This window comes from Staurois parvus, unplaced genomic scaffold (assembly GCF_062004578.1).
Source record: "Staurois parvus isolate SC_StPar_1 unplaced genomic scaffold, SC_StPar_1.0 ptg000283l, whole genome shotgun sequence".
NCBI lineage: Eukaryota > Metazoa > Chordata > Amphibia > Anura > Ranidae > Staurois > Staurois parvus.
The window spans coordinates 8,608,604-8,680,692 of record NW_028318079.1 but is presented as its reverse complement, the minus strand read 5'-3'; the positions used below and the strand labels follow the sequence as shown (position 1 = coordinate 8,680,692).

The following is a 72,089-nucleotide window of genomic DNA, read 5'->3' as shown; positions in this document are numbered from 1 at the left end:
CTTGGTCTGCTCGAAAATGAGTTTCTTGGACAAAGATCACATCTGCACGTAGGCTTTTCATATAAGTGAGTAGTTGCGAGCGTTTTTCAGGCACATTTAGGCCCCTTGCGTTGAGAGAGGCCACGGAAAGTGTGCGAAATGACTGTTTAGAAGCGTGTTTATTAGCCATTATGAAATCTACACGAACTGGTTGCTTGAGGGCTATAAGTGTACTCGATACGTATCGCTGAGGCAGGGAGAAGAAGGGGAAGGCGAAGAGAGAAAGAGAGAGAGAGAGAGAGAGAGAAAAAAAAAAAAAAAAAAAAAGGGGGGGGGGGACAAGGGGGTATCAGAAGAAAAAAGATTAATATAGAGTTTCTAAACTGTTGAAATAGAAACTAAATTATAAAGGAACAGAGTCAAAAAATTAGGTAGAAAAAAAGATAGAAGTGTCAGGTGTGTCATATATGTCCGTATGTATGTATTAATCTATGTTCCTTCAACTTCCTTTAAAACTCGACTCCAGAGGCAGAATAGTCCAGCTATTCTATCTCATAGTAAAGCTCCTATGGAATGGTTGTTTGCAAGACGTTGTGTGAGAATCTCGAATAAACTGTCGGAGAGGTGTCAAACCCAGAAACGGCCGTATTAAGAATATACAGTATAGTTCTAAAGCGGCCTAACTCTCCTGAATAAAAGTTGTAGAGGGGGAATGATCCAATATGATGTGTCCTTGACACATATACGTAGGTGGGAAGTGGCTAACTTGTAGCGAGAGATAAGTGGAGTGTAACAGGGGAGGGATGTATGCTAAAAGTGTTATATGCAACATCATGATAAACTCAATGTTGTAGGTAGGCACTTGGACCCTATCAAGGCTCCTAAACAGTGATGTGCAACAATAGGTGTAAAAGTGAATGTATGCCAAAGGAGAAGACCCAATATTTAAAACTGTATGACATAACTTGGACAGTCATTGGAAATACGTTATGCAATTGAGCGTAACCTATTTTACCATATACATATTATTGTATCACGAGTCATATACAATGCAATCTGTGATCTGTCATTTCCTAAAAGATACTTTAAATCGTACCACATAAACCCTCGAGTCACTTGAAAAGGGTCTGCATAGGCCATATCAATTTCGGATAAAGATAGCTACTGTACATGAAAAAGTGCATGGCAGGAGCAACAAAATCCCTTATGCCGAAACTGAGATGTAAGCCAAGGGCCAAATATCTCCTGAAACCGTTTTCCAAAGATAATGTAAGTAATAATCCCAACTGAGGGATCCTAAGTAGTGTTGAACACCCCATCGCCTACAAAACAGAGATAGGTTGCTGGGGAAGAAGCATCTATAATCTGTGGCCCAACGAGTCTGCGTCAAAGTAGAGCAGCTAAATGTATAGGGCCAAATTGTACCCATCCACGGAGTGAACTATACATGTGAAAATCATATAGTATGGGCTCATACTCCAAATCAAAAATACCACAGTACTCACATCTAGTTAGGAGGTATGTAACATATCATAAACTGAATTGCAGATAGAGGTATTCCAAGAGTTTTGTAAGACGAACATAATGTAAGGAGAGCAAATAAATAATGCGAATAGACTATTAATATGATATTAGCATTGATCTAATTAAGAGACAAGGGTCAGAGGCAAGCACGTACAGCAGTACACCAAGATGGTACGAAATCTCATGAATCCAGATTATGGTATTATTGTTTAGGATGCTTCAGGAGAGATAAACACATCTCGGTACACTACTGATCCGCACAAGCCCCCATCCCCCGTCCCACCAAAGATGGTATGTACAAGCGTATAGGCTAGTCCCGAGGCATTTCAAGGCTTATGGAGAATTTATCTGCAAGATCAAGACAAATAGCTTTTCAGAACCATAGTATTGCGCACTAGCCAAGCAAAAAAGAGCCCATCAATACCAGCAGGTACACAACCAATAGCTCCACAGATCCCAACATCTCTCTTCCATAACACAAATAAGGATACCTCAGCACTTACATGCCTACAAAACGAATAGATATGATTGATACATATTACATATATGAAGCTTGGCAATGTGATGCGATACACATACCCTAGAGAAGTACAGGTGATGTTAGGTATGTCACATAAAGGAACCGTGGATAAAAAATAACAAAACCTACTCGATTCACTAGTAAAGCAGCCTCAGACTGTGGGGGTGTTTATACTCATGAGCATGAATATCAGAAAACGGGAAAAGGTCATTCATGACGCGCCTTACGGTGTGCAGGCGATGCTGGTAAACTGTCATCATTAATAAGCCTTCTTCGTACCGGGGAAGTTGAAGCTGGGTGTGAAGATTTGCGTCGTCTTTCTCCAGATAAGTGGCCAGCAGATTGTGCTTCCATGGGGCTTTCATCTAGCTGCAATTGTAAAGAAGAAACACTGGACCAGTTAGGTATATCCGGTAGAGGGATATGCAAGGTTTCACAGAATGGTGCAAGGTCTTCCGGAAATCTCATGAGAGCTGATCTCCCCATATGTGTTGCAGCAAGACCAAACGGAAACTTCCAACGGTAGGCGATACCTTCAGAGCGAAGTAAATCTAGTAAGGGGCGCAGGTCTTTCCTACGTTGCAGGGTGAGATGGGAGAGATCCTGAAATAATTTAATTTCCGTTTCCTGGTAAAACAAGCGCTGTTTGTCCCGAGCTCTACGTAATATTTCCTCTTTAAGTCGGAAGTCGACTAGGCAGCAAACTATATCTCTCGGTGGGTCTGTGTCTCTGCCTTTGGGACGTAGGGCCCTATGGAGACGTTCGATCTCAATAGGAGATTCATGCGGTCTTTCCAAAAGATCATTAAAGATGGTTAAAAGAACTTGGGCGAGCTGGCCAGACTCTATTGCTTCCGGTACACCGCGCACCCGCAAGTTATGTCGTCTTCCCCTATTATCCAAGTCCTCAATATGACGATCGAGCTCTCTTAGGTGCATTGTGTGCGTGTCAACCTGCTTGCGCACCTCATGAATAGCAAGGCCTTGCATACTAACTTTATCCTCCACTGCGTCCAGCCTATGCGCCACTGCCTGCAGGTCAATATGTAGCTCAGCTATTGCCGCTGAAAGAGTCCCTTTAATATCTGATGCAACCGCTTTCAACCGCTTTCAAATCCCCGATGGTGAGAGGGGGAGGTTCGACATTGTCCAGGTATGGCCGCTGTTGTGGCAACTGTTGTCAAACTAATAGACTGTGATGGAATCTCCTTTGTAGGCGAATGTAATGGTGATGCAATAGAAGAGGATTCTGAGTGATCCGGAGTGTGAGACCGGAATAGCTCCGGGATACTGCGATTAGCAGGACCACCTGTACGGCGAGGGGATCTGGAGCGAGGAGTAGTAGCTTTCCTGTCTGCCTTCCCCATGTTTGCGTCGCCTCTCAGTGAAGATTGCGTAGCCCCACCTACGTGTGTCAAGGCTCACGGTATTATATTGCCATTTTCTTTGGGGTCAAGCTGGATCCCCCAGAACAGATATGTGAAAATGAGAATAGGTAGTTTACAACAGGCCCAGAATTGCACTATATGCCTCAGCGTGCAGGAAAGGATAAGCGAAACAGGGGGGGTCAATGGTTTCTGCTGTGCGGACTTACGGATACAGGGATTACCACAGCCTTCCCCTCATATGAATCTGTATGGGACGTCTTCTATAGGCCTATCCTCAGCACAGCTTCCTGTTGTAAAGGGTGTAGCAAGGCCTCTACAATATGCCGATATTTCCTGGGTTTGTGTGGGGGGTGACCCAATGGATCGTGAAGTGCTGGCAGTTCTCTGTGGGAGAAGGAATGTGCTCATGTGTGATGTGTCTCCCTGGACTGAAAACGCACTCAGCCTGTACCCTGATGGGAGAGGTCCTGGGCTCACTAGGCCTCACTACTCCACACCGCCCCTGTTTCACATATGGGGGGAGGGAGGGTGACACTTATATGCCTGTCGTCCCGTCTGGAACGGAGGGACGACAGGCGGATCGTTCACTGAACGAGTGGGAGGGGGGGTGACCAGTCCTCCCCCTTCCCACCTCTGCCCCGCGTGCTCTGTCACCACCGACCGGCCCGATGTGAGCCGGAGGACTCCGCGGCTCCACCCGGCCGCAACAAGGCCACACCCGGTCACCGCCTCCGAGTGGCGCCGACAGCGCCCGAAGCTGCCCAGTAGGGAAGTCGCGGGGACGGGTGAGTCTCGCACTCACTCCCGCCCTCTGATGTATGGTGGATGCCGGTGAACTCCGCGGCTCCACCCGGCCGCAACAAGGCCGCACCTGGTCACCGCCTCCGAGTGGCGCCAACAGCGCCCGAAGCTGCCCAGCAGGGATGTCGCGGGGACGGGTGAGTCTCACACTCACTCCCGCCCTCTGATGTATGGTGGATGCCGGCGGATGAGGAGATGAGCCGTCGGAGCTCCAGTTCAGGCGACTGGTCCGATCGCCATCTTGGACACGCCCCCCCCAATTCCTAGATATTTTAAATCTTTATCTCTCCAAAGGAAAGGGAATTCCTCTTTTAGTTTTTCCTTTTCTTCATTTTTAAGGTTGATATTTAAAATTTCAGTCTTTGTCGGGTTTATTTTCAGATTCGACAGTTCTCCATACTCTCTCAATGATTTCATTAAATTTGGAAGTGATGTTCTGGGATTTCCTACATAGAACATCAAATCGTCCGTATACGCCGCTACCTTATTTTCTCTATCTTTTATCTTTATTCCTTTTATATCTATATTCTTCCTAATCCTAGACAGCAAGGGCTCCAGTGATAATACATATAACAGTGGGGACAATAGACATCCCTGTCTTGTACCATTTGACATCTTAAAATACTCTGATCTTCCTCCATTTTCCATTATGGTGGCGGTAGGCCCTCTATCTAACTCTCCAATCCACCCTCTTATTCTATCTCCCATTCCTAATGCTTCCAGGGTGTCCATCATAAAACCCCAACTTACTCTGTCGAATGCCTTCTCGGCATCTATCGACATCAATATCATTGGGGTTTTCCCTTTCTTGCCCTCTTGTGTAAGCAGCAGTGATCTCAGAGCGTTGTCTCTACCCTCTCTTCCTGGAACAAACCCCACTTGATCTCTATGTATCCACTCCGGCATCAGTTCTTTTAATCTATTTGCCAACACCTTTGCAAATATTTTAGTGTCTACATTCAATAGCGCTATTGGTCGATAACTCGCACATTGCGTGGGATCTTTATCTTCCTTCTGAATCAGTACTATATTAGCCTGTAACGATTCTCCCCTCATCTCCATCCCATTCCCCAAGGCGTTCATATAACTCTTCATCTTGGGTATTAAAAGCTCTATATATTTTTTATAGTATTTAACTGTGTATCCGTCTGGACCCGGACTTTTCCCTCCCGCCATGCTTTTTAACGCTATTTTTATTTCCTCTGAAGTTATTTCTTCCTCTAAAGAGTTCAGTTGTATTTCTCTTAATTTCGGTAGACCTGCTTCCTCTAGGTATATCTTTCTTTTCCCCCTATTTACTATTTCCATTTTCTTAAACTTATCCTGGGGTATAATATTATACAACTCATTGTAATACTCTTTAAATATTCTGGCAATATCCTTAGTTGAGTGTAGAAATTCACCCTTGGGGTTTCTTATTTTCTCAATATAATTTCTATTTTTCTTCTTTCTTAAAGTTCTCATTAAATACTTTCCCGGCCTATCTCCCCATCTATACCTTTCACATGTTATTTTATTAAAGACTTTTCTTTTTTCTTTCTCCATTACATTCTCTAGTTCCTCTTTCTTCTTTATTAACCCCTTGTCAGGGCTACCGGGTATGACCAGAGGTGTGTGACTGACGCAGGGAAACGCAGACTTCAGATATGTTATAAACAATGTAATTTATTCACACTAACAATACAAACATAAACGCAGTGCAATACTAAAACATAACACAGAGCAAACAAACCAAACCAAACCACCCACAGATAACAGTACATACAATGCAAGCGTCGTCAGGCAGGCCGGGTCAATATCAATCGGGCAGGTAGGTACAGGGGGAGCAAGCGGAGAATGGTCGGGGTCACAGGCCAGGTTCAGCAGGTAGCGGGCAGCGTGGTACAGAGGGTCAGGCAGAGGGTTGGTCAGGGTCACAAGCCAGGGATCAGAACAGGAGAAGTCAGCAGAGGTCAGAATCAAGCAGGGTCAGCAACAAGACAGGAACAGGAACAGGAACGCAGGTTTACAAGATACAGGGCCCAGGAAAACACACACCAAGGCAGAGTCTGCAGGTCTGGCCATCCCTTAAATACACCAGTGTAAGCAGTTTCAGCTGTTTTAGCTGGCTGCAAGGTTGAGTCTCTGATTGCTGGGAGCACCCGCTGGCCAGCCCTGGTACTGCAGCGCATAAGGCAGGCGAGTCCCACCATTGCTGGCCAGTCCATTCCTGACAGTACCCCCCCCCTCAAGGAGCGGCCTCAGGATGCTCCAAACAGTCCTAGCTGGGCAAAATGTTCCACCGCCTGGGTCTGGTAACTGGCGGGATATCAAAGACTGGCACACCGGGCAGGACTCCGGGCAGCGGCACACCGGGCAGGACTCCGGGCAGCGGCACACCGGGCAGAGGCACATCGGGCAGAACTTCGGGCAGAGGCACATCGGGCAGCGGCACATCGGGCAGGACTCCGGGCAGAGGCACATCGGGCTGGACTCCGGGCAGAGGCACATCGGGCAGGACTCCGGGCAGAGGCACATCGGGCAGGACTCCGGGCAGAGGCACATCGGGCAGGACTCCGGGCAGAGGCACATCGGGCAGGACTCCGGGCAGAGGCACATCGGGCTGGACTCCGGGCGGAGGCACATCGGATCACCAGGCGAAGCAGCAGGCAGCGGCCACCAGGCGGAGCAGCAGGCCCCGGGCCCCCAGGCGGAGCAACAGGCACCGGGCCCCCCGGCGGAGCAACAGGCACCGGACCCCCAGGCGGAGCAACAGGCACCGGGCCCCCAGGCGGAGCAGCAGGCACCGGGCCCCCAGGCGGGGCAACAGGCATCGGGCCCCCAGGTGGAGCGGCGGGCGCCGGGCCCCCAGGAGGGGCGGCAGGCATCGGGCCCCCAGACGGGGCGACAGGCATCAGGCCCCCAGATGGGGCGACAGGCATCAGGCCCCCAGACGGGGCGACAGGCATCGGGCCCCCAGGCGGAGCGGCGGGCGCCGGGCCCCCAGGAGGGGCGACAGGCATCGGGCCCCCAGACGGGGCGACAGGCATCGGACCCCCAGGCGAAGCGACAGGTCTCGGGCCCCCAGGCGGGGCGGCGGGCGCCGGACCCCAAGGTGGAGCGACAGGTCTCGGGCCCCCAGGCGGAGCGGCGGGCGCCGGACCCCCAGGCGGAGTGACAGGTCTCGGGCCCCCAGGCGGAGCGACAGGTCTCGGGCCCCCAGGCGGAGCGACAGGTCTCAGGCCCCCAGGCGGAGTGGCGGGCGCCGGACCCCCAGGCGGAGCGACAGGTCTCGGGCCCCCAGGCGGAGCGGCGGGCACCGAGTCACCAGGCACAACAGTGGGCTCCGAGTCAACTGGCAAGACTGCGGGCACCGAGTCGTCTGGCAAGACTGCGGGCACCGAGTCAACTGGCGGAACAGCGGGCATTGAGTCAACTGGCGGAACAGCGGGCTTCGAGTCGTCTGGCAAGACTGTGGGCACCGAGTCGTCTGGCAAGACTGCGGGCATTGAGTCGTCTGGCAAGACTGCGGGCACCGAGTCGTCTGGCAAGACTGCGGGCACCGAGTCAACTGGCGGAACAGCGGGCTTCGAGTCGTCTGGCAAGACTGTGGGCACCGAGTCGTCTGGCAAGACTGTGGGCACCGAGTCGTCTGGCAAGACTGCGGGCACCGAGTCATCTGGCAAGACTGCGGGCACCGAGTCGTCTGGCAAGACTGCGGGCATCGGGTCACCAGGCATCAGGTCATTTGGCTCAACCGCGGGCACCGCGTCATCTGGCAAGACAGTGGGCACCAAGTCACCAGGCACGACAGTGGGCTCTGACTCAACTGGCAAGACTGCGGGCACCTAGTCGTCTGGCAAGACTGCGGGCACCGAGTCAACTGGCGGAACAGCGGGCATTGAGTCAACTGGCGGAACAGCGGGCTTCGAGTCGTCTGGCAAGACTGTGGGCACCGAGTCGTCTGGCAAGACTGCGGGCACCGAGTCGTCTGGCAAGACTGCGGGCACCGAGTCGTCTGGCAAGACTGCGGGCACCGAGTCAACTGGCGGAACAGCGGGCTTCGAGTCATCTGGCAAGACTGTGGGCACCGAGGCGTCTGGCAAGACTACGGGCACCGAGTCATCTGGCAAGACTGTGGGCACCGAGTCGTCTGGCAAGACTGCGGGCACCGAGTCATCTGGCAAGACTGCGGGCACCGAGTCGTCTGGCAAGACTGCGGGCATCGGGTCACCAGGCATCAGGTCATTTGGTTCAACCGCGGGCACCGCGTCATCTGGCAAGACAGTGGGCACCAAGTCACCAGGCACGACAGTGGGCTCTGACTCAATTGGCACGACAGCGGGCACCGGGTCATCAGGTACCGGATTGGCTGGCTCGACAGCGGGCATCGGGTCACCAGGTATGACAGCGGGCACTGGGTCACCAGGCCATTTGGCTTGCCAGCGGGCACCGCGTCATCTGGCAAGGCAGTGGGCACCGGGTCACCAGGCATTGGATCGTCTGGCTCGACAGCGGGCATCGGGTCACCAGGTATGACAGCGGGCACTGGGTCACCAGGCCATTTGGCTTGCCAGCGGGCACCGCGTCATCTGGCAAGGCAATGGGCACCGGGTCACCAGGCATTGGATCGTCTGGCTCGACAGCGGGCATCGGGTCACCAGGTATGACAGCGGGCACTGGGTCACCAGGCATCAGGTCATTTGGCTCGCCAGCGGGCACCGCGTCATCTGGCAAGGCAGTGGGCACCGAGTCACCAGGTACGACAGCGGGCTCTGAGTCAATTGGCACGACAGCGGGCACCGGATCAGGTACCGGATCATCTGGATCAACAGCGGGCATCGAGTCAACTGGCCTAATAGGATCATCAGGCTGGATCAGTTCATTATGCTGGGTAGAGGCATCCGGCTGAGTAGAGGCATCCGGCTGAGTAGAGGCTTCCGGCTGAGTAGAGGCTTCAGGCTGAGTAGAGGCTTCAGGCTGAGTAGAGGCTTCAGGCTGAAGAGAGGCATCAGGCTGAAGAGAGGCATCAGGCTGAACCACGGAAGGCAGGTTCTCAGACGGCAGGCTCACCGGTTTGGATACTGGCAGGATGGTACTGGTTGTAAAGAATTTTCGCTTTTTTCTGGTTTTAACTACTGGAGCACTGCAAGTAAACGCAGGTCTGCAAACAAATGGAGCAGCTGGAGACAGAGAAGAGCTGGAGGATGGAACAGAGTAGGGAGCAGTTGCTACAAAGGGCTTTTTTACAGGGTTAAAGGCAGGATAGGTGCAGCGAGCGGGAACAGGGTACTGACATGCGGTAGATAGCAGGGCAGGAGGAGCTGTTGGGAATGCAGGAATAGAGCTTTGAGGAAATAGATTAGAAGCAGGACTGGGTTTTTGTAAGCTGACTGAGGCTGGGTGCAACAAATCTGTCCATGTCTGCAGTATGGGTTGAACAAAGCTCAGCTTACACAAAGCCTGTCTGACCAATGACTGCACTGCGTTTATACAATCTCTTAGTGTCTGTGGTGAACATGCAGCATAATGCTCCAAGAAGCAATCCACATCATCCTCTAATAACCACACCAGGGACTCTACCTGGTCAGCACTAAATGGCGGCAAAAATTCATCCCTGCATTCGGGGGTACCAGATGAAACCAACTCCGCACAAACCTGAATCAATGGCTGCACCTCAGAGAACTCTGTGCCCTGATCTACTAGAACATGAGCGAGCCGTATACATTCTAGCAGTTCATCCCGGGGATACTCCTTCAGAGTTTGATAAGCATACTCTCTGTCATCAAACACTAGCAGATATAAATACACAACCTCATCAAGATCCATCCTTCCCATCAACAAGCCAAGATGGCTTCCCTGTGCAGCCACTTCTGGTCAGGATTGGCCTTGGTGTAATGTCAGGGCTCCCGGGTGTGACCAGAGGTGTGTGACTGACGCAGGGAAACGCAGACTTCAGATATGTTATAAACAATGTAATTTATTAACACTAACAATACAAACATAAACGCAGTGCAATACTAAAACATAACACAGTGCAAACAAACCAAACCAACCACCCACAGATAACAGTACATACAATGCAAGCGTCGTCAGGCAGGCCGGGTCAATATCAATCGGGCAGGTAGGTACAGGGGGAGCAAGCGGAGAATGGTCGGGGTCACAAGCCAGGTTCAGCAGGTAGCGGGCAGCGTGGTACAGAGGGTCAGGCAGAGGAGAATGGTCAGACAAGCCAGGGATCAGGAGCAGGAGAATGGTCAGACAAGCCAGGGATCAGAGCAGGGTCAGCAGAGAATCAGACAGGAACAGGAACAGGAAACAGGGCCCAGGAGAAACACACCACCAAGGCAGAGTCTGCAGGTCTGAATGTCCCTTAAATACACCAGTATAATTAGTTCCAGGTGTTTGACTGGCTGCAAGGTTGAGTCTCTGATTGCTGGGAGCACCCGCTGGCCAGCCCTGGTACTGCAGCTCATAAGGCAGGTGAGTCCCACTATTGCTGGCCAGTCCATTCCTGACACTTCATCAACAACACCAACAACTAGGAAACTTTATCTTCCCAAGTTTTTTATAGTCTCAAATATTAGTAGTCTCTATTTATCCAAATCTGTGCCCCCCTGTATAGTACAGTGCTAATTCTAGTCCAGCCATTCTCAACCAGGGTTCCATGGAACCCAAGGGTTCTCCAGGAGTTGCTAGGGGTTCCTTGAGCCGTGGCTGGTTGACCTTCCTTTTAATGGTGCCTGTATTGTTCTAGGACCAACAACACTTGGCAGAGTCAGCAGGGTGACATCAGTTATCTTTTTTTTTAGCATTATTGCTACTTTTATTTCCAATTTTCTTTTTTATCATCATTCCTACTGACCACCAACGTAAGGAACCTTTGCCTCCTGATTAACTGGTTTTAGTAAGGTTCCTTTGAGATCTCCACACTTTTTTAGGGGTTCCTCTGGTCTATAAAGGTTGTAAAAGGCTGTTCTAATCTGTGAGAGTCTCCATGTTGGAGCTTGTATAGCATTGTGTACTGTACATTAGGGGCAGGTATACCTTGAGGCGTCTCATTCCTTCCTAAAGGTGCAGGGACACACAAGAAGTCCAGCAAAGCACAATGACAGCTGAAGGCGTCCAACGTGTCCCTGCTTCAATTTAACCAATTTAACTAAATAAAAATGGCAATCACCCGAACATACATATAACATGCTTTTAAAGTATGGTGCACATAAAAAGCCTTTGCATAGCAAAGTTCTTTTATGTGGATCTTACTTAAAAAAGCTAGTTATAAATTCAGGTGGCTGCCATTTTTGTTTATCTTGGTTCTGTCTCCAGTCCTCTGCCCACTGCACCTTGGCCATCCATAGGTACACATCAAAAGTGAAAAAAAGTAACTTTTAATCAGAAGATTTTAGTTTTACCTCCTTGGAACATCTCTTAGCCAGTTGGCCAAAAGGTAGTAGAAAAACCATATAAGCTCCACTTGATGGACAGGTTGGGTGAGTATAGTTGTGGGTCACAGTACCATCAGGGGCGGGCAGGAATCTCACTGGATTTTTTACTCAAGAAGACACCCGTCCTATCTATAGCCACTACTGCATCAAGTCATCTACAGAAACCTGGTGTGGCCATGTTATATAAAATAGGTTGGTTCATCATTTCTGAATATAGGTTCCTCCCAATCTAGAAGTTGTAGAGTAGACTTTCTGAATGTCACTGCTGGTTATATGACTTGGCCATGATATTTGTGCTCTTGTTTAAAAAAATGAACACTGAATGAGCAGCTGGGGCACATTTAAAAAAATATTATATACTTTCCAGGCACCTCCTTGAATCTTCAAAGTCAACATGAAGGCCATCGAGCACCATCTCCTACTGGGAACCTCAAAAAGAATCCTCGGTCTGCTGTGGAAAAGCACAAGCAGGATGGTAGGAAAACAATCAAAGACTCGCTATTGATGCGTATGGGAGGGCCTCATGCATAATAGTTTAAGGAGGAAAAATAGTTCATGCAGTTAGGCTTTACGAACCAGTCAGGCTCTCTATTCTTAAGTTTCCAGCAAAGGTTAGTTGCTATGGAAAACCAGAACTGTTCATCTCTCAGCGACCTTAATGTATGGGGCCCAATGGGTATGCACGATGAACATCTGCTCACAGCATCTTCTCACAGCTACTAATCACATTCCCTATTTAATCCCCTAACCAGTACTGGAAAATTAAATATAGACTGAAGGCAATGCTTGGATGGTCCACCATCCACCCAGCTCTGTATTTCCTTATTGAGAGTGACAACCCTATTCCAGCCAATGCTCTGTGTACCACTTTTTCTGCTCATGCTCCAGTTTCCGCTGGGGATGAAGCTGTGCACTCCCAAACGTTTCCCCTTTTAGCCACCACAGGTGACATTCTTCATCAGCTTGCAGGACAGCATGATTGACAGCTGCTCCTCCAGGGATCCTCACTGTCAGAATGGAACCCCAGGCAAAGGAAGAGAGAGTCCTGCAGTGATGTCACGCTAGCTATGACTCATAATAATGCATATCATCCTTCAATAAAAGAGCATTTTATGCAATGATCAGTCATATTTTCAATATCAATACCAAAATTTCACAATTTCTGCCAGGGGATGCAAACTTTTGAGCACAACTGTATATATTTATATATATAAACAACATTTGACAAATAGAGGACTATTTCTAAAAAATATTTGTTGGACCAGTGTGACAAGCATTTGCCCATCTTTGACTAGTTCTGACCATATTATATTTAATACATTGATTTTCTGTGATCATCAGCTTCATCTAGTGGCCATAATAAGGTATTGTTTTTGATTGAAGTATTTCAGGAAAAATACCACATTAAAGCCACTAGATGGAGCTGACAATCATAAAAAAAATCACTGTATTAAAGGAGAAGTACAGCCAAAGCTCTTCTGGCTGTACTTTTCCTGTGGATCACAGGAGTGCAGTTCATTCTTCACTTCTGTGACCCGTTTTCAGGTGACAGCGGGCTGAAGCTCGCTGTCGGCTGACGTCGCTCAGCAGGTCCAGGCTGGAGAAAGGCTGGATGAATTCTTGTCACATTCATCCAACTTTTTATTTTTCTAATAATTACAGCCCTTATCTTTATGATCATATGCAAGTGCTAAAAAATTGGTATGCAGACACTTTAACACCTTCTATCACTGCAATTCTACTAAAAGGGATTGTGCCAGGAGAAATGTACATTTTTGTGTGTGGATCTTATCTTGAAAGAATCAGAAACGTTAGTCTTCAAGTATAGCTAAACTCAAGAATAAAAATGTAATGTATTGCAGTCCTTAGATACACTATTTTTTCAGGCTAAGTACATTTTCTACAACTATAGAAAAATTCCTGTTGATCCTGCCAGAAATCTAGTATCTCCTTGTGCACTGATCTCATCAAGGTTATCAGCTTTCCAAGCTATCTTCTGTAAATTACCCAGCTCCCTCCTCCATATGTAAGAGACATATAGAGGGCAGTGGCGTCCCTATAGGGGTGCGTGGAGTGCGGGCCGCACTGGGTGCCACAATCACAGGGGGTGCAGGAGCAGGATGCCGGCATAGTGACAGCTGCCCCCGCCCCGGTGTAGCGGTAAAATAAGTATCCTCTGAAGCAATTGCACATGTGTCAGTTTCAGGCCAAAGAAGCCGATCGCTGGCTCTGTGCTAAAGTAAGAGATCGGCTTCTTCGGCCTGAAACCGCCACATGTGCAGTTGTTTCAGGGGTTACATATCTTCAAGGGATACTCATTTTACCGCTACACCGGCACCACTCCTCTCTGGAGGGGGGACACCATGTGTTACTGCACCGGGTGACACCAACCCTAGGGACGCCTCTGGTAGAGGAGTAGATGTTTATAGTCCAAATCAGGGGATCAGCCTAGGGTGACAACACTGCTCCTCTATACAGTACAATGAGTGAGCGTTGTCACTCAGGAAGTGTGTTTCTGGCAGGATCGTTAGGTGAAAATAAAGAAAAAGCCAGAAAGAAAAGAGAACTAACGCAGCCGCCACCAAGAACTGGTGTGCTGAGATGGATATAAAATGTTCTTGGGTATAGATACAATAATATCATGCAGACAGGGCAGGCGTAACCGCCTCTATTAACATCGCAATCTAATCTTTATGTACACATGCTATGGCAGCCGAAGGACGGATAAGAAAAACAATGAATTCTACCATGATCAACCCAGAGAGACTGAAGCTAGCCAAGCTCCTAGTGGAGAAAGCAATTAAGGTCAGTAAAACTAGTTCAGCATACTCTAAAGTGCGGCACGATAATTATTCATCCCCCGTTAATGAAGTAATTAAATCTTTAGGGTTTAATATATATGAGACGTGACACAAGGGCCAAGCTGGGAGCCCAAATGAACTGTCATTGTAAATCAGTTAAATATATTCCAAGCAAAGGCTATGGGGTGTGTTATAAAAAAAAAAATGTAGATCTCTTCTTCGTGTGAAAGAGCATGTACATTCCTTCTGTGCAAATTGGGGCAAAAATTCATGTAATTAGGCTATTTTTTCTCCAGGTTGAGTTACTCTTCATACAGAATAGATTGACGGAATATACTGCATTATGGCAACTAGATGGAGCTAAGTGTTTATTTCCTATGATTATCAATAGAGATGAGCGAATCGAACTTGGCGAAGTGGAATTCGTTTCGAAGTTCAGGAAAAATTCGATTCGCGCCGAATCTGAAAATTAGCAAACTTCGGATGCACGAATCAAATTTTCCCAAAAATGGCGGCGACATGTGTGGCGACGGGGCGGGGATCTCTGGGAAGGCGCGCAGACAAGGCGCGCTGACCCATAATGCATTCATTCATGACGTGATCGCATTAGCCAATCAGCAGCCAGCCAGTCAGCACTGTGTAATGGTGGAGCTATAAATTGCGGCCATCTTACAATTCTCCATTAGCCTCCGGTCATTCAAGAGAGACAGACCTGTCTGTATTAGGGACAGAGTTAGGGCCAGAGAGACTTTAGGGCCACAGAATCGTTACTTAGGGACACAGAATCGTTACTTAGGGACACAGAATCGTTACTCAGGGACACAGAATTGTTACTCAGGGACACAGAATTGTTACTCAGGGACAGACACAGAATTGTTACTGAGGGACACAGAATTGTTACTCAAGGACACAGAATTTTTACTCAGGGACACAGAATTGTTACTCAGGGAAAGACACAGAATTGTTACTCAGGGACACAGAATTGTTACTCAGGGACACAGAATTGTTACTGAGGGACACAGAATCGTTACTCAGGGACACAGAATTGTTACTCAGGGACACAGAATTGTTACTCAGGGACACAGAATTGTTACTGAGGGACACAGAATTGTTACTCAGGGACACAGAATCGTTACTCAGGGACACAGAATCGTTACTCAGGGACACAGAATCGTTACTCAGGGACACAGAATTGTTACTCAAGGACACAGAATCGTTACTGAGGGACACAGAATCGTTACTCAGGGACACAGAATTGTTACTCAGGGACACAGAATTGTTACTCAGGGACAGACACAGAATTGTTACTCAGGGACACAGAATTGTTACTGAGGGACACAGAATCGTTACTGAGGGACACAGAATTGTTACTCAGGGACACAGAATTGTTACTCAGGGACACAGAATTGTTACTCAGGGACAGAAACAGAATTGTTACTCAGGGACACAGAATTGTTACTCAGGGACACAGAATTGTTACTGAGGGACACAGAATCGTTACTCAGGGACACAGAATTGTTACTCAGGGACACAGAATTGTTACTCAGGGACAGACACAGAATTGTTACTCAGGGACACAGAATTGTTACTCAGGGACACAGAATCGTTACTCAGGGACACAGAATGGTTACTGAGGGACACAGAATTGTTACTCAGGGACACAGAATTGTTACTCAGGGACACAGAATTGGGACACAGAATTGTTACTCAGGGACACAGAATTGTTACTCAGGGACACAGAATCGTTACTGAGGGACACAGAATTGTTACTCAGGGACACAGAATTGTTACTCAGGGACACAGAATTGTTACTCAGGGACAGACACAGAATTGTTACTCAGGGACACAGAATTGTTGCTCAGGGACACAGAATCGTTACTCAGGGACACAGAATCGTTACTGAGGGACACAGAATTGTTACTGAGGGACACAGAATTGTTATTCAGGGACACAGAATTGTTACTGAGGGACACAGAATCGTTACTCAGGGACACAGAATTGTTACTCAGGGACACAGAATTGTTACTCAGGGACACAGAATTGTTACTGAGGGACACAGAATCGTTACTGAGGGACACAGAATTGTTACTCAGGGACACAGAATCGTTACTGAGGGACACAGAATCGTTACTCAGGGACACAGAATTGTTACTCAGGGACAGACACAGAATTGTTACTCAGGGACACAGAATTGTTACTCAGGGACACAGAATTGTTACTCAGGGACACAGAATCGTTACTCAGGGACACAGAATCGTTCCTCAGGGACACAGAATCGTTACTCAGGGACACAGAATCGTTACTGAGGGACACAGAATCGTTACTGAGGGACACAGAATCGTTACTCAGGGACACAGAATCGTTACTCAGGGACACAGAATCATTACTGAGGGACACAGAGTCGTTACTGAGGGACACAGAATTGATACTCAGGGACACAGAATTGTTACTCAGGGACACAGAATTGTTACTCAGGGACAGACACAGAATTGTTACTCAGGGACACAGAATCGTTACTCAGGGACACAGAATCGTTACTGAGGGACACAGAATCGTTACTGAGGGACACAGAATTGTTACTCAGAGACACAGAATTGTTACTCAGGGACACAGAATTGTTACTCAGGGACAGACACAGAATTGTTACTCAGGGACACAGAATTGTTACTCAGGGACACAGAATCGTTACTGAGGGACACAGAATCGTTACTCAGGGACACAGAATTGTTACTCAGGGACACAGAATTGTTACTCAGGGACACAGAATCGTTACTGAGGGATACAGAATCGTTACTCAGGGACACAGAATCGTTACTCAGGGACACAGAATTGTTACTCAGGGACACAGAATTGTTACTCAGGGACACAGAATCGTTACTGAGGGACACAGAATCGTTACTGAGGGACACAGAATTGTTACTCAGGGACACAGAATTGTTACTCAGGGACACAGAATCGTTACTGAGGGACACAGAATCGTTACTCAGGGACACAGAATTGTTACTCAGGGACACAGAATTGTTACTCAGGGACACAGAATTGTTACTCAGGGACAGACACAGAATTGTTACTCAGGGACACAGAATTGTTACTCAGGGACACAGAATCGTTACTGAGGGACACAGAATCGTTACTCAGGGACACAGAATTGTTACTCAGGGACACAGAATTGTTACTCAGGGACAGACACAGAATTGTTACTCAGGGACACAGAATTGTTACTCAGGGACACAGAATTGTTACTCAGGGACACAGAATCGTTACTCAGGGACACAGAATCATTACTGAGGGACACAGAATCGTTACTCAGGTACACAGAATTGTTACTCAGGGACACAGAATTGTTCCTCAGGGACACAGAATTGTTACTCAGGAACACAGAATCGTTACTGAGGGACACAGAATCGTTACTGAGGGACACAGAATTGTTACTCAGGGACACAGAATTGTTACTCAGGGACACAGAATCGTTACTGAGGGACACAGAATCGTTACTGAGGGACACAGAATTGTTACTCAGGGACACAGAATTGTTACTCAGGGACACAGAATTGTTACTCAGGGACAGACCCAGAATTGTTACTCAGGGACACAGAATTGATACTCAGGGACACAGAATCGTTACTGAGGGACACAGAATCGTTACTCAGGGACACAGAATTGTTACTCAGGGACACAGAATTGTTACTCAGGAACACAGAATTGTTACTGAGGGACACAGAATCAATACTCAGGGACACAGAATCGTTACTCAGGGACACAGAATTGTTACTCAGGGACACAGAATTGTTACTGAGGGAGACAGAATCGTTACTGAGGGACACAGAATCGTTACTCAGGGACACAGAATCGTTACTCAGGGACACAGAATCGTTGAATTAAAGAGTATGTCAGACAACACGCAGAGGAGTGGCAGAGGAGGCAATGTTTTAGGAGCGAGCAGACGTGGCAGCAGAGGAAGGGGTCGAGGCAGCTCTAGTCGCAGCCAGAGGCCAGTGCTCCCGGTGTCATCCAGCGGTCGTGTCTCCACCGACAACCCTGCCGTCATCGATTGGTTGGCTCGGTCGTCTTCCTCTTCCCAGGTCACCTCTGACACCTACAGCCAACGGTCGGTGGGTACGTCAGACACAACCGTTAGTTGGCATGGCCCGGGAGCAAGCCCACTGAAATCACGTGTCCTCTACCTGCCCCTGTCCTTAGGTGTTCCCTCACCAAGCGAAGTATCGCATGCTGTGGGCTCAGCCCCACTGTACAGTGAGGAAGAGCTAACAGAGGGCGGTCAGGAACGGGGGGAGACATCCGCCTCTTCAGCAGCCAGGCGAAGAAGTACTGGCGAGGAGAGTGGCTCGGTAGCCGGTCTAGGGACAGGTCTGTCTCCTGACCCACACGCAGCCGAGGGGGCTAGTAGTGAGGCGGAGACCCTAATTGATGATGATGAGGCTGATCGCACTTGGCAGCCTCGTCGTCATCAAGCTATTGCTTCCGCATCATCAGGAGAAGAGGGTGCCAGCTTGGCAGCGAGCAAAACAGTCGGTGGGTTGCCCAGGAGGCAGCAGGGTCGCAGCAGTGTCAGTGGAGGCAAACGGCCACGGAGTAGAGCACCAGCTCCACTGCAGCCTACCACCACGGCCAGTAGTGGTGCCGGTGTGCACGGAGGAAGTAGCAGTCAGCCAGTGAGGAGTAGCGGAGGCAAAGTTTCCTACTCGGCGGTGTGGCAATTTTTCGTCAAGCCGCCCGAGGAAGTAAACGTAGCCGTATGTCGACTATGTGGCCAGAAAGTCAAGCGTGGCCAGGGGGCCCCTGTACCGCCTCCTCATGCTGCTGCCAGGTCCAGAGTGTGTCATGGGTCCCTGTACGGCCTCTCATTGCTGCTGTCTCCATCGCCACACTCTGCCATGTGCCACTTTCAGGTCTCCTCACACTGCTGGTGGGTTCCATTTTGTCATAGGGTGCTGTATGGCCTCCCATTGCTGCTGCCAGGCCCGTAATCTGCCATGGGCCCCCGTACCGACTCCTCATGCTGCTGCCAGGCCCGTAATCTGTCATGGGCCCCTGTACCGCCTCCTCATGCTGCTGCCAGGTCCAGAGTGTGTCATGGGTCCCTGTACGGCCTCCCATTGCTGCTGTCTCCATCGCCACACTCTGCCATGTGCCACTTTCAGGTCTCCTCACACTGCTGGTGGGTTCCATTTTGTCATAGGGTGCTGGCAGATTACGGCCCTCCCATTGCTGCTGCCAGGCCCGTAATCTGCCATGGGCCCCCGTACCGACTCCTCATGCTGCTGCCAGGCCCGTAATCTGTCATGGGCCCCTGTACCGCCTCCTCATGCTGCTGCCAGGTCCAGAGTGTGTCATGGGTCCCTGTACGGCCTCCCATTGCTGCTGTCTCCATCGCCACACTCTGCCATGTGCCACTTTCAGGTCTCCTCACACTGCTGGTGGGTTCCATTTTTTCATAGGGTGCTGTATGGCCTCCCATTGCTGCTGCCTCCACCGCCACACTGTGGCTCCACACTCTGGTTTTGGCCCCGTGACTGCCCAAATGAGTGAAGTGTGCGGTGATTCTAAGATCGACGGCACTCATCTGCATGTCATACTGACTGACAGTATTATTTCTCTTCCCCAGCAGACTCCAAGGGCATTTAAATTAAAGGTACAGTGTTCTGCACTAATATAAAGGCTCTCTGAAGCCTAGAAACACCCTTTTTATAAGTTAAATTCGCAGCGAATATATTCGACTCGAATCGAATTTATTCTGCGAATTCGCCGAATCAGCCGAATCGAATTTTTGAATAATTCGCTCATCTCTAATTATCAACCCCATCTAGTGGCCATAATGCAGTATTTTCCTGATCCACATTTTTCTGATGACAGAAAAAAGCCTATTAGCGTTTGTTTTTGCCTTGGTTCACACAGGACGTACATGTAGTTTCTCAGGACAAAGAGGCCTGTAATTTTTTTTTCTTAATAAATACACGCCTTAGAGTTTGTCTTCTTTCTAAAGCAGAAACAGCGTGTCTCCTGCAGCATGCCATAGAGAAGGATGCTATGTTCTAGCAATAACAATAATAGTCTGGTTCTATTAATAACAAAGCAGTTTTTGTTTTTCTCAGATTCCCATGTAGCGTAGTTTTGTTACCTTTTGATCCCGCCAGTATGTGACTTCTCACAAAGGTCACAGCACTCCCCCTGAAAATGCCTTCATCTGTATTTTTTTTTTAAATTCAGGACCATCTTTGTTCAGGTATCAATTCAGGGTCCATGCACTCTGGCTTAACCCCTTGCCCTCCAGAGGATTTACTCCCCTTGCTGACCAGGCCATTTTTTGCGATACGTCGCTGTGTTACTTTAACTGACAATTGCGCAGTCATGCAACGCTGCACTCAAATGAAATTTACGTCCTTTTTTCCCACAAATAGAGATTTCTTTCAGTGGTATTTAATCACCTGTGCATTTTTTTTGCGCTATAAATAAAAAAAACGACAATTTTGAAAAACGAAACAATATTTTTGACTTTTAGCTATTAAACAAAAAATAAAGAAAAAAAAATAAAATTTTGTCATAAATTTAGGCCAAAATGTATTCTGCTCCAAGTCTCTGCTAAAAAAAAATCCCAATACGTGTAAATTAATTGGTTTACGTGAAAGTTATAGCATCTAAAAATGGCGGTATATACACTGGAATATTTATTTATTTATTACTAGTGATGGCGGTGATCAGCGACTTATAGTGGGACTGCGGCATGCATTCTGGCACTGGAGGGAACTAACTGCCACTAACGTCCCCAGTGACACCAATACAGTGATCAGTGCTAATAAAAAGCACTGACACTGTACTAATGACACTGGGCAGGAAGGGGTTAACATGAGGGGCGATCAAAGGGTTAACTATGTGCTGTGTGTATTCTACTAGGGAGACTGCGCAGAGCAATACAAAGCAGAATGCCATTGCTGACAGGGGAGAGATCTGTGTTGTTCACATACAGACCTCTCCACTGTCAGCTCCCCCAACGATCACCAAGTCCTGGTCGAGAATCGGCGGCCGGGACCCGGTGATTGACATGCCGAGGAGCCAATAGCGGCGCAGGTAGGGAGCCAGATATAGTGAATGCAGGGTCCTGGGAGACCAGATATAGTGAATGCAGGGTCCGGGGAGAGCGGATATAGTGAATGCAGGGTCCGGGGAGACCGGATATAGTGAATGCGGGGTCTGGGGAGACCAGATATAGTGAATGCAGGGTCTGGGGAGACCAGATATAGTGAATGCAGGGTCTGGGGAGACCAGATATAGTGAATGCGGGGTCCGGGGAGACCAGATATAGTGAATGCAGGGTCTGGGGAGACCAGATATAGTGAATGCGGGGTCCGGGGAGACCAGATATAGTGAATGCAGGGTCTGGGGAGACCAGATATAGTGAATGCAGGGTCCAGGGAGACCGGATATACTGAATGCAGGGTCCGGGGAGACCAGATATACTGAATGCAGGGTCCGGGGAGACCAGATATACTGAATGCAGGGTCCAGGGAGACCAGATATACTGAATGCAGGGTCCGGGGAGACCAGATATACTGAATGCAGGGTCCGGGGAGACCGGATATAGTGAATGCAGGGTCCGGGCAGACCAGATATACTGAATGCAGGGTCCGGGGAGACCAGATATACTGAATGCAGGGTCCGGGGAGACCAGATATACTGAATGCACGGTCTGGGGTTTAGTAACACTTTGATAATACTGTTTTCTCCCCATCCCTGTTACACAGCAAAAAAAGATATTCAGCATCCATGGTCCATACCCCGTCATACGCAGATGTCTGCGGAATCGCGGATGGGTGGAGAAGAAACTGCCCAAGGTGGCCAAGGCAGTGCGGAAAAAAGAGAAGTCATCAGATGAGGAGACAGAGGAGGATGATGGCGATGGAAGCGGCCATGATGATGACGGTAATACAAATGGCAGAACATGGGCTCCGTATAGACATGACTAGGACATCTCCATGCCAGAGCTGTATGCTTTTCTGCTCCTTGCTGCAAATGGAACTAAACCGATTTCCTGGTAATGTAAGGAAGAGGAAAAGAATATTTACCAGCATGGCATAAGCTGCGCTTCTATCTAAGACTCACTACAATGACGCCTTCTTTATGATGCATAAACAGTCCTTATATATGGTGGCTGCATTTGTTTTCTTTGTCTAATGTCTTTTCTCCCGTTATTTTCACCTTGTGATCCTGAGACTAACACACTTCTTGCCCCTCCATGGCTACACTCACTTCTCCATTGTATCTATGCAGGGAGCCCCAGGCTGGACTTTAGGTCTACTTTTGCACCTCTCCACTACATGGGGAGGGGTGATTGGTTTACAAAACAAAGATATGATTGTTTTGTTGTCCGTTCAGCTCACAGAAAGTGATAAGAACACTGCATTTATGGCAGGATCAACAGGTATTTTCTGTACTTGCTGAAAATGTTCTTAGCCTTAAAAAAAGAAAACTAATGCAGTCACCACATCTAAGGACCTGTAAGCTGCAATATATTATGTTTGTTTTTGGGTTGTAAACCTTTACATATACCCTATCAGCATGCTTCTTGTCAGCTCATGAACTGATTGGCTGCTTGTGCTGGTTCTTCCTCTCATACTTCAGTCCTGCTGTACAGGGACTGCAAGAAGCTGATGCCAAGTCACAGTCAGGTACTTGCATTTAAAAAATAAATTTAAAGTGGTTGTAAACTCTTATATACCCAGTGAAGTGTCTGGCCTCAGGTAATACACAGAGATGAAACATAAGTTGTCCTACATAAGTTGTACCTGTTTATCTGTACCACTCTCCTCTCTACAGTCATTCTCTACATCCGTTATAAAGCTTGTCTGAGAGTTCAGAAAGCAAGGGGCATGCAGCGGAAGTTACACTATGCAGAGCTCAGTGAGGAGATCTCAGAGAGCTGATTGGAGGGAAGAGACACCCCCCCCCCCTTCACATAGCTCACAGGAACAGAGCTGAGGCTGTCAATCAGCTGGAGGTCCCTCCCCCATCACCATTTTTCTCTTGGTGTCAGGAAAAATTGTCAGAAGTGATTCATGCTGACAGCAGAGGAATGAGGCAGCAGACAGAAATGACACTTAGTGCTCTGGATTGAGACACGTACACACTATAGAGGGATTTGCTTTGTTCATATTTCATGTCTGAGGTTTACAACCACTTTGGGTTAGCAATAGTCGGACACCAGTATCAAAGTCAGGCATGGAGACAGAGGGTCATTTCCCGGGAAAATCCAGTGTTACCCACAGACACACTTTAGTTGGTTCTTCTTCTATTACCATTCAGTGAGCAGGCATACATCTGCTAAGGTGGAAGTAGGGGCGGACTGACCATTCGAGCACTCGGCACTGCCTGAGGGTCCGGGGTCAGTAGGGGGCCCAATGAGATACCCCTGGTACCTTTCTTTGGCTTTTTCATAGGCTTTTTTGGGTGTGGGCAAGGACACAGGAGCCCCATAATCCCCTATTGCCTGGGGGCCCCATGAGTTGTCAGTCCGCCCCTGGGTGGAAGCCTGCGACACACCACCACACACCATGAAGGTGAAGGTAGGAGATCTTTGGGAATGGCCAGGAACTTACAATAAAGTCATTTGGAAAAAATGGTAAAAAAGTTATGAAAGTTAATGTCATTTCCACAAAACTCCCAGATGAGCAATGCTGAATGGCTGGTAAATGTAATGGTGAAATCATGTTTTATTTCCTGATCAGATGATGATGGTGAAGAGGAGGACGAAAAAGATGATGATCCTGATGGCACCTATGACCTTATGGCAAGTATCTAATCAGTCAATAACCCATTCCTTTACATTCCATTCTGTTTTATTTTATTCTTTTATTCTATATTTTATTCTGTTCTGTTCTATTCTATTCATTTTGTATTCATTTGTTAGGTTATGTTAGAATGATTCGCTTTCGGAATTCGTATATTTGGATTAGTTTCGTTTGTCCAACAAGGACTGTGTTTGCTTTATCTGCAGTTCACACCTGAGCAATTTGAAGCACATCAATGCTTTGCATGAGGATTCCCCATGTATAGTATCCTACAGTACCCTTTAACATCTGAGCAGTGTTTTGCTTGAAGCTTGTCCTCCAAAGCTTGAAAAAAAAAACATGAGCTTCTTTGGGCAAGAGGTGCATATTTTTTTCCCCTATAGGCGTTAATGGGAGTGCCTGAAAAAAAAGGCCTAAAAATGTGCACTTTCTTGCCTCTAGAAATGTGCATAATGGAAAAATCTGTTTAGTTTCGGATTCATTCATTGACACCCCGGTCACATCAAGCCCGACTTTGAAATCATGCAACTAACTGAGAAGTCGCACAATTTCTTTTATATTCCATTCTGTTTTTTCTATTCTATTTTATTCCTTTACATTCTATTCTGTTTTCTTTTATTCTATATTCTGTTCTATTCTGTTTTATTCTATTCTATTCCATTCGTTTTGTATTAATTCGTTAAGATAGGTTATGTTAGAATGATTTGCTTTCGGAATTCGTATATTTGGATTCGTTTCATATTTTCATTATTTTCAAATCTATTCGAAATGTGAATTTCAGAAGATAGCTATATTAATTCTATTTCATTCTATGCTATTATATTCTAGTTTTTATTTTCTATCATATTTTGTTAATTCTATTATATTCTTTTCTATATCTCTTCTATTCTTCTATTTTATTGTATTCTTTTATTTACTATTCTGTTGTATTCCATTCTATTATATTCCTTTATATCCTATTCTATTATTTTTTTATTCTATTTTATTCTTTTTTTTCTATTCTAATTTTTTATTCTATATTATATTCTTTTCTGTTTTGATCTATTATATTATATTATTTTCTATTCTATTCTGTTTTGTTTTATTCTATTCTACTCTATAAAGCAACCTAAGTAGGATTCATCATCTTATTTCACTTTTAGACTTTACTGTATTTATTGCAATATGTTTCCATTACAAATTCAAATTCATTTTCAAATGTAAATTCAAATTCATTTCCAAATTCAAATTCATTTTCTAATTTGAATTTGGATAGTACGGAATTTGGATAGATTTGAATTAGTACTGTTACAAATTTTAATTTGGATAATTTGTTTGTTACAATTGATTTCGGATTTGTTGAAATTCGTTACTATTGTGATTCAGAATTTCAGATACATCTGAGTCACCAAATAAAGAAAATTTTGTCCGAATTACAATTCGTAATCAAATGAATCGCACACATCTATTTGCCTCTCCTTCTCCTGGTAACTGTTTTTTCATTGGCTAAAATAAAAACGCATGAAAAATGCATGTGCAACCGCACATAAAAAACATTCCAAAAATGTCTAAAGAAGCTCAAATGTGAACCTAGCCTTGAGATTTCTACATCTCTGAGCCTTCTCCACCATCATTTAATCACTGCCTCTCACTGTTACTGCCCCCCAACTGTGGTATAAAGACTGTTCCAGTGTTACGTTGGTGATGGACCTTTATCTGAAGACCTTCAGCAAACACTAAGTCATTGTTCATGAGGTGGATAGGGAACACGACTATGCAAACGCACTTCTCTTGGCTCTCAGCTGATCACTTCATTTCTTGCATGTGCATATTTTTCAACAGTTGGGTATATTGGAAACCAGAAGGGTAGCTGGACTTTGAAGGCCAAGTATAGCTTTGGAACAAGCAGCCTTGGTGTGTGGTTTTCCTGGGCCCTGTATCTTGTTCCTGCATCCCTGTTCCTGTCTCTGTCTGATTCGTTGCTGACCCTGCCTGATCCGGACCTCTGCTGACTTCTCCTGTTTGGCTATCACCGTGTGTCAACAGGGATCCATTTGATCCTTCACCTCACCCTACTCACTGGGAGATTGTGAACTATAGATTTGTGTGTCAATTGAGACTATAAGGGGCAGTATAAAAATTACACCCTGCCTGCGTTTTGCAGTTATATACTCTTGCACTTTGATATTTTGCATGTTTTAATATATAAGCGCTGCACTTTTTTATATGTATAGCTTTGGAACAAGTGGCCCCCATTCCTCTGAGCTGACCCAGTCCAATACTTGCCTTCATCCTGCTTCCAGCAATTTTTACTGTATGGCCCTGTTCACACCGGTACAGGCTTTCTTCCAAAACTGTCCCTCTGGGTCCTCTTCATCCTGCGCATACATGCCATGGTTCCATTAGTTCCTATAGGGAAAGAAGTACTCCATAGGACTGCTGGAGGCCACAATGAATACAGATATCCAAAGAAACGAATGGGGCCATGGAGTGTATGCCCAAGATGAAGAAGACTCGGCAGTGCTCCTTTGATTTCTTCGTTGAAGTTTGTTAAGTGTATGGCCAACTTTACAGGACACAGGACAAATCTGTAACACAGATGATGTTTTGAAGGCATTACACAGGATCTTCTATCCCTAATCTATGGAAACACATTTACGTTAGTTTGAATAACACTTCCCACGTAGTCTGCTTTAATTTTTAGTTTATTTTTGATTACAAGGGTTGTGGATCCCTTTTTTTATAAGGACTTTACACAGCAAGGCCCCATTAAAAGGAATTCTTGAAGAAGATATAGTAATACAAATGTCACTGTAAGAGTATAAACTAATCCTTCCATTTCAGCTTTGCCCAGCCGACTTTGTTGAGTTCTGGCCTGGCTGTCTGAGTGGAGTTCTGGCCTGGCTGTCTGAGTTGAGTTCCGGTCTGGTGGGCTACATTGAGTTCTGGCCTGGCTGTCTGAGTTGAGTTCCTGTCTGGCGAGCTACGTTGAGTTTTGGCCTGGCTGTCCGAGTTGAGTTCCGGTCTGGTGGGCTACATTGAGTTCTGGCCTGGCTGTCTGAGTTGAGTTCCGGTCTGGTGGGCTACATTGAGTTCTGGCCTGGCTGTCTGAGTTGAGTTCCGGTCTGGTGGGCTACATTGAGTTCTGGCCTGGCTGTCTGAGTTGAGTTCCTGTCTGGCAAGCTACGTTGAGTTCTGGCCTGGCTGTCTGAGTTGAGTTCCGGTCTGGCGGGCTACGTTGAATTTTGGCCTAGCTTGTAAGCAAGGATTAGTAGCTCTTTTAGCGAGACACCACCCCTGGGTGGGTACTGTGGATTGGGTCAGCTTATTTCTTTATAAGCAGGGTCCCGGAAGAACCATAGTGGGTTGACTTGAAGTCTGTAAAACAACACCATGTAGGTACACAGTCTGAGTGGAGCATGCCCCTCAGGGTAGGCCTAATATAGGCCCCAATGAGAACCCATCTCAGGAAAGCTAAGGCTGAGGTAAATGGAAGCGTTGGTTGACATCCGTATGTTTGAATATCACTTCCCATGTCTGCTTTCATTTTAAGTTTATTTTAAATTATGCTTAAAAAAAAAATAACTTCTAGTGTCCATTGTATGTCCTGCTCAGTCCAGGCTAGTTCGCAATGAGATCCCCTATTTTATCTGGACGACCAGACGTGATGCCGTGGACTGTCGCTTCCTGAAAAAAGACCAAATGATGAATCACTACGCCAGAGCTGGTTCCTTCACCACCAAGGTGGGTCCCTCCACTTTGTATCTTAATGCCTACATTATCCCGATGAAGACCAATGAAGACTGGCCTTATGTTATAAACAAGAGCAAAGTGTGATGATTGTGTGCACATGTAAGTCTTTATCCTTCTCATCATCTGACAGCAATGTCCTGAAATCTGATCGGCTGCACTTTGCTCTTTTGTTAAATACATTTCTTTCAGAAATGGAAAAGAGGGACACCTTTTATAATGTTGGCACAGGACACACCCCTGCCATGTCCCCAGCTGAGTGGACCACAAATCTTTTGTCCTTTAATCTGGGTGGCAGAGTACAAGGAAACAAATGGCCGCACACTGGTGTCACCATTTTTCTTTATAAAAACTTTATTGAATCAGCCAAGAAGGAGCTGAAGACTGAGCCTCTGCTGGTGTCAGAGATGAGCGGTCTTTCAGTGGAGGTGTCAGTGTGTTCTTGACTAGTTCAATAAAGTTTTTATAAAGAAGTGACAACTTTGATGCCTGGCTGTTAATTCACTTGAGCTACATAGTAACTTAGTCTGGCTGAAAAAAGACAAAAGTCCATCCAGCTAAACCATAAAAAAAATAAAAAAAAAACAGTTATAATCCTACACCCATAGTTGATCCAGGGGAAGGCAAAAAAACCCAGCAAAGCATGATCCAAATTTGCTCCTGCAGCAGAAAATATTCCTTCCTGATCTCCAGAGAGGTAATCGGATATTCCCTGGATCAACCTTACCTATAAATGTTAGTATCCAGTAATATTCTTTGTATCCAATAAAGAACCCAGGACTTTTTTTAAAGCAATCTATTGAGCTGGCCAGAGCCAACTCTTGAGGGAGTCTATTCCACATTTTCACAGCTCCATGTTTGAAGCTAGGGTGTGCAAAAGCAGCTTGACCGGCACCTGAGACACCCATGGCTGGAGAATTTAGAGCATTAACTGGGTTATTTTATTAACTGGGAAACAAAGTGTTATAGAGTGCTTTATAAACAAGTTCAGACAGCCATAATACGTGTGCAGGCATCTGAATGTATCATAACAAGAACAAGAACTGGGACTAACTTTCAGAGTATAGATAAAATCAGAGGTGGGCATCCTTGGAGAAGTGGAGGTCTACCTGAACAACATGGAAGAGATCGAAGATTACCAGGGTTGTGGAGCCCTTTTTTATAAGGACTTTACACAGCAAGGCCCCATTAAAAAGAATGCTTGAAGAAGATATAGTAATACAAATGTCTCTGTAAGAATAAACTAATCCTTCCATTTGAGCTTGGGCCAGCCGACTTTGTTGAGTTCTGGCCTGGCTGTCTGAGTTGAGTTCCTGTCTGGCGGGCTACGTTGAGTTTTGGCCTGGCTGTCCGTGTTGAGTTCCGGTCTGGTGGGCTACATTGAGTTCTGGCCTGGCTGTCTGAGTTGAGTTCCTGTCTGGCGGGCTATGTTGAGTTTTGGCCTGGCTGTCCGAGTTGAGTTCCGGTCTGGTGGGCTACATTGAGTTCTGGCCTGGCTGTCTGAGTTGAGTTCCGGTCTGGCGGGCTACGTTGAATTTTGGCTTGGCTTGTAAGCAAGGATTAGTACCTCTTTTAGCGAGACACCACCCCTGGGTGGGTACTGTGGATTGGGCCAGCTTATCTCTTTATAAGCAGGGTCCCGGAAGAACCATAGTGGGTTGACTGGAAGTCTGCAAAACAACACCATGTAGGTACACAGTCTGAGTGGAGCATGCCCCTCAGGGTAGGCCTAATATAGGCCCCAATGAGAACCCATCTCAGGAAACCTAAGGATGAGATAAATGGAAGCATTGTTAACTTTGAGTTTGAACTGAACAGTAATGCTAATGTCTGATGAATAGAGGAAGAGATGTACGTGTGTATGGGGAAGAACTGAGCATAGTAAAGCATTCAAAAGGCTGATTGTGTGGACATTCTTCTATTCCTGGAGGAGGGTATTTTGGCTGGGAGCATGTAGTTAATCAAAATGGCTGAACACATTTGTTGTACAGGTGAACGATACCCCATTTCGTTCATGTTGCAGGAGTATGATGAGAGGTGCCCTGAGCCAACATGATTGTTGCTGGTGGCGAATCCGGTCCTTGCTTATAAGCTAGGTACATTTGGCTCTGTCCTGGCTGCCTTGAGTTCTGGCCTGACTGGTTGGGCTGAGATTTGCTCTGGTTGGCTAGGATCGGCCCATCAGAGCAATATGTAATTTAGTTAGGATAGCACAGCGGTCAGGAGTAAGTAATGCAGAGTGCAGAGCAGGGGCGGACTGACAACTCACGGGGCCCCCGGGCAATAGGGGATCATGGGGCCCCTGTGTCCTTGCCCACACTCAAAAAAAGCCTATAAAAGGTACCAGGGGAATTTCTTGGGCAGTGCCCAAGTGCTTGAATGGTCAGTCCGCCCCTGGTGCAGAGTTATGTAACACGTAATGCAGAGTGCAGAGGTCAGTAGGAAGTAATGCAGTGTGAAGAGGTCAGTAGGAAGTAATACAAAGTGCAGAGGTCAGTAGGAAGTAATGCAGTGTGCAGAGGTCTGTAGGAAGTAATACAAAGTGCAGAGGTCAGTAGGAAGTAATGCAGTGTGCAGAGGTCAGTAGGAAGTAATACAAAGTGCAGAGGTCAGTAGGAAGTAATGCAGTGTGCAGAGGTCAGTAGGAAGTAATACAAAGTGCAGAGGTCAGTAGGAAGTAATGCAGTGTGCAGAGCTCAGTAGGAAGTAATACAAAGTGCAGCGGTCAATAGGAAGTAATGCAGTGTGCAGAGGTCAATAGGAAGTAATGCAGTGTGCAGAGGTCAGTAGGAAGTAATGCAGTGTGCAGAGGTCAATAGGAAGTAATGCAGTGTGCAGAGGTCAGTAGGAAGTAATGCAGTGTGCAGGGGTCAATAGGAAGCAATGCAGTGTGCAGAGGTCAGTAGGATATAATACAAAGTGCAGAGGTCAGTAGGAAATAATGCAGTGCGCAGAGGTCAGTAGGAAGTAATACAAAGTGCAGAGGTCAGTAGGAAGTAATACAAAGTGCAGAGGTCAGTAGGAAATAATGCAGTGCGCAGAGGTCAGTAGGAAGTAATACAAAGTGCAGAGGTCAGTAGGAAGTAATACAAAGTGCAGAGGTCAGTAGGAAGTAATGCAGTGTGCATAGGTCAGTAGGAAGTAATACAAAGTGCAGAGGTCAGTAGGAAGTAATGCAGTGTGCAGAGGTCAGTAGGAAGTAATACAAAGTGCAGAGGTCAGTAGGAAGTAATGCAGTGTGCAGAGCTCAGTAGGAAGTAATACAAAGTGCAGCGGTCAATAGGAAGTAATGCAGTGTGCAGAGGTCAATAGGAAGTAATGCAGTGTGCAGAGGTCAATAGGAAGTAATACAGTGTGCAGAGGTTTTAAAATCTGACAGATAGTACAGGGGGGACTTCTCCCCATATTATCTGTCAGAGAGATGGAGGGGCAGCGGGCGCAGCTACAGCCATAGGAACATGTTACATGTTTCACCCTAAAAACAGGTGGAACATGTAACAAGTAATATGTTCCCAAAGGTGAACTTATCCTTTAAGCGCAATGCTACCTTTTTAACAACTACTTTCCTTCGCTTCAGCAGGCAAAAAGTTTCGTATAGTGTGACCTTTTTGTTAGATAAAGTGGATGTGAACTAGGTGCAAAAGCTGGGGTACACACAAAAAGCGAGGTCTGATGACAGGGTCTCTTTAACATGTTAAAAGCTCGGTGATTTGATTTACACTTAAATGTATTTTAAATGATAGAGGTCTGTATATCAGACTACAAAGAGAATGAAAGACAGATTAATTTGGTTCCAAAACAGAGGATGTACCTCCAAGGGTGGCACCATCATTGCACACTGCATTCACTTATTAAGGTGTTACTAAACCCACAACAGTACAATCAGTCTGTATATGCAGCGAAGCATGCTTGTTATACTCACTGTGGAACCTAAGGGGTTAATCATGTGTAAAAATGCTGTTTGATCCTGACTTATCTGATCCTCCCCTTCTTATTTATTTATTTCAGGTACTTGTATATCGCTGTCAATTTACGCAGCGCTTTTACATATATATTGTACATTCACATCAGTCCCTAACCCTCAAGGGGGGTACAATCTAAAGTCCCTAACTCACATTCATACATACACATACTAGGGACAATTTAACAGGATCTAATTAACCTACAAGCATGTCTTTGGAGTGTGGGAGGAAACCGGAGTACCCAGAGGAAACCCACGCAGGCACAGGGAGAACATGCAAACTCCAGGCAGATAGTGCCATGGTTGGGATTTGAAACGGCGACCCTAGTACTGCCAGGCAGACGTGCTAACCACTTAGCCACTGTGCCGCCTTCTTCCAGTGCCCCCATCTTATCTCCTGATAAGACATACGGAGACACTCTGCACATGCTCAGTTTGGGAGAGTGCATGTGATCAGCACAGAGCCAATCAGCACTGTCCAGACAGAGGTCAGGGGTCCTGCATCCTCCTAGAGCAGAAATAAACTCCTCCTACAAGCTTTAACAAGTGCTCTGCTGGACACTGATAGAAGTCATAAGACTGCTCTAACTGCTGATGAGAAAAGGGATTTAGCAGTTTATATTTCCTAACATAATTGCATTTCCATGTTGTGTGTACTGTGGGAGACCAGATATAGTGAATGCAGGGTCCGGGGGACCAGATATAGTGACTGCAGGGTCCGGGGAGACCAGATATAGTGAATACAGGGTTCGGGGAGAGCGGATATAGTGAATGCAGGGTCCTGGGAGACCAGATATAGTGAATGCAGGGTCCGGGCAGACCAGATATAGTGAATGCAAGGTCCGGGGAGACCAGATATAGTGAATGCCGGGTCCGGGGAGACCAGATATAGTGAATACCGGGTCCGGGGAGACCAGATATAGTGAATGCAGGGTCCGGGGAGAACAGATATAGTGAATGCGGGATCTGGGGAGACCAGATATAGTGAATTCAGGGTCCGGGGAGACCAGATATAGTGAATGCGGGGTCCGGGGAGACCGGATATAGGGAATGCGGGGTCCGGGGAGATCAGATATAGTGAATGCGGGGTCCAGGGAGATCAGATAGTGAATGCAGGGTCCTGGGAGACCGGATATAGTGAATGCAGGGTCCAGGGAGATCAGATAGTGAATGCAGGGTCCGGGGAGACCGGATATAGTGAATGCAGGGTCCAGGGAGATCAGATAGTGAATGCAGGGTCCGGGGAGACCGGATATAGTGAATGCAGGGTCTGGGGAGACCAGATATAGTGAATGCAGGGTCCGGGGAGACCAGATATAGTGAATGCAGGGTCCAGGGAGACCGGACATAGTGAATGCAGGGTCCAGGGAGATCAGATAGTGAATGCAGGGTCCGGGGAGACCGGATATAGTGAATGCAGGGTCCAGGGAGATCAGATAGTGAATGCAGGGTCCGGGGAGACCGGATATAGTGAATGCAGGGTCTGGGGAGACCAGATATAGTGAATGCAGGGTCCGGGGAGACCAGATATAGTGAATGCAGGGTCCAGGGAGACCGGACATAGTGAATGCAGGGTCCGTGGAGATCGGATATAGTAAATGCAGGGTCCTGGGAGACCGGATATAGTGAATGCAGGGTCCAGGGAGATCAGATAGTGAATGCAGGGTCCTGGGAGACCGGATATAGTGAATGCAGGGTCCAGGGAAATCAGATAGTGAATGCAGGGTCCGGGAGACCGGATATAGTGAATGCAGGGTCCAGGGAGATCAGATAGTGAATGCAGGGTCCTGGGAGACCGGATATAGTGAATGCAGGGTCCAGGGAGATCAGATAGTGAATGCAGGGTCCGGGGAGACCGGATATAGTGAATGCAGGGTCCAGGGAGATCAGATAGTGAATGCAGGGTCCGGGGACACCGGATATAGTGAATGCAGGGTCCGGGGAGACCGGATATAGTGAATGCAGGGTCTGGGGAGACCAGATATAGTGAATGCAGGGTCCGGGGAGACCAGATATAGTGAATGCAGGGTCCAGGGAGACCGGACATAGTAAATGCAGGGTCCGTGGAGATCGGATATAGTAAATGCAGGGTCCTGGGAGACCGGATATAGTGAATGCAGGGTCCTGGGAGACCGGATATAGTGAATGCAGGGTCCAGGGAGACCAGATATAGTGAATGCAGGGTCCAGGGAGACCGGACATAGTGAATGCGGGGTCCGTGGAGATCGGATATAGTAAATGCGGGGTCCGGGGAGACCAGATATAGTGAATGCAGGGTCTGGGGAGACCGGATATAGTGAATGCAGGGTCCGGGGAGACTGGATATAGTGAATGCAGGGTCCGGGGAGGCCAGATATAGTGAATGCAGGGTCCGGGGTTTAGTAACACTTTAACTAAGATCAAATGTTTTATTCGCAGGTGGGGCTGTGTGTCAATCTTAGAAACTTGCACTGGTTTGATGAAGCCGACCCTGATTCCTTTTTTCCTCGTTGCTACAGACTGGGGGCTGAAGATGAGAAGAGGACTTTCATTGGTAAGGCCTTTTATCACCTGTAAGACTTTGTTTACACGGGAAAAACAAGGAGGTTATATACATGTGGATGCAGTGCTACAAAACACCTCTCCCATATGTGATATGTGATGGGTATGCAAAACAATTATAAACTTTAAAATTAACCCACAAAAACAAAACAAATAAAGATAAAAATCCACATGGTGTTAAAATTACCAAAATATATGTACTATTAAATCCTCCCTCCTGCTACCAATGTTTCACCATCCTCAGAACATATCTATTCAGTGTAAATCCAACCAAATATCATTAGTCATGCGACAACAAACAGTTAATAAACACAATTTTGTGTGGTACTACGACACACCTCCCCCATTACAATATATGACATTATAAAAGTCTTATATGGTTTTAATTAAAAGTCCAATAAAGTGCTTGCTAGTGACACGTTTGTTATGTTGATCTGTTTTTGGGGGCTTATTTTATAGCTTAGAATTTTTGCATACCCATCATATATCACATATGGGGGAGGTGTTTTGTAGCACATCCATGTGTACATAACTTTGATTGGTTGTATCTCTTTTTGGATATGATTGAGGTGCTGGCAGCCACATGTTAGGAGTTTGTACACCATAGCGCTGGACCTATTGCTATTTATCAATAAAAGGGGTGCCCAAATTCCATTCTCTATGCCCTTTGAGCGCCCCTTCCACTTCTCCATGTCGAAAGGATGGATCTCAGCAATTCTTAGTAGAGTGTTACATTTTGCTGTCTTCAATGTTACCTGTAATATGTGGACAGAGAGAGAAGTCCCTTAAATATCATGTCTACCCTATTAAAGTGTTACTAAACCCACAACAGTAAAATCAGTCTGTATATGCAGTAAAGCATGATTGTTATACTCACTGTGGAGCCTAAGGGGTTAATCCTCCGCAATGATTACAAAGGATGTTTGCTCCTGTGTTCTCTGATCCTCCCCTTCTTCTACTGTCCCCAATCCATCTGCTGATAGTACAGAGCCTTGGGGGCAAGCTGCACATGCTCAGTTTGGTGAGTTTTATTTTCTCTGGGAGAGTGCATGTGATTAGCACAGGGCCAGTCAGCACTGTCCAGACAGAGGGATAGGGGTCAGGCAGCCTCATAGGACAATCAGGGGAGAATTAAAACTCTTCCTACAAGCTTTAACCAGTGCTCAGCAGGACACTGATAGAAGTCACAAGACTGCTCTAACTACTGATGAGAAAAGGTATTTAGCAGTTTATATTTATTAAAATAATTGCATTTCTATGTTGTGTGTACTGTGGGAGACCAGATATAGTGAATGCAGGGTCCGGGGAGACCAGATATAGTGAATGTAGGGTCCTGGGAGACCAGATATAGTGAATACAGGGTCCAGGGAGACCAGATATAGTGAATGCAGGCACTGGGGAGACCAGATATAGTGAATGCAGGGTCCGGGGAGACCAGATATAGTGAATGTAGGGTCCTGGGAGACCAGATATAGTGAATGCAGGGTCCGGGGACAACAGATATAGTGAATGCAGGGTCTGGGGAAACCAGATATAGTGAATGCAGGTTCCGGGGAGACCAGATATAGTGAATGTAGGGTCCTGGGAGACCAGATATAGTGAATGCAGGGTCCGGGGAGACCAGATATAGTAAATGCAGGGTCCGGGGAGCGGATCTAGTAAATGCAGGGTCCGGGGAGAGCGGATCTAGTGAATGCGGGGTCCGGGGAGACCAGATATAGTGAATGCAGGGTCCGGGGAGATCAGATATAGTGAATGCAGGGTCTGGGGAGACCGGATATAGTGAATGCAGGGTCCTGGGAGACCAGATATAGTGAATGCAGGGTCCGGGGAGACCAGATATAGTGAATGCAGGTTCCAGGGAGACCAGATATAGTGAATGCAGGGTCCGGGGAGACCAGATAAAGTGAATGCAGGTCCTGGGTTTAGTAACACTTTAAGAGAGTGATAGAAAGCCAGGTGGAATATTTCCTCAAGCCACACAAGTGTTGAGGGGTTCTTGAGTCCAGCATAAGGTCTAGCTGCTGTGATATCCATTGTCCTCTGGGATGGACACCATCAGTCAGTAAACTCTGAGACAAACCCTAAATGGGTGACCATCAAGGCCCCTTATGTATAGTCCTTCTTTCTTCTTCAGCTGTCACTCTGTTTGGTCCAAAGTCAGGATCTGTAGACGTAATGGTCTGTTCTACAGCACAATACTACAGTATATGGGAAATATTTATGTGTAAGATTTTATAACTACCAAATTACAAATAAAATGATTATAAAATCACAACACATTCTTTATAAAATTTCACTTTGCACAATAAATATATCCATTTCCGTGGGAATTTTAACCTTTAGAAGATTTCTGGCTGACGGCTGCTCGGAGTATTCTCAAGAGAGTGTCGGGAAGAAGAAGCATTTCGGCTACAGATACAGAGTTCATCGCATTGACCCCGGAGAATGCAACTAATCCAAAGAATGAACAAGGTAAAAACAGATCCCGACATGTTGGCATTTGACTGATGTAAAACGTACCTGTCACCAGATAAATAAAAACAGAAGAACATATAAAAATAAAGAGGATGGTGGCCAAAAACAAGTGTTTTTCCGTACATTGCCTGAGAATAGACGTGTTTATCTCGAGTATGGGAACTGCTGGGCCTGTTTTGAAAATATTGGTTCCTGGTGTCATTGAAGGGTCTCATTTATCCAGGCCATGGTATAACTAGTAGTAGTCACATTGCACCTGAATTGTTCTGTAATGTTGAAGACATTTGTAGCTTCTACAAGCCACTTCTTCAGTTCTACCGGATGTTAGGAAGATAACCCAGCATCCATATGCCCAGACATATTAATCCACTTAACAAAATCAAAACAGGACGCACTCTCTTCATCCATTGACGTAGTAGACCACGAATTTAATATAAAGCATAAAAATGCATACTCACAAACCAATGGGGGATAAAAACAGACAAGAAGTGTCCATAATAACAGTCCAAAGTGACGATAGATCCTTAGTGAGGTAAGCTAACGCATTTCAGGAGATGAACTCCCCTCATCAGAGCCAGTTACCATGAAATGTGTAGATGTTGATTGTCCAAGAACAGGATGGGAGGTGAGAAAAGATGTGATACTTAACTAGAACTTGGTGGTACCACTTTCCCATCTCCGATCCAGTTCTTGGACAATCAACATCTACACATTTCTTGGTAATTGGATTAAGGTGTCTGTGCTACTGATGTAGGTTTAAATGTTGGGGTATCTTCCTGATAACCATTGGAGCTGAAGAAGTGGCTTGTAGACGCTACGAAATGTCTTGAACATTGAAGTTCAGCTGAATATGACTTACTGCTACTAGTTGTAGTTCCCTGGCTGTACCTGGCTCTAATACCGTTGAGTCACTGACCTGCTGTATAATGTTGGAATTCCTTATCTCTACACTTGTTACAGATCAGTGATTCAGAAAGTATTAAAATGGTTGTAAACCTCAGACATGAACTATGAACAAAGCATATCCCTCTATAGTGTGTACTTGTCTCAAGCCAGAGCACTAAGTGTCATTTCTGTCTGCTGCTTTGTTTTTCTGCTATTAGCCTGAATCACTTCTGACAAGTTTTCCTGACACCAAGAGAAAAATGGTGACAGGGGAGGGACCTTCAGTTGACAGCCTCAGCTCTGTTCCTTTGAGTTGTCTGGAGGGTTGTGACTTTTCCGTACCAATCAGCTCTCAGAGCTCTCCTCACTGAGCTCTGCAGAGTGTAACTTCAGCTCTCCACCCCCTTTTTTATTTTTTTTTACTCAGGCTTTAAAAAAAACTGGACTTTGAACTGAAACAGAGAAGAGAAGACTGCAGATAACCAGATACAACGTATGTAGTAGGATTTGTTTCATCTCTGTGTATCACCTGAGGCCAGTCACTTCATTGGGTACATGGAAGGGTTTACAACAGCGGTTCTCAACCGGGGGGTCGCGACCCCTTTGGGGGTCGAGCGACCATTTCACAGGGGTTGCCTAAGACCATCGGAAAACACATATTTCCGATGGTCTTAGGAACCTAGACACCGCTCCTGTCTCAGGCGATCTGTGGGCGGGATGATATGCTGCCCCTGTAACCTGGCCACACCTCCGGGATCACTCAACAGCTCCGCCTCCTCGCCGCTGATTGGCCACCGGAACTGTAGCTCAGGAGAGGCACACAGGCGGCCAATCGCCGGCGAGGAGGTGGAGCTTGGAGAGGAGGAGCCGAGCGGCAGCGCGCGGAGATCGAAGAAGATCAAGGGAGCTGCAGGAGCGAGTGAAGAGAGAGGCCAGAGAAGGAAGACAGCTGACAGGTAAGTGCAAATTTTGCTGCTGCAGCCAGGTATGCAGGCTGTAGATGGGAGAGGGAGAGAGCGAGCCCAGGCTGGAGCAGGAGTCAGCAAGGTAAGTATCATTGGTGTCAGTGGGAGGGATAGTGCCCCATCATTTGTGTCACTAATACCAACGATGGGGCACTATTCCTCCCCCCACTGACACCAACGATGGGGCACTATTCCTCCCCCACTGACACCAACGATGGGGCACTATTCCTCCCACTGACACCAACGATGGGGCACTATTCCTCCCACTGACACCAACGATGGGGCACAATTCCTCCCACTGATACCAATGATGGGGCACTATTCCTCCCACTGACACCAATGATGGGGCACTATTCCTCCCACTGACACCAATGATGAGGCACTATTCCTCCCAATGACACCCACAATGGGGCACTATTCCTCCCATTGACACCCACAATGGGGCACTATTCCTGCCACTGACACCCACAATGGGGCACTATTCCTCCCACTGACACCAATGAATGGGCACTATTCCTCCCACTGACACCAATGATGGGGCACTATTCCTCCCACTGACACCAATGATGGGGCACTATTCCTCCCACTGATACCAATGATGGGGCACTATTCCTCCCACTGACACCAATGATGGGGCACTATTCCTCCCACTGAAACCAATGATGAGGCACTATTCCTCCCAATGACACCCACAATGGGGCACTATTCCTCCCACTGACACCCACAATGGGGCACTATTTCTCCCACTGACACCCACAATGGGGCACTATTCCTCCCACTGACACCCACGATGGGGCACTATTCCTCCCACTGACACCAATGATTGGGCACTATTCCTCCCACTGACGCCAATGATTGGGCACTATTCCTCCCACTGATGCCAATGATTGTACACTATTCCTCCCACTGATGCCAATGATTGTACACTATTCCTCCCACTGACGCCAATGATGGGGCACTATTCCTCCCACTGACGCCAATGATGGGGCACTATTCCTCCCACTGACGCCAATGATTGGGCACTATTCCTCCCACTGACGCCAATGATTGTGCACTATTCCTCCCACTGATGCCAATGATGGGGCACTATTCCTCCCACTGACACCAATGATGGGGCACTATTCCTCCCACTGACACCAATGATGGGGCACTATTCCTCCCACTGACACCAATGTTGGGGCACTATTCCTCCCACTGACACCAATGATGGGGCACTATTCCTCCCACTGACACCAATGATGGGGCACTATTCCTCCCACTGACACCAATGATGGGGCACTATTCCCCCCACTGACACCAATGATGGGGCACTATTCCTCCCACTGACACCAATGATGGAGCACTATTCCTCCCACTGACACCAATGATAGGGCACTATTCCTCCCACTGACACCGATGATGGGGCACTATTCCTTCCACTGATACCGATGATGGGGCACTATTCCTTCCACTGACATCAATGATGGGGCACTATTCCTCCCACTGACACCAATGGTGGGGCACTATTCCTCCCACTGACACCAATGATGGGGCACTATTCCCCCCACTGACACCAATGATGGGGCACTATTCCTCCCACTGACACCAATGTTGGGGCACTATTCCTCCCACTGACACCAATGATGGGGCACTATTCCTCCCACTGACACCAATGATGGGGCACTATTCCTCCCACTGACACCAATGATGGGGCACTATTCCCCCCACTGACACCAATGATGGGGCACTATTCCTCCCACTGACACCAATGATGGAGCACTATTCCTCCCACTGACACCAATGATAGGGCACTATTCCTCCCACTGACACCGATGATGGGGCACTATTCCTTCCACTGATACCGATGATGGGGCACTATTCCTTCCACTGACATCAATGATGGGGCACTATTCCTCCCACTGACACCAATGGTGGGGCACTATTCCTCCCACTGACACCAATGATGGGGCACTATTCCCCCCACTGACACCAATGATGGGGCACTATTCCCCCCACTGACACCAATGATGGAGCACTATTCCTCCCACTGACACCAATGATGGGGCACTATTCCTCCCACTGACACCAATGATGGGGCACTATTCCTTCCACTGACACCAATGATGGGGCACTATTCCTCCCACTGATACCAATGATGGGGCACTATTCCTCCCACTGATACCAATGATGGGGCACTATTCCACCCACTGATACCAATGATGGGGCACTATTCCACCCACTTATACCAACGATGGGACACTATTCCTCCCACTGACACCAACGATGGGGCACTATTCATCCCACTGATACCATTGATGGGACACTATTCATCCGACTGACATCAGTGATGGGGCGCTAGTCCTCCCACTGCAAAATTACAGTTATGAAGTAGCAACGAAAATAATTTTATGGTTGGGGGTCACCACAACATGAGGAACTGTATTAAGGGGTCGCGGCATTAGAAAGGTTGAGAACCACTGGTTTACAACCACTTTAAAGATAAAGTATCAACAAAACAACTATTCTCAAGGAGATAGTCAACAAAGGGAGCCCCCATACTTTTCTCCTAACAAGGTCACTTTAGATTCACTTGCAGTTCAAACTCACAATTGACCTAAACACTGCATATTTCTATTATGTTGCCATTCTGAATAAGGTAATTGAATTGTACTATAAACCATGTGATGACCCAAGTGGGACTTGAACCCACAATCTCCAGCTCTGGAGGCTGATGCCTTCTCCCAGGGGCGTATATACCACAAGGCAAACAAGGCATTTGCCTGGGGCAGCATTTTTCAGGGGGGCAGCACTGTCCCCTGGAAGAAGGGACTGAGGAAGGGACACATGCGGCATGGGGATCAGGTGGGATCTGAGAGAGGCTGCGGGCTGGTTGACAGTATATGCAAAGCCCAACTCTCATTCTCAAGGATGTCCAGAGCTGTGAAGGCGAGCGTCTTTCTCTCTCTTGCCGGGTGGGGAAGGCGGTGTATGGGGGGCAATGGTAGTAGAAGGCTCTTTCAGGTGGGGGGGGGGCAGGTTGGTTGGTGTCAGGCTCTCTATACGGGGGGGGGGGGGCGATTTTTGTGTTGCCTAGGGCAGTACAAAACCTACATACACCACTGCCTTCTCCATTAGGCCACTGGGCCCACTATAAGGAACCTATGTAACTCCGCAGTATCTTTCTGCAGTTTCTGTGGACCCCTTGACGTGCTATAGGTAAGCTAGGTCCATTGAGATTCTTACTATTAGGGAGATTGCTGAAAGATACCCTCTAAAAAAATTGGATCAAATGGAAAAAAAATGTTCTTTCGCCCATAGCAGCCAGAGAGGTTTCATGTCTTTTATCGTAGATAAGAAAATGAAAAGGGGAACTTGATTGGTTATTATCGTTCACACCACTGCCCAAGCTCTACTTGTATTTTTCTCTAATGGAGAAAGCATGAGCTCTGGAGGCTCTATTAGGCCACTGGGCCCACTATAAGGAACCTATGTAACTCCGCAGTATCTTTCTGCAGTTTCTGTGGACCCCATTGACGTGCTTTAGGTAAGCTAGGTCCATTGAGATTCATGCTATTAGGGAGATTGCTGAAAGATACCCTCTAGAAAATGAAAGAAGGAACTTGATTGGTTATTATCATTCACACCACTGGCCAAGCTCTACTTGTATTTTTCTTGTTTTCTTTTTGTCTGCAGATGCCAAAAGAACAAATAAACATGGAGGACGTGTGTCAGCTCAGGTGATCAGTACCGCCATCCAGGCCTGTGAGGCCTACCTGAATAGCCTGGAACACGATGACATTGATATGGAAACATGCTCAGCTTCCATCATGACAGATGCAGCGTGGGAAGAATTTCTGCGTCATTATTATCAGGTCATCCAGTAAGTGAACACCCAAGGAATCATTTATGATGTAATTTTTTTTTTTACATCCAAACATGATGTCATTTTTATATTATCGGACATCTGCCGTGAACTCAAAATTCCAGGCAGATATAAAAAAAACATTCAAAATAAAAATTATATTATTAATGAATAATAATATTTAGTGCTGCGCTCCCGTGCTAAATTAATTATATAAAAAAACTTTCAACAGTGATTATCAGTTCATAATCAAATTATATACTCAAAAACATATTAAAATAACAAAAACAATATAATATAATAGCCTTGATGCAAACAATTTGTGTGTTAAATGAACAGTCCTCTTGATAAATCCAAAAACTCGTGTCACCAAATGGGGAAAAACACAGATGAATATTAATATATATTGCGCTCACCTCCAATTTTTGCCTAATATATAAATAGGCAAAAAAACACTTTTTGTCCTGACAGGACAGATGAAAACTACTCCTGCTCCAGATCTCTCACATAGGTGTCCGTTTATGACACAGAGAATAGCTGCGATTCAACAGATCTCAGCTATTCTCTGGTCATTCACAGTTTATGACACTCAGGAGATCATGTCAGCCCTTCACTGGAGATCTGTGTTCTCCCTCCAGATTCTCCAGCCCAGAGCTGGAGAATCAGAGGGACCGAAAACTAAGCAGAGATAATTTACCTCTGTTTAGTAAACTGATCTTTTACTGTAATCTCGCGAGATTATAGTAAAATGAGCCGTTTTCCAGCGTTTGGAGACCGTTCTCCCTTCGTTCGGAGAACTGCTTCATAAACTGCATTCACAGGAGAACTGTGTTCTCCGAGAATGCCGGAGAACTGAACAGCGATCTATTACCGCTGGTTCATAAACGGACACCTCAGCTGGTTGCACGTTGTTGTATGCTAATGATCCACCTGGTGTCTCTCCACAATGCTGCTTAATAAGATGGATATGGAAGGATTCCTCACTCGCACCTCCAGGGCTCTATTTGTCTCTATATCCCCTCCAGAATATTCTGATCACTGGAGCTAAGTGTAAGGTGCCACCATAGCATGACTTCTGTAGTACTGAAATGGAGCTGAGTAACTTCACCAAAAAAAACATATCACTTGATTTTTATAAAAAAAACATTGTTTAATTCTGGGAGGTATTCATTAATAATTTAATACATTTTTTAAAATGCAACTAGTGTAACAACCTGAATATGAATTGGTAGCGGCGTCTTGCGGTCCTTGTTCAAACCTAGAGGTAGGAGTAGCCGTAGGAACACTTCAGGTGTGCTGCATGTAAATATACTAAAAGGGAACAAGATGAGAGGAAGAGCGAGCAGAAGGATGATCTCAACAGTCTGCTGCTATCTTTATCCAATCAGTGGGATAGGAGTAGAAAGAGGACATCACTGTATTTCTGAACTGTAAGTGGCATATTCACTTGGGTGTGATGTATGATGGGGCTGTGTCAATCTTTGGACTGGACAGACAGATAATAAAAATGCATCAGAGGGGAAGAGCAGGTTAAAGTGTTTCTTGACTAAATAAAGTTGTTTAGGAGATGAAGGTTTGCAGTATGTTGTCTTGCCTCGTAGAATATGCTAGCAGAACGAGGTAACAAGCCCCAATGTTGGGTCATGACTGGAATGTGTAGCTTGGGGGGATGGGTGAATAGACTCATGGAACCAGAAATACCTACCGTAACATTATAATAGTACAGTATGTTCTGGCTGTTAAATAATCACTTCCTATCTTATTTTAGTGATGGAGCTGTGATAGACCAATCGTCCTCCTATGTGGACCAGTGTGATCATGTTTTAAGACAATTGGCAGACGTGAACCCACAGCTGGACATTGAAGGTGACAGAAACATCTGGATTGTTAAACCGGGTGCCAAATCCAGAGGTAGAGGTGAGAGAACAAGAATCACATGGCCTTATGTCCTACCATACCTTGCCATACTGGCGTACCCAATCCATTTTGTCTGGAAGTTTTGTTTTCTCTGCCATAATTCATTACATCAAAAGAGTCAGCCCACCTAAGACTAATTTATCGGTTAGGAATGGAGAGTGGTTGATGTTGGAGTATTATATGCAGCCAATTATTATCTAGCACCTCACAGACCCTGAAGAGCTAGTAGTCAACATGGGGTTTATTTACTAAAGCTGGAGAGTGCAAAATCAGACTCCCTTCTGCATAGAAACCAATCAGCTTCTAACCTCAGCTTGTTCAATGAAGCTTTGGCAATGAAACCTTGAAGCTGATTGGTTTCTATGCAGAAGTGAGTCTGATTTTGGACTCTCCAGCTTTAGTAAATAAACCCCCATGTGTCAAACGCCTATGAATCTACTTTGGAGATACACTCACCAGCTACTTTATTACGTACACCTTGCTAGAACCAGGTTGGACTCCCTTTTGCCTTCAGAACTACCTCCATTCTTTGTGGCATAGATTCAACAAGATGTTGGAAACATTCCTCAGAGATTTTGGCCCATATTGACATGATAGCATTACGCAGTTGCTGCAGATTTGGCGGCTGCCCTTCCATGATGCGAATCTCCCGGTCCACCACATCCCCAAAGGTGCTCTATTGGATTGAGATCTGGTGATTGTGGAGGCCATTGGAGTACAGTGAACTCATTTTCATGTTCAAGAAACCAGTTTGAGATGAATTGAGCTTTGTGACACGGTGCATTGTCCTGCTAGAGATAGCCATCAGAAGATGGGGACACTGTAGTCATAAAGGGTGGACATGGTCAGCAGCAATACTCGGGTAGGCCACGGCTTTTAAACGATGCACAGTTGGTACTAAGGGGCCCAAAGTGTGCAAAGAATATATCCCTCACACCATTACACCACCACCAACAGCCTGAACTGTTGATACAAGGCAGGATGGATCCATACTTTCATGTTATGTACACCAAATTCTGACCCTACCATCTGAATGTCGCAACTGAAATCAAGACTCATCAGAACAGACAACATTTTTCCAATCTTCGTTTGTCCAATTTTGGTGAGCCTGTGCGAATTGTAACCTCCGTTTCCTGTTCTTAGTTGACAGGAGTGGCACCCGGTGTGGTCGCCTGCTGCTGTAGCGCATCCGTTTTAAGGTTCAACGTATTGTGCATTCAGAGATGGTCTTCTGCATACTTTGGTTGTAACGAGTGGTTATCTTAGTTACTGTTGCCTTTCTATGATCTCAAACCCCAGTCTACCCATTCTCCTCAGACCTCTAACATCAACAAGGCATTTTCGTCCACACATCTGCTCACTGGATATTTTCTCTTTTTCGGACCATTCTCTGTAAACCCTAGAGATGGTTGTGCGTGATAATCCCAGTAGATCAGCAGTTATGAAATTCTCAGACCAGCTTGTCTGACACCAACAACCAGGCCACATCCAGAGTCACTTAAATCCCCTTTCTTCCCTATTCTGATGCTCGGTTTGAACTTCAGCAAATCGTCTTCACCACATCTAGATGCCTAAATGCATTGAGTTACTGCCATGTGATTGGCTGAATAGTAGTTTGTGTTACCACACAATTGAACGGGTGTTCCTAATAAAGAGGCTGGTGAGTGTATAAAGGACACAGGAGCACATGGAAGAAAACTGTGCAAACAAAGAGAGCAGATACAGACTCCATGCAGATGATTGGGACCTGATAAGAACTGCACCCAAGACCCCAGCATTGCAATACTGTACAACAAAATAGTTCTAGTTGTTCCATATGTGTTGAGATCATCCAAGTTACAGGCAGATGGATGTGGTTGGCGGAATCTCTAACATGGTTGAAATTCCTTTTTTCCAGGAATAATCTGTATGGATCGTTTGGAGGAAATTCTGAAGTTGGTGGATTGCGATCCCATGATCGTTAAGGATGGCAAATGGGTGGTGCAGAAATACATTGAGAGACCACTGCTCATCCATGGCACAAAGTTTGATGTCCGCCAGTGGTTCCTTGTTACGGACTGGAATCCGCTGACGATTTGGTTTTACCGAGAATGTTACGTCCGCTTTTCAACCCAGCCGTTCTCCCTGGAAAATCTAGACACGTAGGTTAGGTTGGGACTGTACAGAAACTAGCTGTTTAAAAAACACTTTTATATGTTAAACATGCAGGCTAGGCTACAAGGTTTGGTTTGCACAGTTTCACAGATACCAACCGGCTAGGACCATATACGTGCTGCCATGTCACCCGCTGTGGAAAGTGTTGTCAAGATAACTCCATACTGACAAAGCAAAATGATGAGGGGCCGCATTATCATGTATATTGTACATCAATGTATAATGTAGAGGTAACATACCTACTTTGGGCCCACCCTATATATGCAGCCACAGTTCTGCACTCACATTGTACAGTTGACCCAAACTTTACCCAATATATTTTACAGGTATACGTCGATAGATAGACTCCAGTGAAACATGGAGATTTTTCTTTTTAACCAACCAATAGCACACAACTTTGCAGCTCAATGGTCCTGATATTTATCTTGTGTAGTTGACTTTCCCCTTGCTAAATATGTATTCCTGTTGGTTCAGCATAACAATCAAAATTACCACATCACAGGGAATGGGTGTATGGTGCCACATCCAAAATGTTGAGACCAAAAAGAGAAGAAGAGGGAGATTCTCTCAGAATGAAGGGGACAATAAAGGCACCATACTAATGCATAGCATAATTTGGTTAAAATATATATTTATTAATTAACATAAATATAAAAATAGTGGAATATTACATAACCACCATGTAAAATTCATACATTTTATATACACATCAACCTTCATAAACCATACAAAGTCATGGCTGGTATTGTGTCCCGTTTTATGCCAACACATTTCTCAGTTTACAGCTACTTCATCAAGGACATCATGGGACTATTTAAAGATTTAAAGCATTATTTCATAGTACCAATAACATTTCCATTAACAACATTTCATATATCAACAAAAATTTTATTTACAGCTTTCCACAGCGTCAGTTAATAACCTAACTGCCGCTAATTCTGAGAGGGTGCTATATATACGTGGTTTAAGAAATCCTACCCCAGGTGGCAATAGGGGAGTGCCTGCAGGACACTGGGATAGATAAAGGGGAGGCAGAATAGAGCCGTAGCCAGCTGTGTAATCCCAACTATTACAAAAAAAAAAATGGAGAAAACAAACTATGTATACCCACAAGCCAAGGCTCCAGTGAAACATGGGAGATTTTTCTTTCCAACCAACTCAGAGAACACGACTTAGCAGCTCAATCGTTCTGATATTTATCTTGTGTAGTTGACTTTCCCCTTGCTAAATACTTATTCCTGTTGGTTCCGCTTAAGAATAATTGTAAGTCTGGGGCTGGTCAAAGTGTTCCATGTTTCCAGTACTTCCCTCCCCAATGTAGCTTTTAACATACACTGGATAATAAGGTGGAGGATGAGCAGAATCATGTGACAGATACTGCAGTACCTAACAAAACGCAAGTAAGAAGTCTGCAAAACCAGACTACATTTGATGATTTAAGACTTTCTGACATTCCTGTAGTATTTGTTTTGATGACCTTGCCTGATCATTGGGAATTTCAGAAAAAGGAAGTGCTGTTTGAATAGTATTAAGGTGTAATACTGTACAGAACAGAACAGAACTCAGTCGAATTGTATTCCCTTAGCTCTATCCATTTATGCCACAACTCCATCCAGAAGAATTTTGAGATCTCCCGCCATCGCCACCCTCAGGTGCCATTGGAAAATATGTGGTCCAGTGACCAATTCCAGGCCCATCTGGAAAAAACCCTCCCCCAGGTGGCATTAGGAGAGGGCCTGCCAGGCAGAAAAGAGCCGTAGCCAGCTGTGTAATCCCAACTATAACAACAAATGGAGAAAACAAGCTACGTTTACCCACAAGCCAAGTCTCCAGTAAAACATAGAGATTTTTCTTTCCAACCAACTCGACTTAGCAGCTCAATGGTTCTGATATTTATCTTGTGTAGTTGACTTTCCCCTTGCTAAATATGTATTCCTGTTAGTTCATCTTAGGAATAATTGTAAGTCTGGGCCTGGTCAATGTGTTCCATGTTTCCAGTACTTCCCTCCCCCTCCCCAGTGTAGGTTTTAATGTACACTGGATAATAATGTGGATGATAAGCAGAATCATGTGACAGATACTGCAGTACCGAACAAAATGCAAGTAGGAAGTCTGCAAAACAAGACTACATTTAATGATTTAAGACTTTCTGACATTCCTGTACAGTATTTGTTTTGATGACCTTGCCTGGGAATCTCAGAAAAAGGAAGTTCTGTTTGAATTGTATTAAGAACATAACATAACACAGTCAAACTTTATTCCCTTAGCTCTATTCATTTATGCAACAACTCCATCCAGAAGAATTTTGAGAACTCCCGCCATCGCCACCCTCAGGTGCCATTGGACAATATGTGGTCCAGTGACCAGTTCCAGGCCCATCTTCAGAGGCTAGGAGAAAGACATGCCTGGACTGACATCATTGTCCCAGGGATGAAAGCTGCCATCATACATGCCATGCAGAGTGCTCAGGATGTTGTGGAGTTCAGAAAAAGCAGCTTTGAATTATATGGGGCCGACTTCATGTTCGGAGAGGACTTCAAACCCTGGCTGATTGAGATCAATGCCAGTCCAACCATGGCCCCTTCAACGGCAGTGACCACCAGAATGTGTGCCAGCGTTCAGGAGGACACCATACGCATCATCATAGATAGGAAGCACGATCGCAACTGTGATGTTGGCAGTTTTGAACTCATCTATAAACAGGTACAGATAATCCATGAACACGAGAAACCCTTAAAACTAAATGTTGAGATTCCACTGTTCAGGGGGCCAAAGCAATATAAAAGATTACAGTTTCCTGGAAATGTTCTAGCTTGGTGACGTATACAGGAAGGCCACTTGCTTCAGAAAGCTGTCTCTATTGCTGTAGTCAAGCCTTTGAAAATAGCAACAAGACGTCATTTTGCAAATTTCTAGCAGCGTATTGTGAAACATGGGATTTTTTAGGCAGAACTATTAAAAAATATACTTTATTTATTCAATTAAATATAAAACCTGCTAATATAATATACAATGTTTTGTAAAATCAATCCATAATACAATCTTATTCATCGGTTTCACCAAAACATTTTATAAAATTGGTATACAGATATGCTGGGCTTATGTGGGCCGACACGTTTCATGGAATACTCTACTTCTTCAGGAGCCGTCAGTCTAGTATTGTATCAAAATTGATCTGAAGAAAAAAGGAGTATACATATATGTGTCATAATTATGAAATACCATCTTGACCTAAGGGCCAGGAACCCACCGCATGCTATGACAGAGAAAGAAAAAGCAGCCATGGAACAGGGTCCAGAGGAGGGACAATGGCAGTGAAAGAGTCTCCATAGTTTCCAAAATGATAATGCATTAAAAATAATGAAGGTTACTCTACCTCAATAAAACCAAATGGCCAGAATCCATCAGTTGCTAACATAAGGAAGGGATCTGTATTCATAGCATTATGCAAAACTATTATTATTATTATACAGTATTTATGTAGCGCCAAAGGGTATGCTCAGCGCTGTACGGTATCAAGGGGGACAGAACATGAGACGAGACAGTAACAATACAATACACGAGGGGTTCGAGGGCCCTGCTCTTTCGAGCTTACAATCTAGGAGGGAGGGGAAGGTAGTACAGGAGGAGATGGCTGTGGGGGATGGAGTGGTGGGAGGAGTGGAGGAGGTTAGTTGCTAGGTGAGGTCAGGCGTTAGGTGAGGTTGGGGTAGGCTTCCCTGAAGAGGAGGGTTTTCAGGGTGCGCCTGAAGGTGAGGAGGGTAGGTGACAGTCTGATGGATTGGGGTAGGGAGTTCCAGAGGATGGGGGAAGTCCTGGAGAAGTGCTGCAATCGGGCGTGGGAGGAGGAGACCAGGGAGCTAGAGAGTAGGAGGTCCTGTGAGGAGCGGAGGGCACGGGTAGGGAGGTATTTGGGTATCAGGTCAGTTATGTAGTTTGGGGCGGCATTGTGAATGGCTTCGTAGGTCAGGGTTAGCAGTTTGAATTTGATGCGTTGGGCAACCAGGAGCCAATGAAGGGATTGGCAGAGGGGGGAGCCAGATGTGGAGCGGTTGGTGAGGTGGATGAGTCTAGCCGCTGAGTGTAGGATCGACTGGAGTGGGGATAGCGTTCATTTGGGTAGGCCAAAATCCTCCAGTTTATAACAGAGGCATCTGAAAAAAGGAAATTTTTATTCAGGTAAAGTGAGCTTCATTATTGTTTTTGAATTATAATTTTGGAAACTATGGAGACTCTTTCATTATCATGATAACTAGACAGAAAATAGCCTAACAATTTTATTTTCTTGGGGTGTATATCCAAAATAACCCATTCATATGAAAAAGCTTTCGTAGATCAATAAACCATCAACTCAAAGTCACTCTTTTTTTTTAGACCATTATTATATAATTAGGCCTCATGCACACAGGGGCTTTTTGCAGCTACTTTTAGGGGCGTTTTCAGCCCTCCATGTTATCCTATGTATCCATGCACACAAACATTAGGAGCTTTTAGTAGCAGTAGTGTTTACCAGCAGGAAGAAAAAACCCATGGCCAGTGCATCCAGGAGCAGCAGCGTTTTGTCAGAAAAATGCTTGATGTGTCTAAACGCGTATTAATGATAGGCGCTTATTATTCTCGCCAATTAAATGGATTATCGCCAAAGCACTTGACACCTGTAAACGCGCCTAAATGCTTGTAAAACTGTTAGACGCTTTGATAAGACTCAGGCGTTATTTCTGCCAAAACGCAGCTGCCAAGAGGAGGAGCTTTTTTAAAACGTACTGTGTGCATGAGGCCTTGACGTGTAATTTTAGATATACATAATGAGATGGCACCACTCCCACCCTGCTAAATTCCAGAAAGTTTTCAGGCCATCTAGGAGATTCAGTCACATACGTGAGTTTTTGGTCTTCCTCAGGATGTCATCCCCAGTGGAGTTGACTAGTAGTTACCTGATCTAGTTCCAAGAGAAACCTCCCACCTACAGTGCCTTGAAAAAGTATTCATACCCCTTGAAATTTTCCACATTTTGTCATGTTACAACCAAAAATGGTAATGTATTTTTGTTGTGAGGATGCTTTTCTTCATCAGGGACAGGGAAGCTGGTCAGAGTTGATGGGAAGATGGATGAAGCTAAATGCAGAGCAATCTTGGAAGAAAACCTGTTAGAGTCTGCAAAAGACTTGTGACTGGGGCGGAGGTTCACCTTCCAGCAGGACAACGACCCGAAACAACCAGCCAGAGCTACAATGGAATTGTTCCGATCAAAGCATATTTATTATTATTATAATACATGATTTCTATAGTGCCAATAGTTTGCACAGTGCTTTACAAAATGAAGGTAGACATTATAGTTACAATACAATTTTGTACAAGAGGGAAACAGATGTGTTAGAATGGCCCAGTCAAAGTCTAGACCTAAATTCAATGGAGAATCTGTGGCAAGACTTGAAAATTGCTGTTCACAGACACTCTCCATCCAATCTGACAGAGCTTGAGCTATTTTGCAAAGAAGAACGGGCAAAAATGTTCCTCTCTGAATGTGCAAAGCTGGTAGAGACATCCCCAAAAAGACTTGCAGCTGTAATTGCAGTGATAGGTGGTCCTACAAAGTATTGACTCTGGGGGGCTGAATACAAATGCATGCTGCACTTTTCACATATTTATTTGTAAAAAATTTGGAAAACCATTTCTCATTTTCCTTCCACTTCACAATTATGTGCCACTTTGTGTTGGTCTATCACATAAAATACCAATAAGACACATTTACATTTTTGGTTAGAACATGACAAAATGTGGAAAATTTCGAGAGGTATGAATACTTTTTCAAGGCACTGTGTATAAGTGGACCACTGCTTCTGAAAGCTGTCAATAACATCAGTTACTTTTCACTTCTTGCACTATAAAAGACCAGCAATGGAGAACTGTGGTAACATCTTGATTGTGTTACAGGCTGCAGTAGACATCCCTCAATACATTGGAATAAATTTGCTGGTTGAAGGAGCCATGGTGAAAAAGCCACGTGTCCCTCTTCCAAGACAACCCACTAACCTTGTCAACCCAGGCATGACTCACCTGATCAACCACCAAAGATCTCTCTCCATGGTGCAAGCCAAGGTGTCAACAGCAACAAGCTTTGCTGGGCCTCATGATACCACCAGACACCCACCTGCCATCCCATATTCAACATTCAAAGCAAATCATCGTACCAAAACACTGCACACCTTGAACAGGGCAAAAACCACAGTCCTAGATAAAGAAAACAAAGCAACGTCCGAAGTTCGGTGCGGATCAGAGAGCGTAGAGTTGGTCAGGCTTTCTGAGAAGTTTGGTGTTGATCATAAGAACACAAAATCGCTCATGCATGGAGTAAGCACGGCAAAAGTCATACAGCTTCACCAACGTTTGCTTGCCACTCCTAAGCTGTGTCTTTCGGAAAAGCCTTCTTTAACAAAACACCTGATTGGGCAGAAAGATGCATCACGTCTGGATCTGAAGATTACAAGCCTTGACTCAGGAGAAATGCAGCTTCTTAAGAGGGTGACGAGGGCAGGTAAAGACATCTGTCATTTATAAAGCATACACTCATAATTTGTCCAAGAAGGAGTTTAATTGGTTGATTGCTTCTAGTTTTTAAAGCGGAGCTCCACCCAAAAGGTAAGTTCCGCTTTAAGGACTGCTTCCTCGCTCCCTATTAAGGATTAGTACCTTTGGGGGGTGGGGGGGAGCGGGTACCCGAATTTGACAGGTACCCGCTCCCATTTCCGGTCCGACTGCCTAGGCGATCAGAAACGGAAGGTGTCCTCCCTCCCTCCCTGTAGTCTTTTGGGACACGTGACAGGTCCCAGAAGACTACAGGACCATTCAGGAAGCACAGCGCTACTCGCGCATGCGCAGTGGGTACCCGGCTGTGAAGCCGCAAGCTGTCACAGCCGGGTGCCCACACTGAAGATGCCGGCCTCCTGGAATACAGGACAGCCGGTGAAACGGGGGACACACCACGGGACCGAGGAACAGGTAAGTGGCTGTTTTTTATTAAAAGTCAGGAGGTACAGTTTTCGTAGCTGCTGACTTTTATTTTTTGACAGGGTGAGCTTTAACTGCATAGTACACTTTTAATGGCGATCGCTTTTCCATTTGACGTATAAGGGCTACCCAAGGGCTGTGGTAAAGCCAATATCTCCAACTAGACATGTATGAATCGTTTCATTACAAATTGAAATTTGGACAAAATTTGTTATTCAGAGATTCGGATGTATCAGAATTTCTGAATCACAATAACAAATTTCAACAAATGTGAAAGAATTATAATGAAAACAACGAATGCTTTCGTATTCATTTGTTTAACCACTTGCCCTCCAGAGGATTTACCCCCCCCCCCCCTTCCTGACCAGGCCATTTTTTGCGATACGGCGCTGCATTACTTTAACTGACAATTGCGCGGTCATTCAACGCTGCACCCAAATGAAATTTTTGTCCTTTTTTCCCACAATTAGAGCTTTTTTCCAGTGGTATTTGATCACCTGTGCGGTTTTAATTTTTTGTGCTATAAACAAAAAAAAGACCAACAATTTTGAGAAAAAAAAACAATATTTTTGACTTTTTGCTATTAAACATGTCCAGTAAAAAAATTTAAAAAATCAAATTTTGTCATAAATTTAAGCCAAAATGTATTCTGCTCCATGTCTGGGTGGTGATCAGCGACTTATAGCGGGACTGCAGCGAGCTTTCTGGGGGTGAACTGACTAACTGCCACTGATATCCCCAGTGACACTAATACAGTGGTCAGTGCTAATAAAAAAAAAGCACTGATACTGCACTAAAGGCACTGGGCAGGAAGGGGTCAATATATGGGGCGATCAAAGGGTTAACTGTGTGTTGTTTCACATTATGTGCTGTGTGGGTGCTTTCAAGTGTGGCTCTGCACAGACATTTCCCTCCTTTTTCTTTTTTAGCTAAAAATACGGTATATAATGAATGAATCCAACATGAAACAAAATAAAAGAAAAAATTCCTTTCTTCTGAGTACTCTACACTAAACTGAGCATGCTAGGTGAGGTTGATTATCTACCTCACGGGTGTCAAACTGGTGGCCGTCCAGCTGTTGCCAAACTACAAGTCCCATGAGGCATTGCAAGATTGACAGTTACAAGCATGACTCCCAAAGGCAGAGGCATGATGGGACTTGTAGTTTCGCAACAGCTGGAGGGCCGCCAGTTTGACACCCCTGATCTACCTATAATGTACTGACATCTTGAATGTTAGTGTCCAGATCCTCCTGTAGGTGGTAGTATAGCCATAACATGGAATTTAGAGACGTGTCCCTAATAGAACATATAGAAAATGATGCTGGTATCCCCTATGTGTAAAATAGACCTTGTTACTAAACTAACCTTCTTTATCATGCAGGACTTGACTCCCATCGGATGCCCTGCCTGTTCTGTAAGGGAATCTCGTCTCTGCAAGCCACATGCAGCTGTTGTAAAAGCACCAAACTCCCCCCTAAACCAATCCGCTTCCAGCTATCCAAAGGGACGCATCTCAGCAGGTTCCACGGAGGAGCACAACAGCTCTCGGCACGAGGAACCGCCATCATCACATCCTTGCTGCTGTGAATCTCATCTGTCAGTCCATGCATTGACCTTTGGTTTTAAAGAGACTCTGTCACCTTAAAAACATGAACGCTGCAGGTATACAGTGCCTATATTTTTATTTTTTTCAAGGTGACAGAGTCTCTCTAAAGTCAACCTATCACCAACTCAGAGACCTTACCAATGCAGACTAGACAGTATTGAAAGGTATCTCTTGCATTAGAATCTGTTGCTGCGGCATGATACTGTAAAACCTGCAATATGCAAACACTGACTTTTTCAAAAGTCAGCAGCTGGAATCGCTTCCTGCACCTCCCTATATACACATTGCATTGTGGGATGATTGGGAACATTTTCAGCCTCGACATCTCCAAAGACAGAACGTTTGAATATTGTAGGCCACAGAGTTGTGGAGGCTCCTCGGGGGCCCTGCAGTGGAAGACTCATGTAACCAATCAGAACCCGGTGCTGTCTTATCTTCATTGGTAAACTTAGCCATATCAGTTGGGGGAGTGGCAGGTTTGTTTTAGAGAAACATGGAGGCTGCCATTGTTGACGGGTCTATCTGTAAATGTTGGCTGCCTGGCTGTTTCTTGCTTCAATAACTTGTGACCTGGAAAAAGCACTCAGGATTTGACTCTTCTGTGACTTTCTCTACATTCTTGATCCAAGGGGTGACTCAAAGTATTGAACTAGTAGCTTCTCTGCACCAAAAAAAATTAGCACTTTAAACTGCTGCTGTTGCTGTCTTTACAATCAGCCTCTAAGAAGCCCAGGACCCTGGGTGCGTGGGCCATTCCACAGTCTTCACTGGTGCTACCTTCTCCGAGTTTCCCTCTTTAAAAACATATTCAACATATTTCTGCCATAAATGCAAATTTTACTGTTTTATCCCTTTAAAAATGCTGCAAGTACAGAAAAAGACCAATCAAATCTGCCAGAAATCCAATGAGCTCCCAACTTCCTGTAGTGAGGTGACAACGCTGCTTCTGCTGCACTGAACTCCCAAACAGTGTTGTCAGCCCTTCCAAGCTCTTCTCTGCTGGATTACAGAACACCTTCCCCTCTCCATAACCCAAGGGAAAAGTGTACTGTAGTCAAGTAGAGAACTCAGACAGGACTGACAACACTGCCTGGGATTTCAGTAAAATATATCGGTATTTTGGTGTTGGAGGGGTATAGCCAAAGTAACTTAAAATTCCAATAAAAATCCAGTGAAAAGTTCAATAACAAGTCCGTAAATAAAGTCCAACTTATAGCCAGGGGAATTAAAGGGAGAGGGATTGTTGGACAGGCTGTGGTTACTCAAGGGGGGCAGTGGGCAATAAATGGTAGCATCAGCGGCAGCTCCCTTAGAGTAAAGCTGAACTCTGTAAACAGGGAAAGAGAAAATAGGGGCGCCAATCTAAGTGCAGCATTAAAAGTCATTTATTGCAAGGTTAAAAATATTAGCAACTCACTAGACATAAGTTGATAAAAGGCATGTCACCTTCGTACGGGGTCCTGAAGGATCGAGAATCCGGCACAGCGAGTCTGGGCGTCCCATTGGTAGTTGAGAGCAGGTTCTCTGAGGCACAGGAAGCATCCGGCCACGATGAAGGAACCAGCCTGGAGCGGAGATGGCGCTGGAGTAGACATGATGTCAGAGCGTGATGGCGTGAAACAGGGGGCGGTAATGCGTTTCGAAGCGTAGCTTCTTCTTCAGACCTCCTAAAGGCCTGAAGAATAAGCTGTGCTTGGAAACGCGTTACCACCCGTTTCACGCCATCTCGCACCGACGTCTGACGTCACGTCCGCTCCAGCGCCATTTGTGCTCCAGGCTGGTTCTTTCATCGCGGCCGGCCGCTTCCTCAGCCTCAGGGAACCTGCTCTCAGCTATCAACGGGATGCCCAGACTCGCTGTGCCGCATATCGGCTCCTGGATCCTTCAGGACCCCGTACGAGGGTGACATGTCTTTTATCAACTTATGTCTAGTGAGTTGCTAATATTTTTAACCTTGCAATAAATTCCTTCTAATGCTGCACTTAGATTGGACCTATTTTCTCTTTCCTTGGGATTTCAGTGCAGCAGAGGCAGTGGTGTCAGTTCACTAAAAGAGGTCATGAGCACACTGGATTTCGGACACGGTCAACAGGTATTTTTTGGTACTTTTTTAATGAGAAATAAAATATAGGGAACTGTGCACATATTGAAGAGATGTACTTAATACTTTTTTTTTTTTTGTAACTTTGACCAGACATACGCCCTCAGAGACTATATGACCCGTGCTGTTTGTGAGGCCCCCTACAGGCTAAAAATGGTGCATACACTGTGCTTTACTATTGCATACATGAGACTGTGATATATACTTTTTCTGTACTGATTGATGTAAAACGGTTTGGAAAATGAACAATCACTGCAGAAAAATGCACTCTTCTCTCACTATCTACCTTTACCTCCCTGGAGAAATGTGATGGTGCTGGTTGTCCCAGCTCTGTGCAAATAAAGTTTTATAACTGCTTATCATGTGTTTTCTTCTGGCCATTTCATTCATATTCCCTGTAAGGCCTCTGTCCTGGTTCAGACTTGAGTCGCACAGAATTGCATGATGATGGAAATCACATTGTTCTCAATGATGTCCATTCACATGAATGCAACTCAGTATGGAGCAATTTTGGAACTTTGATGCTATTCCAGAACAATTTTGGCCCCATAGAGTTCAAAGGAATCACACAGAAATTGCACGTATATTCGATTCTGATGCGATCTGGAAAGTGATTTCATGTTTTTTAACCTTCAACTCTTTATCCAGGTAAAGCAGCAACACCTTGACTACTAGGGATGAAACTGCATGAAATCATGTCAAAATCACTCACAAGTCGCACTTCAAATTTATTTATTACAGGTACACTGTCAACTTACGCAGCGCTTTACATATATATTGTACATTCACATCAGTCCCTAACCCTCAAGGGGTGTACAATCTAAGGTCCCTAACTCACATTCATACATACACATACTAGCGACAATTTAGACAGGAGCCAATTAACCTATCAGCATGTCTTTGGAGTGTGGGAGGAAACCGGAGTACCCGGAGAAATCCACGCAGGCACAAGGAGAACATGCAAACCCCAGGCAGGTGGTGCCGAGGTTGGCATATGAACCAATGACCCTAGTACTGCCAGGTGGAAGTGCTAACAATTTAGCCACAATCTCCTCAAAAACGCATTGCACTTGTTTGAACCAGGCCTTAGAGTCCTGGATCGGGATTCTTGATCCAGCTGGTTACAGTCAGATCAGGAAACATCATGGGGTTGATTTACTAAAGGTAAAGAGGCTGTTCATTTTGCCCATCAGTTGAATCAGTGCCACCTAACAGTGCAGCCTCATCAGTGTCACATATCAGTGACTCCTCATCAGTGCAGCCTATCTGTGCCAATCAGTGAAGGAGACAAATTACTTTTTTAAAAACTTTATAACAGAACTAAAAAAGCTAAAAACTAAAAAAAGTTTGGTCTTTTTTGGTTTGTTTAGCAAAAAATAAAAACCCCACTGGTGATTAAATACCACCAAAAGAAAGCTCTATTTATCTAAAAAAAAAGATAAAAGTTTAGTTTGGGTACAATGTTGCATGACCGCACAATTGTCATTCAAAGTATAAGACTACTGAAAGCTGAAAATTGGTCTGGACAGGAAGGGGGTAAAAGTGCCCAGTAGGCAAGTGGATAAACCAGATACAGTGAAGGAAATGTGTTCAGCAGGATTTCTGGCTACCAGATGTCTTTTATACAGGTAACAAATTGAAATTAGAAGCAGTCTCTTAAAGGGAGTGCTGCTAATCTCATTTAATTACCTGTATAAAAGACACCTGTCCACAGGAGCAATCAAACAATCAGATTCCAAACTCTCCACCATGGCAAAGATCAAAGAGCTGTCAAAGGATGTCAGGGACAAGATTGTAGACCTACACAAGGCTGGACTGGGCTACCAAACTATGGCTAAGCAGTTGGTGTAATCATTCGTGAAATAGAAAAAACGCAAAACAACTGTCAGTCTCCCTAGGCCTGGTGCACCATGCAAGATCTCACCTCGTGGAGTGTCAATGATCATGAGAACAGTGAGGAATCATCCCAGAACTACATGTGAGGATCTTGTCAATGATCTTCAGCCACCAAGAAAACAATTGGTAACACACTATGCCGACAAGGATTGAAATCCTGAAGTGCCCACAAGGTCCCTCTGCTCAAGAAAGCAAATGTCTGAAGTTTGCCACTAAACATCTGAATGATGCAGAGGAGGACTGGTTGAAATTTTTGTGGTCAGATGAGACCAAAATCGAGCTCTTTGGCATCAACTCAACAAGTTTGGAGGAAGAGGAATGCTGCCTATGACCCCAAGAACACCATCCCAACTGTCAAACATGGTGGTGGAAACATTCTGCTTTGGGGGTGTTTTTTTGCTAAGGGGACAGGATAACTGCACTGCATCAAAGGGACGATGGACGGGGCAATGTACCATCAAATCTTGGGTGAGAACCTTCTTCCCTCAGCCAGGGCATTGAAAATGGGTCTTGGATTGGTGTTCCAGCATGACAATGACCCAAAACACACAGCCAAGGCAACAAAGGAGTGGCTCAAGAAGAGTGGTTTAGCCATTCTCCACCCCTTAATCCGATTGAAAATCTGTAGAGGGAGCTGAAAGTTTGAGTTGCCAAAAGTCAGCCACCAAACCTTAAGGACTTGGAGAGGATCTGCCAGGAGGAGTGGGCCAAAATCCCTCCTGAGATGTGTGCAAACCTGGTGGCCAACTACAGGAAACATCTGACCTCTGTAATTGCCAACAAAGTATTTGCCACCAAGTACTAAGTCATGTTTTGTGAAGGGGATCAAATACTTATTTCCCTTGTGAACATGCAAATCAGTGCATCATTTGTTAGACATGCATTTCTGCTGAATTTGTTGTTGCTATGCTCTCTCTCAGTGTTACAATACACCATTTGATTTTTAGACTGATCATTTCTTTGTGAGTGGACAAACATTCAAAATCAGCAGGGGATCAAATATCTATTTCCTTCACTGTATAACCAAAAATTATCATTTATTTTAATTATGTATAATTTATTTTTTAATATTATTAGTTTTTTTTTTAAATATACTGCCTGAAGATTTTTTTTTAATACACCATAAAGGCTGTAAAAGCAATCATTTCTCCTACTACGAGAGCTGCAGTTGGTCACAGCTTGTCACATGGTACAAGGCTGTTGTGAATAGCCTTGTAGCGTGTGATCTCTGTGATCATTCACAGATTTCACTAGTAGTTAGCAATGATGTCAGGAAGTGACATCTTGCTTACTACTATTCATGTGATCACTGAGGTCCCGTACAGCGATCAGTGTTCCGCTGTGTCCGGAGGACAAAGCAGACACCGGATCGCGGTACTGCGCACTCCCATGGAGCACACACAGGCTCAAAATGCAGGCGCCATTTATGAACGGCAACCCGCTCCTGCACTGCTCCCGCCCGGCCGTTTACGGACATGTGCTGGACGAGAAGTGGTTAAAAAGGTGACAACACTGTTCATTCTGCAGTGAAATCACACATGTAGACAGGGGATGGATATTGTCCATGCCTCTGTTATTGCATGGTCCACGGTTCAGATTTTAGGTCCTTCTCAGCCCTGACAAAGGGGGACTCCTACAGCACCTGAAACACGTTGACTTTCCTATGAAGATTTTTAAATAAAATCCCATTCTGAACTTTTAGTGGAGGAGTGGTACTTCTATTACTTTTTCTATATGGTATTGCACATCTTTTTATTTTATTTTGCCCACAGTCACATCAACCTATGCTTGGAGGCCAACATTAGAAAAGGTAATGATAAAACATCAAATGTGTTTATGTGTTAAAAATACAAAGTCATAATAATTAAGAGCATGAAGTGACACTGTCATTTTAAGTTGCATTACAGTTAAAAAAAACAAAACAAAAAAAAAAAACATATTTTGTAAATCCAGAAACGAGGCTACTGATTGTATGTGTTTTGGGATCACTCAAATTGTCCCAAAAAATATATTCTGCAGGGAGCTACAGTTAAAAGTCCACAGTGAAATCATGATACAGTTGGAAATGGCTTAGACAATCCTGAAATCCATGTGCAGATGAAACCATGCTTGATGCAAGCAGGTTAATTTTGCATCCTAAGTCCCAAGAGTTCCATTGTCCGCTGGAAGAAGGGCAGGGGTGGAGCCTGGATATGTGCAGGATACCTCCCTCGAGGATCCTTTGGCATTAACAGTTGGTGAAGGTGGAGGTGAAGAGGCATCCGATGCATCAGCTGGCTTGAAAAATGCATCTTACGAAGAATCCTCTCTTCTACCCGCTGGAGAAAACCAAGACAAAAATGAATCCATTTGTTACCACAATGTTCAGTAAACTTCTCTGGTGTTGGATAAATACAATGGATAGGTTTTCCTATTGAGATGATTTATTAAGATGGGAAATGTCTCCACTAGGGACACAAACAACAATACAATTTAAGCAGTGAAGAGGGGTTAGAACATCTGAAATGGTTTACTATCTGCGCCTTTCTGTCACGGTGATAATCCCTTTTATTTGGAGAACAGGAATTAAGGGGGAAGTCTATCAAACAGATTCACAGGCAGAAATAAAAGCCTGACAGAAATGTAATTCTTCCTCAAGCCATCTAAAGCTAGAGAAACATTTTGGTTGAGTTTAAAGCCCAGGCTCACCCCTGCAGCCCGAGTTGTTTTGTTTACTTTTGCCCTGACTGGGTGACCATTTGCCTAGAGTTGAGCTTTCATTTTGGCTGTCTGAAGTGAAATTATGTCTCCCAATGAGTCTGGAATGCCAACGGGGCCCAAATGATTATCATCACTTTTTCCTCTTCAATGCCGTAGTATGTTATTAAATAAAAATATATTTTCTTGTGTTTATTTTTTATTATAGGTCTCGTCATAAACATCATTTTAAACAAAACAGAACTCTAGGCATATACCTACAACTACAATACAGAGGAGATGGTATCAAAAGGTTTGGGGACTACCACTGTTTACAAGAAAGTACTTTGTCTACGTTCACACACTTCCACCTTCAACATAGTCCCCTTGCAAAGCAATACAGCGCTCCCAGCGTTCCGGTCACTTCTGGAATGTGTCCTGGAGGTCTTTTCAAAGCGCATCAAGCACCTTCTGCTATTCTTGGATCTCTTCTTTACGAAGAGGGTGAAGTCTGCAGGAGCCAGATCTGGTGAGTGCAGAAGTGAGATCATTGCAGCCTGGGGTCGAACTTGGCAGCAACATGCCACATGTTCAAATTACACAAGAATAGCCTGGACTGCCTTGATGTTTCTTCAGGGGTGCCTTGGCCAAATGCCTAAAAATTGCCCAAAACCTGTACACAAGCTTGCCTTTTAGTTACACAAAGCCACAGGGTTTTCATTGTGCAACATTATGACCTTCTTAGGTGCCGGCGTCCTGACAACCATCAGTTGAAAAGCAGGATGTCAGCTGCCTGCACAGCATCCTAGTTTGACCCTTCCCTGCCCACCTCCATCAGTGCTGGGGTCATATTAGCTCAGTGATGGAGAAAAACTGAGGGAGAGGAGAAACATGGGAATACTAGTCAGTACCAGTGTGCAAAAGTGTATTTGCTTTGGAAGAATGAATCCCCTCTAATGTTGGGTGTCCTACATGTGTGGATGTTGCTGCGTTATATAAAACTTTTCACTTTTAGAATGGGGTGCCTCAAGACTGTCCATCATTTTAAAAGGGTGCCTCGGGACTGTCCGTCATTTTTAAGGGTGCCGCGGGACTGTCCGTCATTTTTAAGGGTGCCGCGGGACTGTCCGTCATTTTTAAGGGTGCCGCGGGACTGTCCGTCATTTTTAAGGGTGCCGCGGGACTGTCCGTCATTTTTAAGGGTGCCGCGGGACTGTCCGTCATTTTTAAGGGTGCCGCGGGACTGTCCGTCATTTTTAAGGGTGCCGCGGGACTGTCCGTCATTTTTAAGGGTGCCGCGGGACTGTCCGTCATTTTTAAGGGTGCCTAAACTGAAAAAAAGGTTGAGAAACACTGCCGTAGGATATACCGACAATGGCAGCAATGTTGTGGATTGTTCTCCAATGATCATCATGCACAAATTGCCGATTGGTTTCGACATTTTCGAGGGTTGAGCTTGTTGAAGGTCTTCCTGATCTCTCCTCGTCTTCCAGTGATGTTCTTCTGCTCTGCTCTCGTGTGCTACTCGAAACACTTCAAACAACTCATTGCAGCATCGCCATAAACTTTCTGAATCATGTCAAATGTCTCTGTAGCAGATTTGTCCAGTTTCAAACAGAATTTCACGTTTGCCCTTGTTTTTTGTTTTTTTTATTGCAGTAGTTAACACTTACAGACCTTATTCCCCTACACCCCCTGTGACTGAAAAGTGAATAGAAAAGCAGTAGGTTTGATAGGCTGAACTCTGGCACTTCACTCTCTCCTCCTATCGGGATACGCCACAGCAAAAGGAAATGCAGCAAACATTACTGCCATCTTTATGCTGTTTCTCTTACTCCCAGTCTGAGCTCTGCTGTTCGGGGAACACTGAGTCACATTCAGGCACTTACACGGCTTACATTAACCTCTTACCGTTCACGTAATGCAAAATGAGTGGGCTTTAGAACCCACGCATCTCATATATGCGTCCGTGGGAGGCAGAGCTTTATGAATTGAAGGCGTGCTCACTTCGTATACCCAGCACAGTGACCAAGCTATCAAAGATAGCCTTTGGTCTCTATAAGGGCTCATGTACACAGGGTGTTTGGAAAACTCTTCTGAACAATGGAAACTGACTCATGGAACACGTAGGTTAAAAAAACGTCAGTTTAGCTGCATTTGCATACCGCATTTATGCACGTTTGTGTTTAGAAGCATTTTTAAAAGATAACCTCAGGAGACCTTCCCAAACGCCCAGAATGCACTGAAAAATAGTAAAAAATTAACTATTTCAGACATTTTGAGAAGAATAGAGAGCAGAAGCAGAGAGAGCAGTATTTGTTGAGATGACCTGTCTTTTCTGGTTGTATTCACTATGGATCCCATCATGAGCATAATGAGGTGCGTTCTACCATTGTTTCCTTCACGCGAAACCTGGAACTGACTGCGCTGGTGTGCCGGGTCCATTTGAATACATGGAAAACGCTTTGCATGCATTTCTGATGATGAAAAAAGGCTCTGGACAGCATCTGGACATGGAACAGTTAAAAAAAATGCTTCTAAACGCAAATGCTTATAAACGCAGTTAACCGCGTTTACAAGCGTTTGAAACGCTGGTAAAATCTACTCCAGTTTGCCGCGTTCAAAAAAACAACTGGAAACTCAACTGCCTGTAAACGACTCTGTGTACATGGACACATAGGAAAACATGAAGGAGAGTTCATGGGCTGCTGAAAAAAATGCTGAATGGCTCCTGAGTCAGTTTATCAGCTGCAGTGTACATGAGCCCTTAATGATTGGAAGCTGGCAGGACTGGCTCACAATCACACAACCACTGATAGGCAATTGCAATGGTCACACGATCGGCTGGTCTTTCCCACCCACCAGGCATAAAGACCCTGATACAGAGACCCTGGGCTGGGCTGGAAGGGGTTACAAAATACACGGAATGATAACAGAGCTGCATTCAATTGTGTCTTATATCTGCCTGGAGTTCACATTTCGGCAAAGAGCAGCAACGCTTCACATTGTAACATTTTGTATACTGGCTCTAGAACATTATTTATACTGGAAATGTGCCAGGTACTCTTTAAGAAAATCAGCCAAGCATCTACCTGAGTTTGTGGAAGAGCCACATCAAAGGGGATGTAGATGTCCTTTCCCAAAATCTTTGCTACCCGCATGCTGTACGTGTGATCGCCAAGTACTGGACAAAACTTCAGGGTGCATTGAACCAGCAGCTGGTCTTTAAAGACTGAAAATAAAAAGTAGTAAAAAAATATAAAATAATGATAAATGCAAATAATCCTCCCCAAAAGGAGCTATTCCATTTTTACGTGACTGTAAGACAGTGGTTTCCCAACTGCGGCCCGGGGGCCAGATGTGGCCTTTTTCTTGGCTTTATCCAGCCCTTGGGACACTATTTCCCCCACTGTCAGGAACAGTGGGGGATACTGTAATTCCTGACAGACAACGGGACACCCACATTCTCCCCACTGACACCAATGATGGGACACTATTCCTCTCACTAACAAGGACGGGGCACTGCTCCTCCCGCTGACACCAATGACGGGGCACTGCTCCTCCCGCTGACACCAATGACGGGGCACTGCTCCTCCCGCTGACACCAATGACGGGGCACTGCTCCTCCCGCTGACACCAATGACGGGGCACTGCTCCTCCCGCTGACACCAATGACGGGGCACTGCTCCTCCCGCTGACACCAATGACGGGGCACTGCTCCTCCTGCCGACACCAAAGATGGACACTATTCCTCCCATTGACACCAATGATGGGGCACTATTCCTCCCGCTGACACCAATGATGGGGCACTATTCCTCCCACTGATACCAATGATGGGGCACTGCTCCTCCTGCCGACACCAAAGATGGAAACTATTCCTCCCATTGACACCAATGATGGGGCACTATTCCTCCCCCAGTAATAACGATGGAGCACTATTCCTCCCCCAATAATAATGATGGGACACCATTCCTCTCACTGATACCTCCGATGGGGCACTATTTCTCTCACGAATAATGAGGCACTATTGCTTCAACTGACACCAATGAAGGACCACTATTACCGGCTACAGTCTAGCCCCCCTAAAGTCTGAAGGACAGTAATCTTGCCCTTTATTTAGAAATATTGGACACCGCTGCTGTAGATAATGTTCAACACATTGGAGGGGGGGGGGGGGATAAACAAAAAAAGAAAAATGAAATGCACATCTTTTACCTGCTAAATAATGTGCATTTATTATTTTTTTGTAAACGGTAGTAAACTGGATAAAACAATCTTTATGTATCCTTTGTTACTTCTGATCTCCTGCAGCTTCTTCCTGTCTACATGCACTCCAGTGATGGCTGCATGACATTTCTCAGGGTGGGTTTCCCGATGACAGCAGTAGACCATGCCTGTGTGATGTGGGTTCAAACAGCCATTTGTAATCTCTGTAAGAGGTCGTGTTACAGTGTGACAACACAGGAGCACAACTGGTAGACAAAGACAGAGCGTTGTCGCCCTCTAACAGGAAGTGCCTGCACAAGTACTGTACATTCATGGCAGGATCAGCAGGAATGATTAGAATGAAAGTTGCAGATATGAAAAGCTTGTATGTGATTTTAGCAATTGGATTGACATTTAACCTCTTCACGCCGGCCGAACGCAAAAGTGCGGCCTCCCGGCGTCTGGGCCTAGACGCTGAGCGGCTGCACATTTGCGTTCTATTAAAAAAGAACATATGTGCTGAGAGTGCACGCCCTGCGCGCTCCCAGGACACATGTCTGGTACTCACGGAAAGGTCCCGATCTCCACTTTTGATCGAGACCTTTCCCGATCATGTGACTGCGTGTCACGGCAGTCACATGATCCTAAAACCCCTCCCAGCTTCTGAAACCCTTATAAAGGGCCGGGAGGCGCCAGCACCAAGAGGTTAGAGCACTACGCACTCATTGAAAATATACTGTACATGGCCTTCAACCACAGGTGCGCTGCCTTTGCCCTCTGGCCTTGTTACATAGAGCAGTACAGGGGTTCTAGGACATGCAAACGTCTCACCACTGACTATCATTGAGCCTACAGAGCATTTCTGATGTACCTTTCATGGGCTGCAGCTGTAACAAAGAACAACCATCCACAGAGTCCAGAACCTTATAGAATGTACAGGTCTCCTTCAACTCTCTCCTCTCCAGGCTCCCTCTGGATGGATCAGTCACTGGAATGACCTGTACAAAAATCATAAACTGCATCTACACAGAAAAATATTTCAACACATCTGCTTATTTCATACCTCCTTCCCCCAGCAACATGTTAATGACATTTGTAAATAAAATCTTTTCATTGCATACCTTATTTTAGACCCAGTGACATTATCACTGGGTGTCTGTGCTTCTCTATGCAGTGCAGGCAGGTCATAGCTATTGTGAGGGGCCAACAAGGTGCTGTACATACAGTAGTTCCCTGAATACACCACAGCCCCCTGCTTCAGTACTCCTCTCAAGAGCCCTCAGTCCCTAAGAAAACAATGAGCTGGTTCTTGGGAGGAGTTATGCAAATATTAAAGCGTCTTAATTATTGGGAGCAGTGGGCATTCTGAGTCAGGCTTTATTTGTATGCAGACCCCCCCCCCTAGGTAACACCCCCAAGTGTTCCTGAGCCTGCATGATTGGAAAAAACTGAAATCCAATGAATAAAAGGGTTGGGCCAGGGACATTCAGGCTGGGGAGGAAAGGCCTAAAGGGTGCTGAATGTCCTCCAGCCAGAAAACGAGACAGGCCCCATGTGACCTGCTTCTAACGAACAATGGGAGAAGCCAGAGGCGTCCCTAGGTGCGATCACACTTGGTGACACCCCCTCCGACGATCCCCGCAGAATAGATCGGATGTGCAGATTGAGCATAATGGATCAGACTACAATCCATTATGCTCAATCCGCAGATCCAATCCATCCTGCGGGGATCGTCAGCTTTCTTTACAACTTATCTTTTCTTGGAGCGGGTCCGGGACAACTGCGCATGTCCTGGTTTCAGGCACGATCAATAGATCGATTGATCGTGCCTGAAACCAGGACATGTGCAGTTGCTTTAGGGGGACATATCTACATGGGAGACACATCTTGCCGATACACTGGTGTCACCCCGCAGGATCGTCCGCATGCAACCTATACGGGGCGAGACCGGACCCGCTCCAAGAAAAGGTAAGTTGTAAAGAAAGCTGACAATCGTCGGCTTGCTTTACAACTTACCTTTTTGTGGAGCGGGTCCAGTGTCACCCCTTGCGGTCGGTGTCACCCGGTGCGAACCGCACCCCCCGCACCTGCCTCGGGACGCCACTGGGAGAAGCTCACAGTGTGCAGTGAAATCAGAGTAAGCAATTACAGTACAGGAGAGGAGCTGTACAACAACAAGACTGAAGGGAAGGCTGGAGTTCAGCTTCAATCCCCGAAGGGCCACAAGCTGCTCAAATCCAATGAGACATCAAATCAACTTACCAGCCTTAGATCTTTAATACTTTCCTCCTTCAGAGATACTTTTACATCCCCTTCCGCTGGGTCTGGCACTCCTAAAGTGATAACACTGAAAAATAAGTGGCCATTATTTATAAGAAGTCTTTATTCAAATCCCAGCCACGACACTAATTACATGGAGTATGCATGTTCTCCCTGTGCCTGCGTGGGTTTCCTCCAGGTACTCTGGTTTCCTCCCAAACTCCAAAGACATGCTGGTAGGTTAATTGGCTCCTGTCTAAATTGGCCCTAGTATGTGTATGTATGAATGTAAGTTAGGAACCTTAGATTGTACACCCCTTGAGGGTTAGGGACTAATGTGAATGTACAAAAATATATATACATATATATTGCTGCATAAATTGATGGCGCTCTATAAGTACCTGAAATATATAATGAGTAGGATGTGTTAAACGATAACGATATTGTGAACGAAAAATTGTCGTTTTGCATACGAACGATCGATTTTCTATGCGGTGGTATGACAGTCGTACAAAAAAAATCAATCAAGCGCTATCACGCATGAGCGGAAACAGAAGATAACCCGGATGTTTATATCCAAGGAATCTTCGTAAACATGAAGGAAAAATCCAAATGTTAAAAGTAGATTGTGCTAATGAGATGATGAAACCAGAATTCTGCAGATTATATTTTATGTATCACTATTTATGTATATAAGTCATGTAATAAACGATATTATACTCATTGCTGGTAATCGTGTATATCGCTCGTTCTGTCCGGAAGGGCGTGGCTACAAGGTCACACGCACACCGCATCACTTTCACTTGTACGGAAGACGTCAACACTACGTATTGCCCAACAATTTTTTTTAGATTGGTTAATGTGGCCCACGATTTCGACCAGCGAACGAACGCCTCTTGGTCGTCGGATGACCGATCAGTTGATTTTCTAATCGTGTATTCCCACCTTAAGGCTCACCCTTGCCATTAACAGCAGCGTTGTCAGCCTGCTGTGTTCACTCCTTCAGATGGTCATTGGGTTGTCTAACAGTTCTATCAGATAAGCAGCCTAATGGCCAACTAAAGCCCAGTACACATGTACCAAAAGTTGGCCAGTTCAGCAGGAACCGGTCAACTTTCAGCACATGTGTATTGCTGTCTTCAACAGAATCCGGGCTAACAAGAGTACACAGCATGCTGACAATGCGTCTGCTAACTTTGAGGAACCAAAAAAAAATAAAAAAAAATCTAAAACCTTAAAGAGATCCCTTGCAAAGCAAAGCCACAGCTTCATCTACCTGCCCCCTCAACTGTTCTATTTGGCTGCCAGAAACAAAGAAATGAAGCCCTGTGTTTGAGTCTAGAGCTTACACAGGGCTTAGGACTCTGTCTGCCTCCATGTGACATCATTGGTGGCTGTGCGACCAATCACCATTGCTGCAGGTCACATGCTCCCTGTATTTGGAAGTTTTATTATTATAATACAGGATTTATATAGCGCCATCAGTTTGCTCAGCGCTTTACAATATAACGGGAGACAATACAGTTCAATACAAGAGGGTTAGGAGGGCCTGATCCTGGGAGCAGGGGCGGACTGACCATTTGAACCTCGGGCACTGCCCAAGGGCCCGGGGTCAGTAGGGGGCCCCATGAGATGCCCCTGGTACCTTTGTCATAGTCTTTTTTCAGTTTGGGCAAGGACACAGGGGCCCCATGAGTTGTCAGTCCGCCCCTGCCTAGTACTCTACTATCTAAGACGTATGTGTTATTTATGTTTCTTCACAGAACGGCAGTACAAGATGCTGAGTAGACTGGCACAAAAACCTTCATTCAAATATATTCCTCAGTAGCAATCGACTATATAAAACCACTATGTGTACTAAATGCCAGATATTACTTTGTAAAAGCAGCAGTGACATCACTGTGCTGTACAAATCCTATGCATAGAGCAGAGATGTGGGAAAGGTCCAGCAAGCTCCACCCATTACAGGCTGCCTGCAATAAACTACAGGAGGAGGCGGAGACAAGACCAGTCACCCTGCACAAGGAGAGAGCAGCAGTGACCGGTCTTTATTACAGGAAGCCAACATTTCACACTGGAATACTGCACAGATCTTGAAGAAATGCACAAAGCGCACCAAAATACAAGAAAAAATAAACATGACGAATGTATTTAGGCAATATTTACTTATGCCCGAGTTCAGTTGTTGCTTTGCCCTATACAGGCTCACTTGGATTCTTTTGGCATCGTACATAATGCTCACACATCTTGGGTATAACTTACAGGACTTGAAGACACAAACTCACCAGAACGTTGTAAACGGTTTCTTTGCTTTCCGACACCGAGAATAAAAATCTTCAAAGTGCTTGGTTGTCACATGGCAGGTGGAGAGGAGGACGAGCCCGGAGCTCTCCCTACAGGAGAGACAAGGAGAACAGATGACAGCCATCCTACAGAAGTGCACTCATATGGGTTACATGTCTGGTGGGGTGGGACATAAAGATGGCCATACATCACTAGAATGCCTTTTGAAAATGTTATTTCTTTGGCACATTTGTTTCATTTTCTAATGGTTAGTGGAGTCAAGTCGATGTTCGTCTGTGACATTACTGATGAGAAAATTTGAAGGAAGCTCTTGGGAGGAGTTATGCAAATATCAAAATACCTTGATGGGTGTTGCTAGGTGGGCTGTGTTTGCATGCAGATCGTCCTAGGTAATGCCTACATGTAATGCTGAGGCTCCATGATTGTAAAAACTGAATTCCAGAGATTGAAAAGGTGGGCCAGGGAGAAAAGTGCTAGATGATGCTGGATGTCCTCCACTCAGAAAATGAGGCAGGCTCTATTTGAACTGCTGCAGCTTCTAATGCACATCGTGAGAAGCTCACAGTGTGCAGTGAAATCAGAGGAAGCAATTTCAGTCCAGGCGAGGACGTAATCTGGAGCCTAGGGCAGGGGTGTCAAACTGGCAGCCCTCCAGCTGTTGAGAAACTACAAGTCCCACCATGCCTCTGCCTTTGGGAGTTATTCTTGTAATTGTCAATATTGCAATGCCTCCTGGGACTTGTAGTTTGGCAACAGCTGGAGGGCCACCAGTTTGACACCCGTGGCCTAGGAGAAACATGCCAAACTGTCCCCCCGCCCCCCAAGATGTATAACCATTATGTGTCAGCAAAAATCCCCCCCCCCCAAAAAAAAGTAAAAAAACAAACAAAAAAACAAAAACAAAAACTGAGCACTAATTTGCATGCTTACTAGCTATGCATGACCACAGTGCCCAGGGCAGCTGCCCCTCCTGCCCACCCCTTGTCCCGGCCCTGTATACAACTGTGCAAGACTGAATGGAAAGTCGGAGTTCTGGCTGGAGGCTGTAAGAATGTGACTACCATACACAGAAAATAAATAATAATAATATCACATATGTACTTAGGTGCTGCTTTCACAACATGCAGTTCAGGTTCGACCTCCAACAACTGCTGTAGATCCGGTAGTAGAGACACCAGAGAGATCTCCTCTGAAGTTCCTACAGATAAAAGGAAACATTGTTAACAGGAAATGAGAATAGATGACACCACCGCCATACAGGGAAGGATCTGATTGGCTAATACAGACACTGCTCTAACCCCAATCTAATATATTGCTACA

General features: G+C 45.5%; 2 protein-coding genes across 2 annotated transcripts in view; one reads left to right on the top strand and one right to left on the bottom strand.

Annotated features, from left to right (window-relative positions):
* Positions 1–14,384: 14,384 nt before the first annotated feature.
* On the top strand, positions 14,385–55,308 carry LOC149458595 (tubulin tyrosine ligase 3-like). The gene is made up of 12 exons (XM_089682010.1): positions 14,385–14,441; positions 22,198–22,375; positions 24,178–24,239; positions 27,835–27,963; positions 34,349–34,463; positions 36,818–36,946; positions 42,472–42,658; positions 44,409–44,557; positions 46,455–46,698; positions 48,979–49,414; positions 52,646–53,246; positions 55,103–55,308. The coding sequence occupies exons 1-12, from the start codon at positions 14,385–14,387 to the stop codon at positions 55,306–55,308; spliced, it is 2,493 nt and encodes an 830-aa protein (XP_089538136.1).
* Positions 55,309–58,143: 2,835 nt separating this feature from the next.
* The window catches only part of LOC149458594 (mitochondrial mRNA pseudouridine synthase Rpusd3-like), a 20,729-nt gene continuing 6,783 nt past the window's right edge, over positions 58,144–72,089 (bottom strand). The window contains exons 4-9 of the mRNA XM_089682074.1: positions 71,871–71,967; positions 70,751–70,858; positions 68,469–68,553; positions 67,078–67,204; positions 65,093–65,232; positions 58,144–61,642 (exon numbers count right to left, since the gene is read on the bottom strand). Of these exons, the coding sequence (XP_089538200.1) occupies positions 61,448–61,642; positions 65,093–65,232; positions 67,078–67,204; positions 68,469–68,553; positions 70,751–70,858; positions 71,871–71,967 (752 nt within the window). The 3' untranslated portion in view covers positions 58,144–61,447. The remainder of the gene's footprint in view (positions 61,643–65,092; positions 65,233–67,077; positions 67,205–68,468; positions 68,554–70,750; positions 70,859–71,870; positions 71,968–72,089) is intronic.

Coding starts and splice junctions, on each gene's coding strand:
- LOC149458595 (XM_089682010.1), top strand. CDS start 14,385: ATGATCAACCCAGAGAGACTGAAGCTAGCCAAGCTCCTAGTGGAGAAA. Junction 44,558..46,454: donor TGCCAAATCCAGAGGTAGAG/GTGAGAGAACAA, acceptor CCTTTTTTCCAG/GAATAATCTGTATGGATCGT. Junction 49,415..52,645: donor TTGAACTCATCTATAAACAG/GTACAGATAATC, acceptor ATTGTGTTACAG/GCTGCAGTAGACATCCCTCA.